Raw genomic sequence first — 72,089 nt, forward strand, 5'->3', positions numbered from 1 at the left:
CTCATGAGATTAGCTGCCATTTTTTTACTGGAGAGTGCTTTTAGGTTGATTCTTTTTGAAGATGATTAATAGAAAAATTCCTCAGGTCCAGAAATTTATTTCAGAATTGTTTGAGTTCCATAAATATACGTTTGATACAGATTACTACAGACTGTTCTGGTTTTGACAGATTCTGTTTTCATTGTGTTGTTTGCGTATTTTTATGAATCTATGAGTAGTATCGGAGGGTATGAACCATAGAGAAGTTAGAATACAGTAGATATTACACCAGTATGAATTTAGAATGAGTTCATTACAGTACCTAAGTGGTGGTTTTATTTTCTTATACTAACGGAGCTTACGAGTTTTGTGTTGAGTTTAGTGTGGTTGAAGCTTTCAAGTTTTGAGTAAGGATTCGATGGACTATGGAATAAGGAGTGGAAAAATCCTAAGCTTGGGGATTCCCAAGGCACCCCAAGGTAATATTCAAGGACAACCAAGAGCCTAAGCTTGGGGATGCCCTGGAAGGCATCCCCTCTTTCGTCTTCGTTCATCGGTAACTTTACTTGGAGCTATATTTTTATTCACCACATGATATGTGTTTTGCTTGGAGCGTTATTTTATTTTGTTAGTATTTGCTTTCTGTTATTTATATTAATGTTTTGCATCTTTAGTTTCAATGAAAATGTCAAGGATAGCCTTTACCATGCTTATTTTGCTACTATACATGTTGCTGTTTGAAAAAAGAAAGTTTACCACTGTTGCAAAAATTCCCTAGAAAAGTCAGAGAATGGTATAATGTTGAATCTTTTTGAATATTGAGATCTGATAAATCTTCTACAGACTAGTATTTTTATCATAATTTTTGGAGTTAGGGAAGTATGATGAATCTTGCATTCTTTACAGACTATACTGTGTTGGCAGATTGTTGTTATGGTTGCATTGTTTGCATATGTTTGCTTGTTTAATGATTCTATTTGAGGATAGGAGTATTAAATATGCATAGGAATTTAGTATGCAATGTTGAATAATAATTTTAGTGATTTTTTACAGTAGAAAATGATAAGGTTTTGCATTGGTTTATACTAACCTATCTCACGAGTTCTTGTTGAGTTTGGTGTGGATGAAGCTTTTGATAAAAAGAGAAACCATGATATAAAAGGAATTAAGGAGACACAAAAGCTCAAGCTTGGGGATGCCCAAGGCACCCCAAGATAATATTTCGAGAAGTCTCTAGCAAATAAGCTTGGGGATGCCCCGTTAGGCATCCCACCTTTTTTCTTCAACAACTATCGGTTAGTATCGGTTGAGCCTAAGTTTTTGCTTCTTCACATGAGTTGTGCTATCCTTGCAATGTCATTTTATTTTGTTTTGCTTGTTGTTTGAATAAAATACCAAGATCTGAAATTATTTAATGAGAGAGAGTCTTCATATAGCTACATAATTATTTAGCTACTCATCGTTCTTCACTTATATCTTTTGGGGTAGTTTGTCATTTACTCGTGTGCTTCATTTATATCCTATGAGTAAATTGTTAAATGAGTTGATTGTCATAAATCTGAAATTTGTCTCATTTGCTTATCCCATGGGGAGTAATGACTTCACATCTAAGAAGTAGAGGTTGTAAATTTATTGAAGGATAGCAAGCATTCTATTGGTCATGTGAACAATTCATGAAAGAATATTGAAGGAAGAGGGATTTCACCTATAAATATACTATCTTAGACATATTTTATGATTGTGAGCACTCATTAAGTATGACATGCTAAAGAGTTGATATTGGACAAGTAAGACAACGTAATGGGTTTTGTTTTCTCACATCTCAGTTAAAGTATATTGTCATGGATCATTCAAACATGTTGAGCTTGCCTTTCCCCCTCATGCTAGCCAAAATTCCTTGCACCAAGTAGAGATACTACTTGTGCTTCCAAATATCCTTAAACCCAGTTTTGCCATGAGAGTCCACTATACCTACCTGTGGATTGATTAAGATCCTTCAAGCTAGTTGTCATCGGTGCAAGCAATAAAAATTGCTCTCTAAATATGTATGATCTATTAGTGTGAAGAAAATAAGCTTTATACATTCTTGTTATGGAAGCAATAAAAGCGACGGACTGCATAATAAAGGTCCATATACAAGTGGCAATATAAAGTGATGTTCTTTTGAATTAAGATTTTGTGCATCCAACCATAAAAGTGCATCACAACCTCTGCTTCCCTCCGCAAAGGTCCTATCTTTTACCTTATGTCTTTTACTTTATGCAAGAGTCAAGGTGATCTTCACCTTTCCCTTTTTCATTTTATCCTTTGGCAAGCAGTTTGTGTTGGGGTGATCCTGATATATATATCCAATTGGATGTAAGTTAGCATGAACTATTATTGTTGACATCACCCAAAGGTGAATACGTTGGGAGGCAACACTATAAGCCCCTATCTTTCTCAGTGTCCAATTGAAACTCCATAACCATTAGTATTGTGTGAGTGTTAGCAATTGTAGAAGACTATATGATAGTTGAGTATGTGGAGTTTGCTAAATCAAAGCTCTGACATATACCCTTCCTGAAAATAAGATGAATTGCAATTGTTTGATGACTAAGAATGAAGTTTGCTAGTTTTCAAGAAAGTTTATGGTCTATGCTTTAACATGTGAATTGCTTGTTACTAGTTCGTGAGAAGTTTTATGAGATGAACTACTGTTATGACATATAATCATGCTAGAAAAGGTGATTGAAATTATCATTGATAAAACTTATGCACCTTCTAGCATTCACACTTCATAAATTCTTTCTTTATCATTTACCTACTCGGGGACGAGTAGGAATTAAGCTTGGGGATGTTGATACGTATCCAACGTACATATAATTTATGAAGCATTCATGCTATTTTATTATCTGTTTTGAATGATTATGGGCTTTATTATACACTTTTATATTACTTTTGGGACTAACCTACTAACCGGAGGCCCAGCCCATATTGTTGTTCTCTTGCCTATTTCAGTATTTCGAAGAAAAGGAATATCAAACGGAGTCCAAACGGAATGAAACCTTTTGGGAGCGTGATTTCTAGGAAGAATATGATCCGGGAGACTTGGAGTGCAAGCTGGGGAAGCATCGAGGAAGCTACAAGATAGGGGGGCGCGCCCACCCCCCCTGGGCGCACCCTCCACTCTTGTGGGCCCCTCGAGGCTCTCCCGACCGACTTCTTTCACCTATATCAGCCTACGTACCCTAAAAACATCGACAATGAAGATAGATCGGGAGTTCCACCACCGCAAGCCTCTGTAGCCACCAAAAACCTCTCGGGAGCCTGTTCCGGCACCCTGCCGGAGGGGGAACCCATCACCGGTGGCCATCTTCATCATCCCGGCGCTCTCAATGACAAGGAGGGAGTAGTTCACCCTCGGGGCTGAGGGTATGTACCAGTAGCTATGTGTTTGATCTCTCTCTCTCTCTCTCTCGTGTTCTCTCTATGGCACGATCTTGATGTATCGCGGGCTTTGCTATTATAGTTGGATCTTATGATGTTTCTCCCCCTCTACTCTCTTGTAATGGATTGAGTTTTCCCTTTGAAGTTATCTTATCGGATTGAGTCTTTAAGGATTTGAGAACACTTGATGTATGTCTTGCCGTGCTTATCTGTGGTGACAATGGGATATCATGTGCCACTTGATGTATGTTTTGGTGACCAACTTGCAGGTTCCGCCCATGAACCTATGCATAGGGGTTGGCACACGTTTTCGTCTTGACTCTCCGGTAGAAACTTTATGGCAGTCTTTGAAGTACTTTGTGTTGGTTGAATAGATGAATCTGAGATTGTGTGATGCATATCGTATAATCATGCCCACGGATACTTGAGGTGACAATGGAGTATCTAGGTGACATTAGGGTTTTGGTTGATTTGTGTCTTAAGGTGTTATTCTAGTATGGACTCTATGATAGATTGAGCGGAAAGAATAGCTTCATGTTATTTTACTACGAACTCTTGAATAGATAGAACAGAAAGGATAACTTTGAGGTGGTTTCGTACCCTGCCATAATCTCTTCGTTTGTTCTCCGCTATTAGTGTCTTTGGAGTGACTCTTTGTTGCATGTTGAGGGATTGTTATATGATCTATCTATGTTATTATTATTGAGAGAACTTGCACTGGTGAAAGTATGAACCCTATGTCTTGTTTCCTATCATTGCAATACCGTTTACGCTGACTTTTATCATTAGTTACCTTGCTGTTTTTATAATTTCATATTACAAAAACCTATATCTACCATCCATATTGCAATTGTATCACCATCTCTTCGCTGAACTAGTGCACCTATACAATTAACCATTGTATTGGGTGTGTTCCGGACACAAGAGACTCTTTGCTATTTGGTTGCAGGGTTGCTTGAGAGAGACCATCTTCATCCTATGCCTCTCGCGGATTGATAAACCTTAGGTCATCCACTTGAGGGAAAATGGCTACTGTCCTACAAACCTATGCACTTGGAGGCCCAACAACGTTTACAAGAAGAAGGTTGTGTAGTAGACATCACATGCTGATCGGGATCATGTCCCTAACAAGAACATCGCACTGAGCAGTAAATGCTTCCTTGGTCCAGAGGGTTTAGTCGGTTGGCCATCGCGCGTGATTTCTGTGATCGTGAACCTTTCATCCGGGAGCAACTATTTCTTCGGGCCTCGTCTCATTACCGAAGTTTTGCTCGATCCGGAGGGCTATAAAAGAAGAAAGAAGAGTTAATATATTTTCATACCAAAATAATTAATGCATCAATTAGCTAGTCAGCACAGGCTTTATATATATATAGGGTGGGTATATTATGATAACACCCCTTAAGACCTTATTCTGCACACTGAATCGCTTATTCTGCTAACACTTCAGCACCGTCCCGCCCCACTCAACCGAACCGCATCAGAACCACCCACACCCACCACCACTTCCCAACTTATCGTACTTTCTACCCTGATCAACCCGTCCCCGGCCAGTGCCCGCAGCCCCGCACCACCCCAACCCACCACCCGCACGACTAGGACCCCAATCCATCCGCCTCCTTCTGCCGCACCACTGCCTCCTTCCAATACGCCGCACCACCACCTCCCTCTCCCGCGCCGCCACCCCACCTCGCTTCACCTTCCTCCGCCAATGTTGCGCCATCGGGCTCACGCTGCCCCGCCGCCTCTCTCGCCTCCAACCGCACCTATGTTCCGCTATCGACCCACCCCACCGCCGGCCTGGGCTCACGCCGCCACGAGTAGCCACCTATAGTGCCGCCGAGGCCGTGGCCACCAGCAGTCCCCAATCTGTCCGCCGCGGGCACCCAATCGGTGACCAGGGCCTTGACCGCGTCGGATCCAACCGTCCCGGCCCCGTACATAGCCACGGGCACCACCAGTGTCCTCCCACCTCCCACCCCCTCCGCCTTCTACGCCGATGCGCCACCCCGTGTCGCTCTCTCTATGCGGCCACCAGCGCGCGCCTCCCTGCCTCCATCGCCTGTCTCGCCCTAGATACGGCGTGGATCCGCCATCAGCGGCTGCTCTGGATCTGGGGAGTCCCGCTGCTGCCCAATGCAGGTGGAGTGTTGCGCCGCCGGATGCCCGTGCCTGCTACTCTGACGACTCGCTTCCCAGAGCCCTGACGCGCCAACTAACCAATGTCCATGGATCCACCGGATCCGGGATCCTCTGCTTCCCCCAGCCCGTAAGCCCCTTCCTCCCCCCGAGCTTCCACTGGGCGGTGGTTTGTTACATCTCGACGCAAGCGAGGTTCATTTTGTATTCGCATGCAATTGGGTTACTCCTCCCGTGCAGTCCATCGATCCCGCGCTTGCAATCCTTTCCCTCTCCTACTGTCAGCACTCGCAATCACCGACGACCATGATGTGCAGATCGGCGATCCCCCTCGCGTGTAGCTCTCTCCTCATCAACATGCAGTTCCTTGGCGCCTCCATCCATGCCGCAGGTACACAAAAAATGCCCAAGATCCAATTCTTCATTGTTTGTTCTTCACCGACGGTGAGCAGTGTAGGTTGCTCTTTCATTGCAGGGTGGCATGCGGCTCTATCCACGGCGGCTTGCAGTTCTGACCACGGGCCTATGCAGTACGCCCGACGCCCTCCTTGTTCCCCATCTCCACTTGCAGTCCTGTCAACGGCAATCCTCCGCCACACATTTCTTGGCACATTGTTTTGCAGCCCACTTCCGCGACTATGCAGTTTGTGGTGTACACGGGTGCAGATGATCCATTGATTGAGTGTTATTTTTCTCAAAAATATGTATGACGATGGAGTTGCCATTGTGCAAAATACACAGAAAAGGTTGTAATTATTAAAAACTCATTTGTACTTCATTTTGCAGCATTTTCTTGTTTAGACTAAAAAATGACGATGTATGAAAAAACCATGTAGTTTCTTACTCTCGATAGCGCAATTTGTGTAGCAGCTCGTTACACCTATGTATGAAGTGCAATTTGTTTTGTGTGTCTCAAAAATCAGTCGACTACATTAACACGTGTAGTGCGTTTGGTTCTCGGGTGTAGTTCACTTTTGAGAGTGATGGTGTTCACTTGCGCCCAACATGAAAGTGCGGTTTTTTTAAACCAAACAAAAAGATAGCAATGAGGTTCACTTCAACATGTGTGGCGGTTCATTTGCCCTCATCTCTGTGGTGCACTCTCGTTTATGAAAAATTGTTGAAAAAAAAGACAACAAAAACTCGTATGAGAAAAATAACGTCCGGCAAAAGAAATTATGCAGCTCGCTTGCCCGTCCGATGCAGTGCGGTTTTTAGTCTAAAGCAGTGCGGTCGGCCGTATGATGTTGTTCATCCCGTAAGTGCAAAAAAATTGTTACGGAAGCGGAAAAATATAATGCGGTTCACTTTTGATAGTGTTGTGGTTCATTTACACCCGATGTGAAGTGCACTCTACTTTCTCGTCCTTAAAAAAATTACATTTGAACAAAAAGACACCATGCAGTTCTCTTACCCGTCTGATGCACTCCGGTTTTTCGTTCGATGCAGTGCGGTTTTCAGTCGGATGAAGTACCCACGTCGATTTGGGTGTCGTGAAGAACAGAGTGTTCGCGTTTCGGTAAATTTAAAACTGCTCTTAAACTGTAAAGAATTAGGGAGAGTGTTCTACATGAAAAAGTTGTGCCTCGTTGATACCTTTCCAACCGCGTATCGTTTGAATCATTCCGAGCAGCGGTTTGTAAAAATTTCGTGAAAAACGATCCCTGCCTCTCGTAGTCAGCCGCACGATTTTCAAAATGAACTAAAAACCGTAAGGAATCTCAAAAACATTGCAACATATGAAAGTTGCGCCTCGTTCGTAGCTTTCCAACGGCGTATCACACGCCTCGTTTCGACAAACGGTTCAAAAATTGGAGCGAAAACAGTACCGAAAATTTTAAAAAACTTGAAAAACAGAATTCCGCGATTTAGTAAATTTGAAACTGCTCTTAAACCGTAACGAATTAGAGAAATATTTATATATGAAAAAGATGCGCCTTGACGATATCTATCCAACGGCGTATCATTTGCTTCATTCCGACAAGCGGTTTAGAAAAAAACGCAAAAAAACGCTCGCTGCCACTCGTCATCCACCGCACCATTTTCAAAACTGCTCTTAAACCGTGTGGAATCTCGAAAACTGTTCAACATGTCGAAGTTGCGCCTAATCCATAGCTTTTCAACGGTATAATATACGCCTCGTTCCGATAAAAAATCAAAAAATTACAGCGAAAACAGTACCAGAAAAACACTGCGTGCAGTTTTTTCCGACGCGAAGTTCACTAGTCTATATTGCAGTGCTCATCGTCAAGAAGATGCAGTGCACTTGCGTTCAGTGTGCAGTGCGGAAGTGGTGTGCAGAATAGTTATTCTGCTAATATTAGCAGAATAGACCGTCTATATATATATATTGCAATAGCTGATCCCGACTCTGTTCGGTCACTGGAGCCATCAACACGGTCGTCGGAGCCACCATCATGATCAAGACTTTCCTCCTCCATTGTTTGATCACTGTAGCCTGCTTCCTCTCCTTTCTCTCCTGCTTCCTCTCCTTCTGGACCTTCTTCGACGTCGTTGAGAAACGACAATACATCACTTGCGTCGCGGATTATCGACCCCTCGGCGATTGATATACAAACATGAGAAATAGATATATTAATAGTGGCAAACATAGACCCCTCGGCGATCCTCGACCCTCGACCCCTCGACCCTCATCCCCTGGGCGACACTTGACCCCATACCCTAGCTAGTTTCGATCCTTGACCGCTCGGATTCTCTTAACCTTAAGGGATTTAACAACATGGCGCCATTCTGGATGTGCAGAAAAAAATGGTCCCTATTTTTTCCTGATCTCATCTACCCTTCTATATGTCACGTTGTCTAGTAGTGTCAAAGGATTTAGTACTTTGACACAAGAGAACGTGCACATATAGAATGGTAGATGAAATCAGGAAAAAATAGGGATCAACTTAATTATGCACAACCATAATGGGAGCATTCTTGATAAATCTCTTACAAATCTCCAGAGAGTTTGTCGGGCAGGGGTGGGAGGGGGTACGATATCGACAATGTTTTTTTTCTATGGTTTGGGTGTCCTCGAGAGTTGGTCGAGCGAGAAGGGGTTGATCGACATCCCTGTGTCGACCCCTCGGCGATCCTCGACCCTCGACCCCTCGACGACCCTCGACCCTCGTCCCCCCGGCGACCCTTGACCCCATACCCTAGCTAGTTCTGATCGTCGACCGATCGGATTCTCTTAACCTTTAAGGGATTTAACAAGATGGCGCCATTCTGGATGTGCAGAAAATGGTCCATATTTTTCCTGATCTCAAGAAAACCATTGATGTCTACTATGCAACCTTCTTCTTGTAGACGTTGTTGGGCCTCCAAGTGCACAGGTTTGTAGGACAGTAGCAAATTTCTCTCAAGTGGATGACCTAAGGTTTATCAATCAGTGGGAGGCGTAGGATGAAGATGGTCTCTCTCAAACAACCCTGCAACCAAATAACAAAGAGTCTTTTGTGTCCCCAACACACCTAATACAATGGTAAATTGTATAGGTGCACTAGTTCGGCGAAGAGATGGTGATACAAGTGCAATATGGATGGTAGATAAAGGTTTTTGTAATCTGAAAATATAAAAACAACAAGGTAGCAAGCGGTAAAAGTGAGCGAAAACGGTATTACAATGCTAGGAAACAAGGCCTAGGGTTCATACTTTCACTAGTTCAAAATCTCTCGACAATAATAACATAATTGGATCATATAACAATCCCTCAACATGCAACAAAGAGTCACTCCGAAGTGACTAATAGAGGAGAATAAACAAAGAGATTATTGTAGGGTACGAAACCACCTCAAAGTTATTATTTCTGATCAAACCATTAGGCTATTCCTATAAGTGTCACAAACAGCCCTAGAGTTCGTAGTAAAAGAACACCTTAAGACACACATCAACCAAAACCCTAATGTCACCTAGATACTCCAATGTCACCACAAATATCCGCGGGTATGACTATATGATATGCATCACACAATCTCATATTCATCTATTCAACCAACACAAAGAACTTCAAAGAGTGCCCCAAAGTTTCTACCGGAGAGTCAAGACGAAAACATGTGCCAACCCCTATGCATAAGTTCACAAGGTCACTGAACCCGCAAGTTTATCACCAAAACATACATCAAGTAGATCACGTGAATATCCCATTGTCACCACACATAAGCACATGCAAGACATACATCAAGTGTTCTCAAATCCTTAAAGACTCAATCTGATAAGATAACTTCAAAGGGAATACTCAATCCATTACAAGAGAGTAGAGGGGGAGAAACATCATATGATCCAACTAAAATAGCAAGCTCGCGATACATCAAGATCGTGCCATATCAAGAACACGAGAGAGAAAGAGACAGAGAGAGAGAGAGAGAGAGAGAGAGAGAGATCAAACACATAGTTACTGGTACATACCCTCAGCCACGAGGGTGAACTACTCCCTCCTGATCATGGAGAGCGTCGGGATGATGAAGATGGACACCAGTGATGATTACCCCCTTCGGCAGGGTGCCGGAACGGGCCCCTGCAGGTTTTTGGTGGCTACATAGGCTTGCGGCGGCGGAACTCCCGATCTAGGTTTCTTTTTGGGGGTTTCTGTATTTATAGGAATTTTTGGCGTCGGTCTCACATCAGGGGGTATCCAAGTCATCCACGAGATAGGGGCGCGCCCAGGGGGGTCTCCAAGTCTCGTGGATGGCTCGGGACACTTCTGGACCAACTCTTTTACTTTGGGGGCATCTTTTGGTCTATAAAAAATCCATAAAAATTGGCATGTCAATTGGACTCCGTATGGTATTCCTTTTCTGTAAAACTCAAAAACAAGGAAAAAACTGAAACCGACTCTAGGCTCTAGGTTAATAGGTTAGTCCCAAAAATCATATAAATAGCATATAAATGCATATAAAACATCTAAGATGGATAATATAATAGCATGGAACAATCACAAATAATAGATATGTTGGAGACGTATCAAGCATCCCCAAGCTTAATTCTTGCTCGTCCTCGAGTAGGTAAATGATAAAAACAGAATTTTTGATGTCGAGTGCTACCTAAAATGTTTATCAATGTAATATTCTTTATTGTGGCAAGAATATTTAGATCCATAAGATTAAAAACAAAAGTTTAATATTGACATAAAAACAATAATATGTCAAGCATACTAGCAAAGCAATCATGTCTTCTCAAAATAACATGGCCAAAGAAAGCTTATCCCTACAAAATCATATAGTTTGGCTATGCTCCATATTCGTCACACAAAATATTCAAATCATGCACAACCCCGGTTTCAGCCAAGCAATTGTTTCATACTTTAGTATTCTCAAACTTTTTCAACTTTCACGCAATACATGAGCATGAACCATGGAGATAGCACTATAGGTGGAATAGAATGGTGGTTGTGGAGAAGACAAAAAGAGGAGATAGTCTCACATAAACTAGTTGTATCAATGGGCTATGGAGATGCCCATCAATAGATATCAATGTGAGTGAGTAGGGATTGCCATGCAACGGATGCACTAGAGCTATAAGTGTATGAAAGCTCAAAAAGAAACTAAGTGGGTGTGCATCCAACTCGCTTGCTCACGGAGACCTAGGGCATTTTGAGGAAGCCCATCATTGGAATATACAAGCCAAGTTCTATAATAAAAATTCCCACTAGTATATGAAAGTGACAACGTAGGAGACTCTCTATCGTGAAGATCATGGTGCTACTTTGAAGCACAAGTGTGGTAAAAGGATAGTAGCATTGGCCCTTCTCTCATTTTCTCTGATTTTTTTGTTTTTTGTTTTGTTTTTTGGGGCCTTCTCTCTTTTTTTTGGCCTCTCTTTTTTTCATTTTTTTTCGTCCGGAGTCTCATCCCGACTTGTGGGGGAATCATAGTCTCCATCATCCTTTCCTCACTGGGACAATGCTCTAATAATGAAGATCATCACACTTTTATTTACTTACAACTCAAGAATTACAACTCGATACTTAGAACAAAATATGACTCTATATGAATGCCTCCGGCGGTGTACCGGTATGTGCAATGAATCAAGAGTGACATGTATTAAAGAATTATGAAAGGTGGCTTTGCCACAAATACGATGTCAACTACATGATCATGCAAAGCAATAAGACAATGATGAAGTGTATCATAATAAACAGAACAGTGGAAAGTTACATGGCAATATATCTCGGAATGGTTATGGAAATGCCGTAATAGGTAGGTATGGTGGCTATTTTGAGGTAGGTATATGGTGGGTGTATGGTACTAGCGAAATTTGCGTGGCACAAGAGAGGCTAGCAATGATGGAAGGGTGAGAGTGCGTATAATCCATGGACTCAACATTAGTCATAAAGAACTCACATACTTATTGCAAAATCTATTAGTCATCAAAACAAAGTAATAAACGCATGCTCCTAGGGGAAGGGTTGGTAGGAGTTAACCATCGCACGATCCCGACCTCCACTCATAATGAAGATAATCAATAAATAAATGATGCTCCAACTTCATCACATAATGGTTCACCATACGTGCATGCTACGGGAATCACAAACTTTAACACAATTATCTCTCAAATTCACAACTACTCCACTAGCATGATTCTAATATCACCATCTACATATCTCAAAACAATCATAAAGAATCAAACTTCTCATAGTATTCAATGCACTTTATATGAAAGATTTTATTATATCCCTCATGCATGCCCATCATATTAGGACTAGTTTTATAACCCAAGCAAATTACCAAGCTGTTCTAAAAGACTCTCAAAATAATATAAGTGAAGCATGAGATTTCATCTATTTCTTCAAAATAAAACCACCGTCGTGCTCTAAAAAGATATAAGTGAAGCACTAGAACAAACGACAAACTACTCCAAAAGATATAAGTCAAGATCAATGAGTAGTAGAATAATAGTGTAACTATGTGAAGACTCTCTAACATTTAAGAATTCATATCTTGGTATTTTATTCAAACAGAAAGCTAAACAAAATGACGCTCCAAGCAAAACATATATCGTGTGGTGAATAAAAAATATAGCCTCAAGTAAAGTTACCGATGAACGAAGACGAAAGAGGGGATGCCATCCGGGGCATCCCCAAGCTTAGGCTCTTGTTTGTCCTTGAATATTACCTTGGGGTGCCTTGGGCATCCACAAGCTAAAGCTCTTTCCACTCCTTATTCCATAGTCCATCGAATCCTTACCCAAAACTTAAAAATTTCACAACACAAAACTCAACAGAAAACTCGTAAGCTCCGTTAGTATAAGAATATAAATCACCACTTAGGTAGTGATGTGAACTCATTATAAATTCATATTGGTGTAATATCTACTGCATTCCAACTTCTCTATGGTTCATACCCTCGATACTACTCATAGATTCATCAAAATAAGCAAACAACACATAGAAAACAGAATCTATCAAAAATAGAACGGTTTGTAGTAATCTGTAACTCTCGTATACTTGTGTAACTCCCACAATTCTTAAATAAATTTGTGGACGTGAGTAATTTCCCTATTAATCTTTTGCAAAAGGAATCAACTCAAAATCCCTCTTCTGTAAATAATGATAGCTAATCTCGTGAGCACAAAGTTTCTGTTTTTTACAGCAAGATCACATTAATTTTCACCAAAGTCTTCCCAAAGGTCTTACTTGGCACTATATTGAAACAAAAGCTATAAAACATGTTTACTACAGTAGATTAATCATGTGGACACACAAAAACAGTAGGGGTAAATGTTGGGTTGTCTCCCAACAAGCGCTTTTCTTTAATGTCTTTTTAGCTAGGCATGATGATTTCAATGATGCTCACATAAAAGATAAGAACTGAAACACGAAGAGAGCATCATGAAGAATATGACTAGCACATTTAAGTCTAACCCACTTCCTATGCATAGGGATTTTGTGAGCAAACAACTTATAGGAACAAGAATCAACTAGCATAGGAAAGCAAAACAAGCATAGCTTCAAGATTTTCAACACATAGAGAGGAAACTTACTATTATTGCAACTCCTACAAGCATATATTCCTCCCTCATAATAATTTTCAGTAGCATCATGAATGAATTCAACAATATAAAAATCACATAAATCATTCTTTTCATGATGCATAAGCATAGAATTTTTATTACTCTCCACATAAGCAAATTTCTTCTCATGAATAGTAGTGGGAGCAAACTCAACAAAATAACTATCATGTGAGGCATAGTCCAATTGAAAATTAAAATGAAGATGACAAGTTTCATGGTTATAATTATTCTTTATAGCATACATGTCATCACAATAATCATCATAGATAGCAACTTTGTTCTCATAATCAATTGGAACCTCTTCCGAAATAGTGGATTCATCACTAAATAAAGTCATGACCTCTCCAAATCCACTTTCATCAATATAATCATCATAAATAGGAGGCATGCTTTCATCATAATAAATATTCTCATCAAGACTTGGGGGACAAACAATATCATCCTCATCAAACATAGCATCCCCAAGCTTGTGGCTTTGCATATTATTAGCATCATGGATATTCAAGGAATTCATACTAACAACATTGCAATCATGCTCATCATTCAAAAATTTAGTGCCAAACATTTTAATGCATTCTTCCTGTAGCAACTGAGCACAATTATCGGAATCCTTATTTTCACGAAAGACATTAAAAAGATGAAGCATATGAGGCACCCTCAATTCCATTTTTTGTAGTTTTCTTTTATAAACTAAACTAGTGATAAAACAAGAAACAAAAAGATTCGATTGCAAGATCTAAAGATATACCTTCAAGCACTAACCTCCCCGGCAAAGGTGCCAGAAAAGAGCTTGATGTCTACTACACAACCTTCTTATTGTATACATTGTTGGGCCTCCAAGTGCAGCAGTTTGTAGGACAGTAGCAAATTTCCCTCAAGTGGATGACCTAAGGTTTATCAATCTGTGGGAGGCGTAGGATGAATATGGTCTCTCTCAAACAACCCTGCAACCAAATAACAAAGAGTATCTTGTGTCCCCAACAGACCCAATACAATGGTAAATTGTATAGATGCACTAGTTCGGCGAAGAGATGGTGATACAAGTGCAATATGGATTGTAGATAAAGGTTTTTGTAATCCGAAAATATAAAAAAAGCAAGGTAGCAAGTGGTAAAAGTGAGCGAAAATGGTATTGCAATGCTAGGAAACAAGGCCTAGGGTTCATAATTTCACTAGTGCAAGTTCTCTCGACAATAATAACATAATTGGATCATATAACAATCCCTCAACATGCAACAAAGAGTCACTCCAAAGTCACTAATAGCGGAGAACAAATGAAGAGATTATTGTAGGGTACGAAACCACCTCAAAGTTATTCTTTCCGGTCAAATCATTGGGCTATTCCTATAAGTGTCACAAATAGCCCTAGAGTTCGTAGTAAAATAACACCTTAAGACACACATCAAGCAAAACCCTAATGTCACCTAGATACTCTAATGTCACCACAAGTATCCGCGGATATGATTATACGATATGCATCACACATTCTTAGATTCATCTATTCAACCAACACAAAGAACTTCAAAGAGTGCCCCAAAGTTTCTACCGGAGAGTCAAGACAAAAACGTGTGCCAACCCCTATGCATAAGTTCACAAGGTCACTGAACCCGCAAGTTGATCACCAAAACATACGTCAACTAGATCACGTGAATATCCCATTGTCACCACAGATAAGCACATGCAAGACATACATCAAGTGTTCTCAAATCCTTAAAGACTCAATCTGATAAGATAACTTCAAAGGGAAAACTCAATCCATTACAAGAGAGTAGAGTGGGAGAAACATCATATGATCCAACTATAATAGCAAAGCTCGTGATACATCAAGATCGTGCCATATCAAGAACACGAGAGAGAGATCAAACACATAGTTACTGGTACATACCCTCAGCTCCGAGGGTGAACTACTCCCTCCTCATCATGGAGAGCATCGGGATGATGAAGATGGCCACCGGTGATGATTCCCACCTCCGGCAGGGTGCCGGACCGGGCTCCCGAGAGGATTTTATTGGCTATAGAGGCTTGCGGCGGCGGAACTCCCGATCTAGGTTTCTTTTCGGGGGTTTCTGTATTTATGGGAATTTTTGGCGTCGGTCTCATGTTAGGGGGGTCTCCAAGTCATCCACGAGATAGGGGGCGCGCCCAGAGGGGTAGGCGCACCCTACACCCTCGTGGATGGCTCGGGACTCTTCTGGCCCAACTCTTTTACTTCGGGGACTTCTTTTGGTCCATAAAAATTGGCATGTCAATTGGACTCCGTTTGGTATTCCTTTTCTGTAGAACTCAAAAAGAAGGAAAAAATAGAAACTGGCACTGGGCTCTAGGTTAATAGGTTAGTCCCAAAAATCATATAAAATAGCATATAAATGCATATAAAACATCTAAGATGGATAATATAATAGCATGGAACAATCAAATATTATAGATACGTTGGAGACGTATCTACCATTGCTTCATCATTTGCCGAAAGTAACAGGCGCATAATGGTACGAAGCTCTCCAAAATTGTTTTGGAACAGAGTCCCAGATAGGATAATTCACTTTTTGGTACGAAGTTCAGCAAGAGCCTTTTGAATATCGCTATTTGGAAGGCCTTTGCTGAAATCCGTACCAAAATCGAACCATCCTATCCGAAACTTTGTTCCAAAATAACTTTGAAGAGTTTCGTCGCGTCATACGCCTATTACTTCCAGCAAATGATGTAGGCATGAATGAGATCAAAAAATGGATCAACTTGTGCACATTCATAATGGGGCATTCTTGTTAAACGGAGACCCTCGACCCTCGGCGATCCTCGACCATCGACCCCTCAACACCTCGACCCTTGACCCCTCGACCTTCGACCCCTCAACGACCCTCGACCCTCGACCCCTAGACGACCCCTCGACCCTAGACTCTCAACGACCCTTGACCCTCGACGACCCTAGACCCTCGACCCCCTCGACCCTCGACCCTCAATTCTCGACGACCCTCGACCCTCGACCCTCGACCCTCGACGACCCTCGACCCCTCGACGACCCTCGACCCTCACGACCCTCGACACTCGAACCCTCGGCAACCCTAGACCCTCTCTACCCTAGTTTCCGATACCCTAGTTCTTGACACCCTCGTTCCCGGTAAAAGATAAGAAGAGGAAGAAGAAGAAAAAATAGAGAAAAAAAAGAGGATAAGAACAAGGCTTTTTCTTCTTCCTCCTCCTCTTCTTATTTTTCTCTCCTCTTCTTCCCTTCTTCTTCTCCTTCTTCCTCTTCTTATTTTCCTTTTTCCTCTCCTTCTTTTTCTTCTTCTTACTTCTTCCTTCTTCTAGATAGAAAACTTTTTCTTTTTCTTCCTTCTTCCTTCTCTTCGTTCTTCCTAAATATATAAAACTTTTCTAAAAGTCTAACTTTTGCATATATGAACATATATACACAGAGAACATACATACATATATACATTTTTATAAAAATGCAAAAAACAAGTCATCATATATATGAACAAAAAAAACAGGACATATAATCATATATACACACATACATATAATCACAAATATACATATAATCTAAAAAACATCATATATATGAAAAACAGAGAGGAAGGTTGGTCGGACCGAACGTGGCGGCGGCGTGTGGTTGGGGCAGGGCGTGGTCGGGGCAACGGCAACGGGGTCGGGTCAGGGGTGGCACGCATGGCGACTGCGATGGGGTCGGGGTAGGGGCAGCACACGCAGTAGGGGCAACGGGGTCGGGGAACAGCGGTGCCCGCGGCAACGGCAACGGTGTCAGGGCAGGGGCAGCGCGGCGATGGCGTCTGGGGCGAGCTTCGGTGAAGAGGAGGAGGCCGGCAGAGGGCTCGGGGGCACGCGCGATGAGGGCGTCGGGGAGGCGACGGTGCAATCTGGCAACCTAGGGCGTCGAGGTGGTCACGGCGCCGTCGAGGGAGAGAAGAGATCGAAGAACGAAGTGAATGGAAAACTGCTATGTGTTGTTTATATAGGCACACCTTTCGTCCCGGTTCGTGGCACCAACCGGGACCAATGCCCCCTTTAGTCCTGATTAGTGCCACCAACCGGGATCAAAGGTCAATTTTCAGCAGCCCAAAGGGCGGGAAAAGGAGACCTTTGGTCCCGGTTGGTGGCACCAACCGGGACTAAAGGAGGGCATTGGTCCGGTTGGTGCCACAACCAGACCAATGCCCTCCTTTAGTCCCGGTAGGTGCCACCAACCGGGACCAATGGCCTTGCACAGCGGCATGATGGTGGGAGTTTAGTCTCACCTCGCTAGTTGAGAGCGCCCCGCACCTGTTTATAAGCTCAACTACCTCTTCCCTCTTGAACACCTCTGAATTGCAGGCCTATGGGCCTAAACTGACAATGCTATGCCTATGGGCCTACTGGACCTTCTGTGGGTCTGAATCTTGTGCGAACTAACTCGATTTCTAATCGTACTAGAAGAACGCCCGTGCGATGCAACGGGGTCACATTAACTTTAAGAGTTCAGTATTACGACATTGGCGACCTTTTTTACCATCAAATCCTCACACACACACTCTCCTCCCTCCCTCTTCCTCACTCACTCTCCCTCTCTCTCTCTCTCTCACACACACACATAGCCTATTTTCCCCGCCAATAAGACTTACTCAATTGGCACGGGCTTTTTAAAAACTTACTTATTGCGTATATAAACATAATGCATGTCAAATTTCAGATGTGTAGAAAAATTGAATTCCACTTTAATTGCAATGTATTTAGATAAAAAAATGTAATTCAATGACCTATACTGACTCATATGATGCACAAAATAAAAGAAGGTGGTTTAAGAATATACAATAGTTTTGCACTGCATCACAAACGATAGATAACACCTGAAAGCATTTTTATACAGGTGCTATCTACTCCCTCCATTCCTAAATATAAGTCTTTTTCGAGATTCTAACGCGGACTACATACGGAGCAAATAGTTTAACATGTCATATATTTGGAGTGTTAAATACTTCAAACAAAAGGCAAACAAGCCATCACATTTGACCACATAGATTAAAATATCTGAACCATAAATTTCACATATTAACAGATGAGATTTAAAAATGTAGCGTTACTTATAAATATTACCATGTATAAATAGTTTAACATGTCACATATCATTCTAAAAAAATTACAGATAGATCAATGCCTTTCTATTAAAAAACTTAGCTGCGTAATACGACAACCACAAGGTTTTCGGTAACCATCTTATGGTAGACTAAAAAAAGAATCCAAATAAAAAAAGAAGACCCTAAGGAAGAGTCCAATCAAAACAAATGTGATTATCTTATGGTAGATAATATCACATGTGCATTATTGGCCTCTAAGATGGAACAAAACTGAATACTACCCAAAACAACACACAAATCTGACTGACACTTTTAAAATTTCATATCTCTCCTATACTACCTAATAAATACAAGTTGTATACATCTTTTCCAATTGCACAAAAATTTAATTCAGCTTCTAAAGTCTGCAATAGCCCCATAATTCAAAGCAGTCTGCAATACCCCCATTACTAACTCTAGTTCAGCAAATCCCTGAGGAAGAGTCATTGGTGAGGATGGGCTAACTCCGCCATATACCATAACTATTCTCAACTACCATATCCAGAAAAAGTATTGTTAATTTGACAGGATACCAAAATTGAGTTACAAATAGAAATAACAAAAGTAAAATGTCAAGCATAAGTAGTCTACTCAGAGGAATCATTCCCAAAAGCAATTGCCAGTTGTGTGTCGCCGACTCGCCACTGCCGCTGCAGAGATAATACGACCATCGCCGCAAGATGCAGAATCTGTCGGAGCTCGCTCGCTCGGAACCGGCGAGGAACGCCGCCGCCAAGAACTTGGAGTTCAAGCCCCGCCGCTGGACCTCCTCCCGCGCCTCCTAGATCATCTACACACCGTCCCCGGAACAGGATCCGACTCCTACTCGCCTCCTCAGCCAGATCTGGCCGGAGATTGCCGTCGCCGTGCCCGGCGACGCGCAGCGGCGTGGCGGTGGGTGGCGGGGCACTGGAGGCGGTGCACTGGAGGTGGGGGTAGCGCGCAGCAACATGGTGGCAGGTGGCGGCGCACTGGAGGCGTGGGCGGGGTCGTGCGGGTGGGGGGTTCTTTTTTTATTTTCTCTCTTCGTTAGGAATGTAATGCGTACTTTATTAGTATGGAAGGAGATCGATGGGAGAAATAAATCGGAGAGGGAGGTGATTTGTTTGGAAGGTGATCTTCTATATATGGTATTATTTTTGAATTCTTAATTATCAAATATTTACATGATTAAATTGAATCGACACCTGCCAGATCAAGCACGAATATATGGTAACTAATCTGATGGGTTTATGTGGGTGGTGAAGCGAAAAGGCAGGTGGGAGGGAGACGAAATAAAACCAGCGAAATAAAACCAACGAAAGTGGTGAGACGAAAAAAACCAGCGAAAAATAACCGGCGGACTATTCACTAACTGCTCTATTAGGAGTAGAGATTCACGGCATGGTGGCCCAGTAGGTGGCTTTTTTTATATTTTTTTCCAGTTTTTTGTTTTGTTTTTTGCATTATTTATTTTCTTTTATTTTTTTGCTTTATTTTTTAACTCTTTTTGCTTTAAGGTAATAAAGATTATAAACTTTCTGTTAGTGCCATTTGTTTTCCAATTTGAATTTTTTAAAATTTGTGTGAATCACTAGTTTTTGAATAAATTTACTATAAAGATAGATTTTTGAGTGATTCTTTTTCCTGCTATTTAATATTACTGTGTTTTATCATTATATTCAAAAACAGATTTTGTTATTTTAGTTTCTAACAAAAATATCTTTATGATAATTCTTTTTGCAATTAAAATTTCTAACAAAAAATATTTATGAAAATTCTTTTTGCTTTAATGTTTTGAACAGAAAATACTTTTATAATTTGGTTTGCATAAATTTAATATAATTTTAATTTCAATAATACTAGAGGTTTAAAAAAGTTTTTTGAGTTGATTCCTTTTGCTATTGGAGTTTTATAAAAGCTTTTTAGTTGATTCTTTTTGCTATTGAAGGATATTATAGTTTTGTTTTAGTTGATCATAACAGAATATTTTAATTGATTATTTTAGTTCATTCTTTTTGCTATTAGTTCATTCTTTCTGCTAAATGAATCTTAAATTGAAAAGCACTACAAAATGAACTCCGAAAAGGTTGAAAGTTGGCATGGTATCATCATTTCACCCACATAGCATGTGCTAAAAAGTTTAGAGGGTTATGAAAAAAACTGGATGCACTTCATGTACAAAACAGACAATTTCTTTGGAAGTATCAGGGTTTCGGACGAAAACTCATCTGTTACAAAGGGATTTCATTTGTTCACATGTAACTGCAGTGATATTCTAGATCAAAGACATCATCATAATAGTTGTGGATAGAAAGTCTTCACTTTTTCTTCGCGTGTGTCCTTTGCTTATTGCGTCGTAACTATGGATAATCTTCATCGTTTAACAGGGTGCTTGGGTCAGCCTTGACTTTGAAGGAAGGAATTTCATGAAACTTTTCATAATCTTCAGACATGTCTGTCTTGCCCTCCAATCCCACAATGTCTCTTTTTCCTGAAAGAACTATGTGGCACTTTGGCTCATCGTATGATGTATCCGCTTCCTTATCTTTTCTTTTTCTCGGTTTTGTAGACATGTCCTTCACATAGAAAACATGTGCCACATCATTGGCTAGGACGAATGGTTCGTCTGTGTACCACAGATTGTTCAGATCCACTGTTGTCATTCCGTACTATGGGTCTACTTGTACCCCGCCTCTTGACAGATTGACTCATTTGCACTTAAACAAAGGGACCTTAATATCATGTCCATAGTCAAGTTCCCATATGTCCACTATGTAACCATAATATGTGTCCTTTCCCCTCTTGGTTGCTGCATCAAAGCGGACACCACTGTTTTGGTTGGTGCTCTTTTGATCTTGGGAGATCGTGTAAAATGTATTCCCATTTATCTCGTACCCTTTGTAAGTCATTACAGTCGAAGATGGTTCCCTCGCCAATGAGTACAAGTCATCAGAAACAGTGTTGTCACCCTGAGACGTGTTTGGAACCAACTGCCAAAACTCCTGATGTGTTCACATGTAATCCAGTCGTCACACTGGTCAGGGTGTTTGGAGCACAGAATGTTCTTGTGTTCATCGACATACGAGGTCACCAAGGTAGAATCATGTAGAACCGTGTAGTGTGCTTGAGACCAAGAATGCCCGTCCCTACATATTATTGAGTCCCCTCCTAGCGTGCCTTTTCCACCCAGTCTCCCCTCATACCATGATTGAGGGAGACCTACCTTCTTAAGGTCAGTACTGAAGTCAACACAAAACCCAATGACATCCTCTGTTTGATGGCCCATGGAGATGCTTCCTTCTGGCCTAGCGCGGTTACAGAAAATTTTCTTTAGGACTCCCATGAACCTCTCAAAGGGGAACATATTGTGTAGAAATACAGGGCCTAGAACAACAATCTCGTCGACTAGATGAACTAGGACGTGCGTCATGATATTGAAGAAGGATGGTGGGGACACCAGCTCAAAACTGACAAGACATTGCGCCACATCACTCCTTAACCTTGGTAGGATTTCTGGATTGATCACCTTCTGAGAGATTGCATTGAGGAATGAACATAGCTTCATAATGGCTAATCGAACATTTTCCAGTAGAAGACCCCTCAATGCAACCGGAAGCAGTTGCGTCATAATCACGTGGCAGTCATGAGACTTTAGGTTCTGGAACTTTTTCTCTGCCATATTTATTATTCCCTTTATATTTGACGAGTCACCAGACGGGACCTTCATACTGAGCAGTCATTCAAAGAAGATTTCCTTCTCTTCTTTGGTAAGAGCGTAGCTAGCAGGACCTTCATACTGCTTTTGAGGCATGCCATCTTTTTCGTGCAAATGTTGCAGGTCCTCCCGTGCCTCCGGTGTATCTTTTGTCTTTCCATACACGCCCAAGAAGCCTAGCAGGTTCAAGCAAAGGTTCTTGGTCATGTGCATCACGTCGGTTGAAGAGCAGACCTCTAGGTCTTTCCACTAGGGTAGGTCCCAAAATATAGATTTCTTCTTCCACATGGGTGTGCGTCCCTTAGCGTCATTCGGAACAGATAGTCCACCGGGACCCTTTCCGAAGATTACTTTTAAATTGTTCACCATAACAAGTACATGATCACCGGTACGCATGGCGGGCTTCTTCCGGTGATCTGCCTCGCGTTTGAAATGCTTGCCTTTATTTCGAAATTGATGGTTGGTCGAAAGAAATTGACGATGCCCCAGGTACACATTCTTCCTGCATTTCTCCATGTATATACTTTCGGTGTCTTCTAAATAGTGTGTGCATGCGTCATATCCCTTGTTTGTCTGTCCTGAAAGGTTACTGAGAGTAGGCCAATCATTGATGGTTGCAAACAGCAACGTATGCAGGTTAAATTCCTCATGTTTGTGATCACTCCACACATGTACACTGTTTCCAATCCACAGCTGTAAAAGTTCTTCAACTAATGGCCTTAGGTACACATCAATGTTGTTTCCGGGTTGCTTAGGGCCTTGGATGAGAACTGGCATCATAATGAACTTCCGCTTCATGCACAGCCAAGGAGGAAGGTTATAGATACATGGAGTCACGGGCTAGGTGTTGTGATAGCTGCTCTGCTCCCCAAAAAGATTAATCACATCCGCACATAAACCAAACCATACATTCCCTGTGTCACCTGCAAACTCCTCCGAGTACTTTCTCTCAATTTTTCTCCACTGCGACCCGTCAACGGGTGCTCTCAACTTCCTGTCTTTCTCACGGTCCTCTCTGTGCCATCGCATCAACTTGGCAAGCTCTTTGTTTCTGAACAGGCGTTTCAACCGTGGTATTATAGGATCATACCACATCACCTTGGCAGGAACTCTCTTCCTGGGGTGCTCGCCGTCAACATCACCTGGGTCATCTCATCTGATCTTATACCGCAATGCACCGCATACCGGGCATTCGTTCAAATCATCGTACGCACCGCAGTATAGGATGCAGTCGTTAGGGCATGCATGTATCTTCTGCACCTCCAATCCTAGAGGGCATACAACCTTCTTTGATGCATACGTATTGTCGGGCAATTCGTTATCCTTTGGAAGCTTCTTCTTCAATATTTTCAGTACCTTCTCAAATCCTTTGTTAGGCACACCATTCTTTGCCTTCCACTGCAGCAATTCCAGTATGGTACCGAGCTTTGTGTTTCCATCTTCGCAATTGGGGTACAAATCTTTTTTGTGATCCTCTAACATGCGATCGAACTTCAGCTTCTCCTTTTCACTTTCGTACTGTCTCCTTGCATCAACAATGACCCGACGGAGATCATCATCGGGCACATCGTCTAGTTCCTCTTGATCTTGAATAGCTTCCCCCGTTGCAGCATCACCGTATTCAGGGGGCACATAGTTGTCATCGTCCTCTTCTTCTTCGTTGTCTTCCATCATAACCCCTATTTCTCCGTGCTTGATCCAAACATTATACTGTGGTATGAAACCCTTATGAAGCAGGTGGGTGTGAAGGGTTTTCGAGTCAGTGTAAGACTTCGTATTCCCACATATAGGGCATGGACAACACATAAACCCATTCTTCTTGTTTGCCTCAGCCACTTCGAGAAAATTATGCACACCCTTAATGTACTCAGAGGTGTGTCTGTCACCGTACATCCATTGCCGTTTCATTTGTGTGCATTATATATAATTTAGTGTGTCAAAAACCATTACAGAACATCATGAATAGATAATTAAGTGAACAAATTAATAGAAGTTCATCATCACATTAAAACCAAAGTACATACATAGTTCTCATTGAAACTATGTAAAACATTTCAATGCGAAAACAAATGCGATCATAATCGCAACCAAGGTAACAATTAATCTAGCAGCATAATGATACGAAGCCTCGGTATGAATGGCATATTTTCTAATCTTTCTAATCTTCAAGCGCATTGCATCCATATTGATCTTGTGATCATCGACAACATCCGCAACATGTAACTCCAATATCATCTTCTCCTCCTCGATTTTTTTTATTTGTTCCTTCAAGAAATTGTTTTCTTCTTCAACTAAATTTAACCTCTCGACAATAGGGTCGGTTGGAATTTCCGGTTCACATACCTTCTAGATAAATAAAATCTATGTCACGTTGGTCGGCATAATTGTCATAAACAATAAATGAACCAAATAGTTATAAAACATAATATATACCACATCTGAATCATAGACAAGACGAGGGCCAACGGGGGCGGATACCAAAACCATCACACTATATAATAAGAAGCGATAATAAAAGTAATAAAATCATACAAGCATCTATCTAAACATATAAGTAAGATTTTTTTCCTTCAGAAAGAAGATTAGAACAAGAGGCTCACCACGATGGTGTTGGCGACGAGATCGGCGCGGGCGATCGACGACGGTGAAGACGGGGATGGGACGTGACGGACCGCTAAACCTAGACAAATATTGAGGAAAATGGAGCTTGGAGGTCGAGCTTGGAGAGGAGAAAGCTTAAGTAGTGTGGCTCGGGCATTCCATCGAACACCTCATGTGCATAGGAGGTGAGCTAGAGCACCACAAAGCCCTCCCCTCGCCGGCTAGAAAAACAGAGCAGTGTGGAGTGCTCTACTCGCCGGCGAGGGGGTATATATAGGAAACTCATTGGTCCCGGTTCGTGGCTAGAATGGGGACTAAATGACACCCTTTGGGCCCAGTTCATGCCACCAACCGGGACAAATGATGGTGGGCCAGGATCGAGGCACATTGATCCCGGTTCGTCCCACCAACCGGGACCAAAGGGGCCAGACAAACCAGGACCAATGCCCCCAGGAGGCCCGGCCGACCCCCTGGGCTCACGAACTGGGACCAATGCCCCCATGGGTCCCGGTTCGTGACTCAATCGGGACTAATGGGCTTATCTGGCCTGAACCAAAAGCCTTGTTTTCTACTAGTGATATGAGATACATGCCTAGTAAATTTATAGCTTTTATTTTTAGGATGTTTTCATCCTTCCTACCTTCAAGCCATTTAGAGAACCAAGTCTACTATGAAGCACAAAGTCTTTGCGTGGCTCCTTTTTTGCACCGTCCCGACACCACAAATATGCTTCGACATAAACACTATAATATTGTAACTGATTTCTCTTGCCTTCTTTGCAACACCGTTGAAGAGGTTCCCTCCGTAAGTAATACGGTTGATTTTTTTTGGAGAGCTATATGAAGTCTACTAGGTTTTTTTGGCATCTAAACACACTGCTTTATTACTCTAAAATGTTCATAGGGATACAATTCAAGTCTGGAGGGTTTATAAGCCACAAATGGCGCCCTAAGTCCAGACCAAAGGTGTGCTCAGCGAGGCTATGCGCCTCAAGATTAGTACCACGACCTTTGAAGATGAAGATGCATTGCTGAAATTGTTCGGATGTATTTCTTATCTCCTTCACTATGATTTCGTACATGCCTCCCCTGCCTAGCTTGATGTCGTTCACCACAACTTTGCAATCTGAAGCAACAAGTACATTTGGCAGCCCAAGATCCAAGGCTAGAGCAAGCGCCTCGCAGCAAGCTAATGCCTCGAGAGTCCCCGGGTCCGTGATACCCGAGGCTCTGATGGCAGATGAGCCCAAGTATTTGCCATCATGGTCCCTCCATATTGCACTGTAGGTTCCTTCCTTTGCAGCTCTTGAAACAGCACCGTCGACTCGAATCTTTGCAATACCTTCAGGGGGATGGACCCATCTTGGTCTGGCATTGTTGCTGGGTGTATTGGCCACTTGCTGCATCTTCTTTGGTCTACACTCTTCAAGCTCACGGATGTACTTCATAATAAAATGATGAGTAGCTAGAGGACTCCCGAAAATATTTTCATGTAGGGCTTGTCGCTGCGAATACCATATAGCCCAAAGGGTAGTTAAAACCTGAGTGAATTCAGTTGTAGGAAGGGATTCCATGAGTGCAAAAATCCACCGCTTTGATCAGGTTCAATGGTCTCATTCAGAACTTGAAACAAATCAGGATCTTGAAGATCCCATACACATCGAGCAACATTGCAGTGAATGAGCGAGTGTTGCCATGAATCTTCTGCTCCACATAAGCCACAAGTTGTAACAGTGGACATGTTCCTGTGATGCAAAAGGTCAGCTGTAGGAATGGACTGCTGGGCTAGCCTCCACAGAAAGATTTTCAGCTTGGAGGGGACGTTTATTTTCCATAAGTTCGTCCATGATTGCTGCTCTTTGTCAGAATCCGAGGATCCTGACCTGTCCTCCAACCAAGCCTCGCGTCTCAGTTTAGTGGATACTAACATATGGTATGCGCAGACCGTATAGTAAATTGACCATTCTTCTCATGTGTCCAAGACCAAAAATCCTCAATGCGACTAGTACATAGGGGTATGGAGAATATCACATCTGCATCTGTGGATAAAAAAAATTCCTCAACAGCCCCCCGTTTCCAACTTGCGTCGGCTAATATCAAATCACCAACAACCTGTGGTGGGTTTTGGATTCTGCTTGTGATCGGCCTCATATTGAAAGGGCGTGGGAGCCAATTATGCTGCCAAATGAGGGTCGACTGCCCATCCCCGATGCGCCGTATTAAGCCTTGTGCCAAAGTATCACGACCTTCTAGGACAGCCCTCCATACTTGAGAAGGAGATGATCCCAGTTCAGCCTGCAAAAACTCGTTGTTTGGAAAATATTTTGCTTTGATGATCCGGGAACTTAGAGAGTTTGGCTCCGTTAGGATTCGCCATGCCTGTCTGGCTAATAAGGCAAGGTTGAAAAGTTCAATGTCGCGAAAGCCTAACCCGCCACACTGTTTTGGTTTGGTCATCATACTCCATGAGACCGAGCTTGGTTTCCTCTTACCTTCTTTACTTCCCCACCAAAACTTTCGGATCAATGAGTTTAGATGCTTGCAAAGGCCAAGGGGAAGTTTGAAGCATGACATAGAAAATATTGGGACCGCCTGAGCCACAGACTTGATTAAAACCTCCTTACCTCCGGCTCACAAAATTTTCTCCAACCACCCTTTCACTTTATTCCAAACTCTGTCTTTGAGGAATTTGAAAGCACCATTCTTGCTATTACCCACATCAGTTGCAATGCCCAGGTATCTCTCAGAGAGCGATTCATTTGTACTGTTAAGAGCATTCCTCACTTCTATTTTGAGATTGTTTGGACAGCCCTTACTAAAAAAGCATGATGTTGGATAGATTTATTCTCTGCCCCGAAGCATTGCAATAAGAATCCAATAGGGAGGACAACTCGTTTGCTCCATCCACACTGGCTTTTACAAACAGCAGGCTATCATCCGCAAATAGCAAGTGGCTTACCGACAGCGCCGATGGAGCAACTTGAATACCACTGAGGTGCGATGATTCATTTGTTGCAATAAGGCCCTCCGCTGCAAGAAAAAAAACAGGTAAGGAGAAATTAGGTCCCCCTGTCGGATCCCTCTGGAAGGTACAAATTCTTCAAGCTTAGTCTCATTAAAAAGGACAGAAAAATTTACCGAACTTACTATCCGCATAATTAAGGTTACCCAAGTGGGCACAAACCCCAGCTTGAGCATGATAGCTTCCAGATATTCCCACTCAACCCTATTATACGCTTTCGTCATATCCAACTTCACAGCACAAAATATATTCCTTTGTGCCTTGTTCCTCTTCATAAAGTGTAAGCATTCATATGCAGAGATTATGTTATCAGTGATCAATCTCCCTGAAACGAAGGTGGATTATTCTTCGGATATGATTTCAGGCAAGATTAACTTCAGTCTATTGGACAGAACCTTTGAAGCAATTTTATATAGGACGTTACAAAGGCTTATGGGCCTAAAACGAGTCAGCTCGGTTGGGTCTTTTACCTTTGGGATGAGGACAAGGATTATCTCATTGATTACCTTGGGGCTCTCCTCTCCTCGAAGGATACGAAGAACAACATCGGTGACCTCGTCACCGCATAACTCCCAATGCCGCTAGAAGAAATGAGCTGGGTAGCCATCTGGACCGGGAGCTTTTGTTGGATACATTTGGAAGAGGGCGATCTTAATCTCGTCTGCTGTGTAAGGTGCTGTCAGATTTGCATTCATCTCGGGTGTCACCCTAGTTGGGACTGCGTGTAAAACATTGCTCATTCCCAGCGTCCCCTCAGCCGCAAACAGGTTCTTATAGAAAGCATTTGTCAAGCTGGCCATCTCTGATTGGTCCTGACTTATAGAGCCATCAGTACGTACCAAGCTTTTAATTTGATTCTTCCTCCGACGCATTCTTGCCCGACGCTGAAAATACTTTGTGTTCTTGAAACCACCTGTAAGCCAGTCCACACGGGAACGCTGCCGGAGTAGGATATCCTCCATGTGGTAGAGCTCCACTAAGCGGTCGTTCGTCTTTATCTCTGCATGTGACGGCGATGTTCTGTTAGGAAGTATTGCACCGAGGAAATAGTTATGGTTAAAATATCGGTTACGGGCCTGAAGTGGGAGTTACATTGTTCCTAGGCCTTAGCCACCTCCTGCCATTGACTACATTGCTTTGTCAGTAGATAGATCCTACTCAGTGGAGTCTGGCGCGGCAGCAGCAGGGGTGATTCTCTGGCAATTTGATGTATCAGTTATTTTTGCAGCATGTCGGTTTATTTTCAACTGTAACGATGCACTAAAAGTGAAGATACATGCAATCATGCAAGGGATGGCTCTTGGTATACATCACTGAAATCTTCTAGTCACCGTCCAATCTGACTACAGTGTAGCATTGTCCTGTCTAGACAGGAGATGGATTAGATCGTTCCGCCTATGAACATCTCGTTGCTGAAATTAAGGCGTTGATGAGATATAGGGAGTTTATTCCCGAGAAATTGAATAGGGATCAGAATAGAGTTGCCGACTGCTTGGCAAATTATAGTCGTACAGAGTGTACGACGAGTGTGTGAATGCAACTAGGACCACCATGTATCGAGGATCTTTTGCATCTCGACTGTAACACTATCAATATAGAATAAAACTCCTTTTTTCCGCAAGAAAAAAACATTGACGAAGAGGAGAACCGTGACCATTTGTTTTTCCACTGCTAGTTTAGTGCTTCTTGTTGGAGCTTATTAAACTTGAGCTGGCCCCCAGGCCCCAGCCCTTGACCTTTACGACATGATTATTGTTGCTGTCGCTAGGTGGAATAGCCCTCTCTTCAGTGATTTGGAAAATCAGGAATCAGGCTTACTTTGATGTAATTCCGCTGGACCTCCCCCTACTGCGCGATCACCTACATTTGAGCTAGAAGGCCAGACCAGAGAGACTTTCTTTCTGCTTTTACAGCAAACTTGCATCTTTAATTAGTGTTGTCACTTGCTTTGTATACTTTGTTATTCGAGGAACATACAGTACTGAGCGAGAAAACGTATAAAACCATCGTGTAGCTAGCTAGACAGCTGACTTTCTGACATACGGATCTGGGGCTTCCATCAGTCGGTGTTATTATCTACTCATCCAGTCCAGTCCCCAGCCAGCAGCACCACATCACGGCCAGCACTGTTCAAAAGGTCATGGCGATTAGCCCTCGACAGTTTGTTCTATCCTTCATATACTCCAGACGATATAAAATTGGTAATGGGAAAATTGAGCCAGCAAGTGGTCCGACCACTTCGTCTACTCCGACCACCATTGGTGACATCGCGCCCGCGCCGATGGACGCCGAAATCGTCGTCGGGTTCTTCTCTGCTGGCCCCTCCGACTTCTCCGACATGGCGTACAGCTCATGCAGGTCCCTCGTCTACGCATGCCCGGTGCTGGCAACACCGATGCGTGCCTTCATCCACGACGTGTCTCCGGGCCTGGCAAGCCTGGTCGGCGCTTCGTCAACTTCGTCTTCGTCCGTCTACGCATGCCCGGTGCTGGCAACACCGGTGCGTGCCTTCGTCCACGATGTGTCCCCGGGCTTGGCAAACCCGCCGCGACGCGTCGTCAACACCATCATCCTTCCGGCGCACCACTACCTCGTCACCACTGCGCCCATGACTAACTCGGCGCCCTCTTGCGCCCGCGGCTCCACGGCGACTTCCTCGACACCGGGCCTGGCAAGCCTGGTCGGCGCACCCCGACTCGACATCGACCACGACATTCTTCGCACGGCTACCTCGACCACGGCTCCACCACCCACGCTCTTGGCTACATCGACAAACGGCACAAAGGGCTACCGCCTGCTTGAGCAACCTCGTCGGTTTTCACTCGAGCCACGACTCCGCGATGCATCGACCGTTGCGACTGTGGGGGGGGGGGGGGGGGGGTGTCCATCGGCTTGCCTTCGGATTCTTCTCCAGTCTCACTGTCTGCGTCGCTCCCGTTGTGACTGCGGGGGGATGTTGAGTATATTGATTATTAGGAAAGACTAGATAGACTAGGATTAGTTCTGGCTTGTCTTGTACTCCAAGTTGATCATTGTACTCCTATATATATGCCCACGGGGCTCAAGCAATACATCGAAGAATTCCACCAATCCTCTCTCTCCCTTCTAACATTGGGGATTGGAATATTTGGAAAATCAGGAATCAGGCTTACTTTGATGTAATTCCACTAGACCTCCCCCTACTGTGCGATCACCTACATTTGAGCTACAAGGCCAGACCAGAGAGACTTTCTTTCTGCTTTTACAGCAAACTTGCATCTTTAATTAGTGTTGTCACTTGCTTTGTCAACTTTGTTATTCGAACAACATACAGTACTGAGCGAGAAAATGTATAAAACCATCGTGCAGCTAGCTAGACAGCTGACTATCTGACATACGGATCTGGGGCTTCCATCAGTCGGTGTCATTAGCTACAAGTGGCTACGCATCCAGTCCAGTCCCCGGCACCACATCACGGGAGCACTGTTCAAAAGGTCATGGTGAGTAGCCCTCGAGTTCGATCTTTCATGTACTCCAGACGGTATAAAAAGAGTAATGGGAAAACTGTGGCAGCGAGTGGTCCGATGGTCTAGTTGTTAGGACATTGGACTCTGAATCCAGTAACCCGAGATCAAGTCTTGCTGGGGCCTATTTTTTTTCCGACAATGTTAATTTTCGTTCTCGCTATTATTTTGAATCTTCTACGCAGAGTATGTACTTTTTGCAATTTTTCTTACAGAAATATGACATTTCGATTTCGAGTGCGGCGTTTCTACTCCTGAGCTAATCTGCACCCGCGCTGGTGAGAAAAATCAAAACAAATCCTTAAAAAATAAAAAAAAAATTCATTTTTTTGTGTGGTAGATAAGTTTATGTGTGAGGCGTGCTTCAAGTTTCAACTCATTTGGATATCCGAGAAACTCTCAGCAAAAAAGGCAAATTCAGGGTCTGTAAAAAAGTTTACTTTTCACAAATTGTTCTGACGTGATTTGTTTTTTTTTTTTTGGCTGAGAGCTGCTCAGATGTCCAAATAAGTTAAAATTTGGAGCGAACCTCGCGCATAAAATTATCTATCAAACAAAAAAATTGGATTAGTTTGAATTTTTTTAGTGTTCGTTTTGATTTGTTTTCTGACCGGGTGCAGATGAGCCTGGACATCGAATTGGGTTTTCGATTTCCCTATTTCTCTTTTTATGAGAATAACTTTATCCAAATTAACACTTTGTGTTTTACAAACGCCGTATGTTATTGTTATTTCACATCTCTTTCTGTCCCAAATAAGTGTCCCTATTTTATTTTATTCTGATAAGAGTAACTTTATCCAAGTTAATGCTTCGTGTTTTTCAAATATCGTCTGTTATCATTATTTAACTTCTCTTTTTGTCCCAAATACGTTGAAAGCTGTCCAAACTTATTTTGATCTTCTCGTAAGTTTCAGTGATCATTAACACATATACGTTGGATCATGATATATAATGAGGGCTATACAATGAGATGTGGTCAGTCTTCTCGACATGGTATTTTTTTGTGCCTTGTCGCTCTCTATTGGTACCACACCCCCAATGCCACCCGTAATGATTAACAAAACCCATTCTTTTTTTCGTCTATCCTATTTTTGTTGCGCAAGTTCTGTTTTTCTTTCAGAAAAATTAACGCCCACACGTGTGGACGTTTGTACATCGCTCACACGCCTCCATCATCACTCATTTTGCCATGTATGAACAAATGACATCAGCAGAAAATTTTTCGATTTTCGGCTTAAAAATGTTTTATTTCCTAATTAAAAAAGCGAATTAAAAATCTTTTTTCACCATTAAATCCGTGTCGACGGGATCTTCAAAACTAGACCCCATATTGATATGTTTCGACGAAAAAAAATTGCCCAAAAGTTACCATGACGTTTACACTGTAGTTGCCATAGTGCTTAAATTAAAGTTATCATCTGGCAATTTTAGTTTATAGATCATCATGTGGCAATTTTAGTATGTAGATCATGGCAATTTTAGTTTTTGATGATGGCAATTCCAGTACTTTGACCATGAAAATATTTTTTTATATGAACCATGGCAATTTTCAGTGCATGTATCATGACAATTTTAATTTATGATGCATGGCAAGTCTAGTTTCTTAATTCGTCGTTTTAATATATCAAAATTTACTTTTAAATGTAGAAGAAAATAGCTGAAACATATCATGGTAATTTCGGTGTAAACATCATGGCAATTCATGTGCAAGTGACACGGCAACTTTTAACAAAAAAAAATTCGTTGAAATATATTAACATGAGATCTAGTTTTGAAGATCTCGTCGCGAGGGATTTAATGGTGAAAACGGATCTTCAATCAGATTTTTCATTTAAGAGACAAAAAATTTTAAAAACAAAAAATCCAAAAAGATTTCCACATGCATGCATGCGGTGACATGGCGTAGTCTGTGTGCTATAGTGCGTGTAGACGGGTTTGGCTCCTACCATACGTGTGGGCGTTGGCGTTGTCCTTTTCTTTTCGTCCGGCCCCACACAAAAAATATTTTATCATATACTGTAGGATTCAAACTAAGAACCTGCACTTTACATCCCAATGGCACCAACCGCTTGAGCTAGCTTCCAACTGTGTTAAGGAACAGGGTTAGTTTCCTAATATATCTCTGCAATTAGTATGGGTTAGACCGACTCACATTGTTACGCCCCTTTATCATCTTCTTCATGTTGATCCCCCACTTCGACTAGTGTCCTACAAAATGATTCTCGACTCCTCTGTTTGTCTCACAAGACAACTCTCTCTCTCTCTCTCTATATATATATATATATATATATATATATATATATATATATATATATATATATATATATAAGGATTGACTATTCGTCACCCAGGGTGAAGAATTGTTATTCCTCACCCCAGTAAGTATGTGTGCCACGCCCAAACCAATCACTCCACCTGTACGTAAGAAACTTTGCACAAGCCGGAAGATTACCTACCACAGCACCGGCTAAAGTAATAAACAAATTAATGAGCCGTAAGATTACCTCCCCACAGTACCGGCCAACATAATAAATGAGCCGTAAGATTACCTCTGCATCGCACTAGCCAGCGGGCTTAAAAAGGAAGAGGAAGCTGCCATTCGCAAAAATAAAGTACTAAGCTGCAATGGAATAATGCCAATGTTTTTTTGAGCAACCAATGTTTTTGAAGTTGCTGATAATCACACCATGTAATAAATGAGTTTGTTCTGATGTCCGTGTTCACTATGTAATGTAAAAATTGGCATTGTTTTGACATGCCCGCTTATTATGCCACTTAAGAAATCATGGTGCATAAAACAACTCAAAATCTTGCCTGAATGTGAGCAATCATACCACATAATCATGTGCGGATGTAATGGTCAATAGTGGTCATGCGTGGATAATAGTAGAAGAATTGGATGCTTGCTTGACAAAATCACTACAATATGCTGTTTCGGCCTTTTCTCTACTAACATATACTGTTGTATATACAACTACCACTTTACAAAGAAAAAACCACAACTGAAACAACGTCAGTTGCTGCAAAGGATGAGAAGAGTATACAACGAAGGAAACATATATTTGGTACACATACTTAACACTAGTTTGGTAAATTGACCACTCCAAACTATATTCATTGACAGAGAACATCCACTGTATCAGATAACTAAGATGACTCTTATCAGTGTGTTTATACAATCATACCTACCAGTACCAGGTTTAAGAATATATCGAGGGAAATTGCAGAAAAATGTCTTTAGAGGACCACATTTTTCAGAACTTCTTCAATCAGATTTACAGGTGTCCAACAGCCTTCATTGCTTTCTAGACTACTTTTAATCTGTTGGAAGAGAAAGCCAGGGGCAAAATGGTGTTGCATAATGAAACATCACAGGAAACCAGCGCCTTGCATCGTCCCTGCAGGACTGACCCCGTCAATCAGCCGGCTGATTCGGTGCAAGAGAGCGCTGCCATGGGACTGGCTGGCCCGGCGAGGAGGCGGTGGCTGTGATGAAGGATGCCACCGTTCTGGCATAAGAGGTATGGGAGCACCCCGTCTAACACGAGGAGGCTGCATTACCACCACGCTCCAATAAGAGATCATGTTGAAACAGAATGGGGAGGCCGGGATGACTTAAGAAACTACAAAAGTATAATAAAAAAGAGACGAAACAAGTCATGCTTGCACTATATCATACATATTGTAAGTCTGCAACCTCTGGGTAGAATAGAGTTATACAAGAATCATAGATTTATACAACAGTCTGAAATGCGGAATCTAGGGTTCCATTTATTGAGAAATTGAAACTTTAAATGGTAGTACCCCCCCCCCCCCCCCCCCCCCCACACACACACTCTTCAATCATGCACAGTAATCAAACTTTATTAGGCAGTATGTGCATTCTACATGACAGTACTAAATACTTTTCCCTCAATCATGCCATGTAATCAATGGAGAATGGAAACAATATTATTTTTCTTATTAAAAAGGATATGGGCCCAAACATATGAATATATCACCATAGTCCTAAAACTATGAATTACCGAAAAATGCTTTCGCCCCGCTTTATAAATAAAACAAACCACCGAGCACAAAGTCAACATGGTACCATCCGAACAACACACACACACACAAAACGCCACAGCAGGCAAGGTCCAACACACACACACCGAAACACTACACGAGGTTCAGCTATGGGCACAACACAACAAGCCCAACACTACACGAGGTTCAGTCGTGGGGAAGCTCCCAAGCTGGCAGTTGAGGCGGTCCGCGATGCTCTGTCGTTCGTCTTGGGTGTATCCCAAGACCATGACCGCACTCTTATCGAAGTTGATCGTGAGGCCAGACATCCTAAAACTATGAATTCACATCTACATGTCGATTAAAGGTAAACCATAAATGACACAATTTATGAACAAAACCGGTAAGACATCTGACCAAGCACATACAAACTAGGCAAAAGAAAGTATGACAGTTCGCGTACTAAGCTTTTAGGATAGCTATGCTCAAAACAAATATATTCGGGGACGAGACCAACACAAAATACATAATGTTTCAGCTCTGCAATTGGGCACGTAATCCATCCAAATTCAGCTAACCAATTTTCTTACTGAATCTAACTTGATTCAAGCAGATACTTGGCACGGGAGAGTAAACGACATACTCGTGTAAAACGACAGAAAGGGGGCGATGATGAAGAACTCCGATGGCGAACCTAGTTGCCGACCGTTGTTGTGGGAGGAGATGCAGCCTGCAGCAAGCAGAATACCAACCACCACCTACCCTGAGAATGATCGCCAGTGATGCGCAAAGATTGTACAAGAATAGAAGTTGCTATATGAAAACAGTAAATAGACACATAAGCAGATACATTGGATGGGAGTATGACACAAACCCATATAAACGGGGGCGATTACTAGCTGCATTAATATGGTCATAGCAAGTGATCAATAAAAGTGCACCGGAATTTCCCTTTTGAAGTTATTGCTTCATACAATTTCTGATTTATCCAATGATCTATGACTTCTATGTGGAAACTGCTTGAGCTAACTCAGCATTTCCTTAATATAATTTATAGGGGACCTGGTAGCCTTTAATAAATTTTCAAGTAGTGAAGAAAGTTTCTAGCAAACTGGATATTCACACAGAGAGGTCGGGATAGGTGAAACCAAAACAAAGTGATCACGGTGATGGTCATAAGTCTACTTTTTTTTTCTCCACACCTTAAATCTGAACTGAACTCTTATATCGTGATTCATGTCATCTAAATATTTCAGTTTGGACAGGACAATGGTGGAACTTTGAGCGAACAATTTTTTTTCTTTGGTTTGTAGAGCTATCACTATATAGGCTAATCTATCCCTGTACAAAGGAGAGCAAACTGGAATAGAAAAGAACACCTATAAGCTTTTATACTGAATCTCTAATTTGTTGGAACTACCTAAGACACTAGCTCCGAATTCAATTAGATAGCTGCATAGTACAGCCTGCTACACTAGGAGCTTCGGAGTATGCTTATTCGTACTATCTTAAGATCAAGCTAATTTTGTGGCGCACATGGCCATCTCCTGAAGCGGCTGACGCAACCAAATTTGGGACTAATAAACTGAAGAGCAGTCGAACAACACTCCTAACCAATTGGAATATCACAATTGTTATAATGCACAGTCTATTTAATCAACAATCCAACCTGAACTTAAGTGAGAAAACATTCTCCTAGGCCTGAATATAAAGTAGCTGCTTCGTTCTTATGAACAAACTTATACAAGAGAGCACAGCCGAAGCATGACCCAGCAAGTAAGTAAAGATCTAAGATGGCCAGATAAGATGTAAAATTAACTCCTGTTCTTTATCACTTTACTGACGAGGCTTCCTGCACACTTCTCTTCCTATCTAATATGTGCTAATTAATCTAAATAGCAGTAGCAAAGTGACTAGTACGATATACACAAGCATCGAGAGGAGAGAAACCTGGTGGCACCTGTGCGATGGAACCTGTGTTGCTGCTGCTAGCTTTGTCGGGGCTCCAGAGCAATTGTGACGGAGGGGTCGCAAGCCTTGCTACCATCAGGACCCCTCCTTCTGTTGTCGTGCGTGACGAAGAGGAGCGGGGAGTGGAGGAAGGGGCCGCTGCCGGCGTGGCGACGAGAGTCCAGCGACGGAGATAGGGGAGCGCGGGTGCGGGATATGGAGAAGGAGGTCGGGCCATCACCCATCGCCATGGGCAACGAAGGGGGCGGGGGTTGGAGCCGGGTCGCCACACGGTGGCCGGCCGACGAGGCCACCACCCGCCGTGAAGCATCTTGCAGCACCGCTCGCCTGCGAAAAACTGCTCGCCGCTTCGATCCAAGAATGCGGATGCGGGGGTTATCCGTACTTTTTTTTTGGAAGAGTGGGTTAACGGTGAAAAAACAATAGTATGACCGGACAGCGGTGCGACTTGAGCCATGCAGCGACGGAGTCATGGTGCAAGCTGGGTGGGTCGTTCGACCGGGGTGAAGAATAACCTGGGTTACTAATAGACGTTATATATATATATATATATATATATATATATATATATATATATATATATATATATAGGACTGTGCTAACGACTAGTCGTTAGCGACAGATCCGCACGACTCCCCTCGATCGCTCCCGCTTTTCCCGTTCTCCCCCCGATTGACGGGATCCATATTTTCCACCCCGCACGCGATCTTTTGGCGATCCCACCACTGCTCCCGCTTTCTTTTTATTTTCTGGCATGGTAGAAAAAATGTGATAAAAATATTGTAGGAGGTGGGACTCGAACTCACTACCTCTTGATCCTTCATCACTTGTCATATCCACCTCGTCTAGTTTTGACTTGTGATTACAAAAAAGATCGATAAATATTTATACTGGTACACACGCGACTAGAAAAACAAGCCATTTTCCTTTCTTTATTTTTACCATTTTTTCTTCCCTTTTGTACACAGTAATTCGTGCATCATAGACATGATAACTCATGCACTGCTGTAAAATTTTGACCCTAGGTAAAAAATTGTTGTAATACACCCCGATAGCTTATATGTAAAAGAGTGTGGTAATTATACGTCACGAACCTGATAACTCATTCAAAAACATCATGGTAACTATTGATCCGAAGAAAAAAAATGTTGTTGGAACACATCCCGATAACTTATCTGTAAAAAGAGCATGATAATTTATACGCTATGAATCAGATAACTCACGCACAAACACTGTGGTAATGTTTTGGACCACAGGGATTTTTTTTGTAACACACGCCAATAACTCTCTATAAAGAGCATGGTAATATATACGACACGAACCTGATAACTCACTCACAAACACCGCGGTAACTTTGGGCGTAGAGAAATAAATTGTTTTTTTGTGGGAAAAAGGTTATCTCCACCGTGCCAAAGTTATCTCCTCCCTTGCACAGACCTTCTCTTTTTTAAACTTGGAGCAAATGGTTTTGTGCGATGTGTGAGTTACCATGCTATTCACACAATAGTTCGTCAACTCCCCTTCCCCCTTCGGTCGCCAAAGTTATCAGGGCGGGGGTACATAAGTTATCAGGTCTGCAATATGTGAGTTACCATGCTATTCATAGAAAAGTTATCGGGGGATATTTGATCAACTCCCCTCGGCCGCTGAAAATACCAAGACCTTCGTGCATAAATTATCAGCTATGCGATGTGTGAGTTACCATGCTATTCATACAAAAAAGTTATCGAGTGTATGTTTACATTAGGTTTTTTTGGATCAGAAAAGCTACTACGATATTTGTACATAAGCTATCAGGTTTGTGGTGTGTATAATTATCGGTTTCATAACAGAGAATTTACCAAGGAATGACAAACGAGAAAAAGACCGTTGTTCAAATTCTATAGGATGAAACATTTATTTCTCTAGAAAAACTTCATCAATACAACAAAAAGAGACAAGTGTAGTACAAAACACGTTGCATCGGTCCTTTTAAAAACTTGGAGCAAATGGTTGTCTCCTCGTTAAAGGCGTTGTGGTCTTTCTTTCTCGCTCTCATTTACTAAGGTAGAAATACCAGTTAATCTGGATTTGAAAACTTGTAGCAAATGGTTTTGTATGGTGAATAAGAACAAAAAATGATACAAGGCACGAGAGGAAAAAAACAGAGATATGCTTGTCAGTGCAGTAGAAAGATAAGGTCAAATTGTTAAACTTGATGTACAGAACAACAATAGCAAAGTAGCTCAGTTGGTCAGCGAGATGCTCCTATAGCTACAGCGACCAGAGTTCGAATCCTGGCAACGCAATCGGCATTTATTTTTCTCCACCGCAGGAAAGAGAACGTCGCTCGCGGGAACAAACACAGCCGTGCGATCAGGATCTGACGATGCTCGGGTCGTGCGGATCTGTTGCAACCTGCCAGTCGGCAGGAAAATAGCTTTTCCCATATATATATATATATATATATATATATATATATATATATATATATATATATATATATATATATATATATATATATATATATATATATATTCCTGCAATGTCACCTCCTTTTTGAGCTCCTTTTTTGTATATTTCTCGTGCTTTTCTAAGTCTATTTTCTCTCTCTCAATGGTTAGCTTCTCTTTCACGCTCTCCCGACCGAGCTCCATCCTCTCCCTTTGCACATCTATGAGGAGTTTGTACCTCTCCTCCTTCACCTCCTTGACGAAAATAGTCTGTCCATGTGGTAGCCATTTTGCTTGGCACGTCATCATGCGTGATCTTATCATTCTCCCACTAGTTTCCCCTCACCTGCTGGTTTCTCTTTGGCACAATGGACTTTATGTATGCCCATTCACGTTGGTCTTCTTTGTTATCCAATGCAATAGATTGATTGGAGCTACTGCCATCATTTTTCATCTTCTTGGTGCCATTGTGGAGCATCCCAATGATGGTTTGCCACTTTGGTTTTTTATTCAATTCCAACCAACAGTGGGACAAAGTGAATGGCTTCTTCTCGGTTTGTTGGTACAAACTCACCGCCAAAGTTGCATGGCTTTGGCTCGAACTTCACTTTGGTTCCAGCCAACCACTTGCTTGCAGAAACCAACCAACTTGCTAATGTTCTCTTTGGATGGCGGACTATCTATGTTGGAGAGAGCTCTCATTGCGGTCGCTATTGATAAGGTGCGTCTCCACGTAGTGCTTTTGCTCATGGTAATATTTGTGTTTTTTTGCCAATATTTGATGACCTTTTGCTCGGTTTCACATATTGGATCCATGTTTGTGGCCAACCAAGATTCGACAATAATACATCTTTAAAGGTCGTGAATGGCAGTCTTCTAGGCTTGGCTACCTTTTTCTTTTTAGTGCCTGATGTCTACCCGACTTAAAAAAAAGGAGGAATTGGTATCCCCCAAGTCAAAATGCATAAGCTTTTGACCAACATTTGTCATGTTTATCACCTGCAATACGCATCACAATTAAAATAACGTCCCAAGATTGATCAATGGTATGTGCAACAAATTAAGAAAACAATGTAAATTGCATATGGAAGCAAGCAATGCAAATTGCATATGGGGCAAAAAATGTACCGGTTCTAGTTACGGCATATTGTAGAATAGTAGGTGGGCATACCCGGCACGGGTATTGTCGAATAGTAGGGACTTGGGTTGTGCTAGCGGGTTCTTCCTTACCACAACCACGACGTATGGATCGGTGGCGGTCGGTAGATCGAACAAACCCATGTACATGTACTCATCATCGGCCATCTCTCCACCACCCCCCTTCGCAACTGCCTTCTCCTCCGCCACTTCCTGCTCGTGCTAATTTCAGCAACGCTCCCTTTGGTTGACGCTCTCTGCCTTGCAACTGACGACCATGGTCGTGACCCCATGGACTCCGCCGAGGCACCATCCATGCCGACGGTGGATGCCATGGTACTTGACGAGGACATCTATGATGGTGGACGAGGGAGACAAAGTGGGTGTGAGAGCAATGGCGGAGGAGGGCGATGGCTCGAACAAGGGGAATGGAGGACGGATGCGGGAGGGGTGCGAATCGATTTGATGGATTTGGTCATTTTGAATCGGACTTGGGATGGCTCCGGCCTATCAGATCCGACGTGGCAGACACGTTCGGGCGTCCCATATCCAGCCCACATATGAGTTTTGTGTCGGTCAACCCAAATGTATATGACTGATTTGAGGTGTTCAGTTGGGTGGCAAAACATGACTGGGACATCCGCCCGGACGTATAGGGAGGGTTCGAGGGGTCTAGTTGTTGATGCTCTTAGGGTAGCGGTGGGGTGTGACGCATTTTTTGTTATAATAAGAGGGTGGTGTGCAACTGAACATTTTGAAGGGACTGCAGGTTCCTCCTTCTCCTCCTCCTCCTATATATCTCCTGCTGCAAGTGGTCATGACAGGGTACATATAGAGCTGAATCTGGTAGGATTTGGGATGCTAATTACCATGTGTTTGGCTTGGGTGGATGATGATGCTGCTCGGCTTTCTCGTCAACTCAAGCCTTTGCCCGATTGCTATACTTGCCATGCATGATGCAATCTGTGCGAGTTCTTACTGATATATCTTTTTTTAGACAATCACACGAAACTTTATTCAATCGTCACCATGTTTACAGGGACGGAGGGAAGGTTCACTGGTAGAAAAAGAGGCTTCCGTCCAGCCCCATTAGTCGCGAAACTATAGGAACCGCGACTAATGAAGTCTTTAGTCGCGGTTCGGCAGACGAACCGCGACCAAAGGCTTGGGCCAGGGCGCTCGGTGGCCAGCTGGTGCACGTGAGGGGCTTTAGCCGCGGTTGGCCAGGCCAACCGCGACTAAAGGTGCCCAAAGGCCTTTAGTCGCGGTTGGCCTGGCCAACCGCGACTAAATCTCCTCCCCTATATATACCAGTTCAGCGCACTCACTTAGCCATTTGGTGCCACTTCTCTTCACAAGGGGGTGTAGGTTTGCTTTTGGTTCCTCTTATGCACACAAGGTGTTTGATGAAATGCCCAACAGCGTGAAACAAACATGATATGAAGTGTTGGAGCCACACTTGAGGTTCCTCCTCGATCGCGGTTAGCAACTTGAACCTTTCATGCATGTGTGTCATTGATAAAATATGCATGTGTGTTGTTCATTGTTTAATTTCTATTGTTTATAGCTAGTTACTTTAACAAATGCATGATGGTTAATTATATATTTTATATTATAATAATGCAGATGAATCGGCAATGGATGTACGGTAACCGACTCTCCCGCGAGTTCACTACGGGTTTGAAAGATTCCCTCGTAGTGGCTAATGCGAACAAGCAGAAGGGTTTTGTTATCTGTCCATGTGTTGACTGTAAGAATCAGAAGGGTTACTCTTCCTCAAGAGAAGTTCACCTGCACCTGCTTCGGCACGGTTTCATGCCAAGCTATAATTGTTGGACCAAGCATGGAGAAAGAGGGGTTATAATGGAAGAAGATGAAGAAGGGGATGATTTCATCGATGAAAGCTATCTTGCTCATTTCGGTGATACTTTCATGGAGGATGCTGAAGGTGAAGGGGAAGGTGAAGGGGCAGGTGAAGGGGAAGGTGAAGGGGAAGGTGAAGGTGAAGGTGAAGAAGAGGCACGTGATGAGACCGTTGATGATCTTGGTCGGACCATTGCTGATGCACGGAGACGCTGCGAAACTGAAAAGGAGAGGGAGAATTTGGATCGCATGTTAGAGGATCACAGAAAGTCGTTGTACCCTGGATGCGATGATGGTCTGAAAAAGCTGGGTTGCACACTGGATTTGCTGAAATGGAAGGCACAGGGAGGTGTAGCTGACTCGGCATTTCAAAACTTGCTGAAAATGTTGAAGAATATGTTTCCAAAGAATAACGAGTTGCCCGCCAGTACGTACGAAGCAAAGAAGGTTGTCTGCCCTCTAGGTTTAGAGGTTCTGAAGATACATGCATGCATCAACGACTGCATCCTCTACCGCGGTGAATACGAGAATTTGAATGAATGCCCGGTATGCACTACATTGCGTTATAAGATCAGAGGCGATGACCCTGGTGACGATGTTGAGGGCGGGAAACCCAGGAAGAGGGTTCCCGCCAAGGTGATGTGGTATGCTCCTATAATACCACGGTTGAAACGTCTGTTCAGGAACAAAGAGCATGCCAAGTTGTTGCGATGGCACAAAGAGGACCGTAAGTCGGACGGGGAGGTGAGACACACCGCAGATGGAACGCAATGGAGAAAGATCGACAGAGAGTTCAAAGATTTTGCAGCTGACGCAAGGAACATAAGATTTGGTCTAAGTACAGATGGCATGAATCCTTTTGGCGAGCAGAGCTCTAGCCATAGCACCTGGCCCGTGACTCTATGCATCTACAACCTTCCTCCTTGGTTGTGCATGAAGCGGAAGTTCATTATGATGCCAGTGCTCATCCAAGGTCCGAAGCAACCCGGCAACGACATCGATGTGTACCTAAGGCCATTAGTTGATGAACTTTTACAGCTGTGGGGCAGACCTGGTGTCCGTGTGTGGGATGAGCACAAAAAAGAGGAATTTAACCTACAAGCGTTGCTTTTCGTAACCATCAACGATTGGCCTGCTCTTAGTAACCTTTCGGGACTGTCAAATAAGGGATACAATGCATGCACGCACTGCTTACATGAGACTGAAAGTGTACATTTGCCAAATTGTAAGAAGAACGTGTACCTTGGGCATCGTCGATTTCTTCCGAAAATTCATCCAGTAAGAAAGAAAGGCAAGCATTACAACGGCAAGGCAGATCACCGGCCGAAGCCTGCGGAACGCACTGGTGCTGAGGTATTTGATATGGTCAAGGATTTGAAAGTCATCTTTGGAAAGGGTCCTGGCGGACAATCAGTTCCGAAGGGAGCTAACGGGCACGCAGCCATGTGGAAGAAGAAATCTATATTCTGGGAGCTAGAATATTGGAAAGTCCTAGAAGTCCGCTCTGCAATCGACGTGATGCACGTTACGAAGAATATTTGCGTGAACCTCCTAAGCTTCTTGGGCGTGTATGGGAAGACAAATGATACAAAGGAAGCACGGCAGGACCAGCAACGTTTGAAAGACCCTGATGACCGGCATCCGGAATGGTTTCAAGGTCGTGCCAGCTACGCTCTAACCAAAGAAGAGAAGGTCATCTTTTTTGAATGCCTGAGCAGTATGAAGGTCCCGTCTGGATTCTCGTCCAATATAAAGGGAATAATAAACATGGCGGAGAAAAAGTTCCAAAACCTGAAGTCTCACGACTGCCACGTGATTATGACGCAATTGCTTCCGATTGCTTTGAGGGGGCTCCTGCCGAAAAATGTTCGAGTAGCCATTGTGAAGCTATGTGCATTCCTCAATGCAATCTCTCAGAAGGTAATCAATCCAGAAGATCTACCACGGTTACAGAACGATGTGATCCAATGTTTTGTCAGTTTCGAGTTGGTGTTCCCGCCATCCTTCTTCAATATTATGACGCACCTCTTGGTTCACCTAGTCGAAGAGATTTTCATTCTCGGTCCTGTATTTCTACACAATATGTTCCCCTTCGAGAGGTTCATGGGAGTATTAAAGAAATATGTTCGTAACCGTGCTAGGCCAGAAGGAAGCATCGCCAAGGGCTATGGAAATGAGGAGGTAATTGAGTTTTGTGTTGACTTTGTTCCTGACCTTAAGCCGATTAGTCTTCCTCGATCGCGGCACGAGGGGAGACTAAGTGGAAAAGGCACGATCGGAAGGAAATCAACGACATGTATGGACGGCCATTTTCTGACTGAAGCACACCACACTGTACTGACCAATTCCAGCTTGGTGGCTCCGTACTTTGAGAAACACAAGAATATTTTACGCTCGGACAACCCGGGGAAGCCTGAATCCTGGATTAGGAAGGCCCACATGGAGACTTTCGGCAGTTGGTTGAGAAAACATTTAATGAATGACAATGATGTTGTAGATCAGCTGTACATGTTGGCCAAGACACCATCTTCGACTATAACGACTTTCCAAGGGTACGAGATAAATGGGAATACATTTTACACGATCGCCCAAGATAAAAAGAGCACCAACCAAAACAGTGGTGTCCGCTTTGATGCAGCAACCGAGAATGGGCAAAAGGTCACATATTATGGTTACATAGAGGAGATATGGGAACTTGACTATGGACCCTCCTTTAAGGTCCCTTTGTTCCGGTGCAAATGGTTCAAGCTAACAGGAGGTGGGGTAAAGGTGGACCAGCAATACGGAATGAAAATGGTGGATTTCAACAATCTTGGTTACCTTGACGAACCATTCGTCCTAGCGAAAGATGTCGCTCAGGTTTTCTATGTGAAGGACATGAGTAGCAAACTGAGGAAACGGAAAGATAAGAAAACGATCAGTACATCATGCGATGATCCAAAGCGCCACATTGTTCTTTCAGGGAAAAGAAACATCGTGGGAGTGGAGGACAAGACAGACATGTCAGAAGATTATAATATGTTTGCTGAAATTCCGCCCTTCAAAGTGAACACCGACCCAAGCATTAAGTTAAATGATGAGGATGCTCCATGGATACGGCACAATCGTAAGCAAGCAGGGACACAAGGGAAGAAATGATGTGTAATAATTTATTGTACCAAACTTTGTTGAATGGATCATGTGAATTATATTACCCGTGATGTGTTTGGTGTCCATTTTCGAATGATTCGAGATACCACTGATGATACATGAAATTTGGAGTGATTTAGTCATACTCCTGCCTAGGCGTATAAAATTTTGAATTGAATTAGTTTTATTTTTCTGAATTTTTTGATATATTATTTGTGTTTTTAACATATTGAATTGAATTAGTTTTATTTTTCTGAATTTTTTGATATATTATTTGTGTTTTTAACATATTGAATTGAATTAGTTTTATTTTTCTGAATTTTTTGATATATTATTTGTATTTTTAACATTTTGAATTGAATTAGTTTTATTTTTCTGAATTTTTTGATATATTATTTGTGTTTTTAACATATTGAAAAAGAAAAAGTATTTTAAGAATACCTTTAGTCGCGGTTGGCCTGCCCAACCGCGACTAAAGGTCGTTGCGCGCGGGAACAAAAACCCGCCGAAAAAGCCCTTTAGTCGCGGGTCGCCTCACCAACCGCGACTAAAGGTTACCCTTTAGTCGCGGGTCGCCACTCCAACCGCGACTAAAGGTACCCTTTAGTCGCGGGTCGCCTCCCCAACCGCGACTAAAGGGGGGGCTATAAATACGAGGGCCCCGAACCCCTTCTCGTCTTCTCCGAATCAACACCGCCGCCGTCGCCCTCGCCCTCGACGCCGCCCGCCCTCGCCCTCGCCCTCGACGCCGCCCGCCGCCGCCCGCCGCCCCCTCTCGCCCACGTACGGCGCCCGCCGGCCTCCCTCGCCCACTGCGCCGCCTCTCGCCCGCCCTCAACGCCGCCGGCCGGCCTCGCTGCCCTCAACGCCGCCGGCCGGCCTCGCCGCCCTCAACGCCGCCCCCAATCCACCTCGGGCCGCCGGCCTCGCCGCCCTCAACGCTGCTCTACAGAGAGCGATGATCGAGAGAGAGAGAGAGAGAGAGAGAGAGAGAGAGAGAATTTTTTTGTTCTTTTTAATTTTAACTAGTTAATTAGTTTAACAAAAACGGTAAAATAACTTAAAACTTGATAATTAACAAAAAAACCGTAAAATTTGATAATTAACAAAAAAAACGTATATACGGAGAGGGGGCGGCGAGGGGGGCGGCGATGCGCGCGGTTATAAATGTGTGTTGTCCTTGCCTCCCTCTCCGTGACGCCGTCGTCTGCCGCCCCGTCTCGCGCTCTAACCGCGACACCCTCTCCCACCCCTTCCTCGCCCCCTCCTTTTGCCACCGCCCTTTCGCCACCGCCACCGCCACCGCCCCCCTTCTTCACTTAATTAATTTGTTTTTACTACATGTTTTCAGGACTGACATAATGGCGGACGATAGAGCTGACCCGATTATGGACAACAATGATCCGGACGGTGAAGCACATATGTTCGGCATCATAAACGGCGATATTCTATATGTGCCGACCGGACAAGAAGAAGATGATATCTCTTCTTATCTGAACCTTGACGGTGAAGATGAAGGGCGCCGTCAGCAAGATGATGCCGAACAAACGTCGATAAACGACGATCTTCAAATGGAAGTAGCAACCACCTCCGGCGCCGAGGTATATATATATACATTGAGCCTCTGGTGATACAAACTAACTGATTTGAATAAATATGTGTGGACTAACGCGCGCGACTCTCTTTCTTATTTTAGCCCTCGGCCGGAACGTCGAAACAATCGAGTACGTCGTCAAAGCGTGGCGCAACCAAGACGATGAAACAAGGAGAAACATGCACCATCGAGGTTGTCGACAGTGCAACCGGCAGGCCGCTGGAGCCCCGCAAGAACGCCACCAAGTTTGTCAACCAATGCGGAGCCATTGTTAGAGACAACGTCTCGATCACCGTCCAGGAGTGGAATAAGCCAAAGAAGGCACGAATTGCTGGTTTCACTTTTGTCGATAAGAGAACAAAAAAGATTGCTTCAAAAAGCTTATGGAACATTTCGTTCTACCTCCGGAATACAACAAATTCGATGAGGAGGGTAACAAGATTGAGGAAAACAAGGAGAGGAGGAGGCTAGTCAAACAGTTCGCTCTTCATAAGATGGCCGACGCATTCCGGAAATTCAAGCAAAATCTAGCCCATGACTTTGTCAAGCAGAACAAGACTCCGGATTTCAAAGGACAATATGAGAAACTGAAACATGATTGGCCAGAATTTGTGAAGCAAAAGAAATCGGAGCAGTTCATTCAAATATCGAAAAAAATAAGGAAAATGCGGCTAAGAAGGAGTACAATCATATTATGGGGCCAGGAGGGTATCGCCTTTGGGAGCCTAGGTGGGAGAAGATGGAGAACGAGCTGAGGGCGCGAGGAATCCGTCCAGGTACGGAGGGATGGGACCCAAGGGCCAAAAGCTGGTGGTACGGGCATGGGGGAATGCTGAACCCGGAGACAGGGGACTGTGTTTACCGGGGCAAAATAATTAAACCCACCCAAGCCCTTATTGACGCAATGAGGGATGCTCAAGAGGGGAAGATCAAGTTCAACAGAGAGAACGACGCGCTGACAAAAGCCCTCGGGAATCCTGAACACGGAGGACGTGTACGAGGCATGGGGCACATTCCGTGGAAAATAGGGTTCCCCCAGAACGATGACCCGTACGGTTACAGAAGCCGGAAGAGAAAGATGGATCGGGAAGTAGATGTTGTGGCGCGGTTGGCATCGGAAATGGATGTGGTGAAGAAAACCGTGAGTGTACTAGTAGCCGAACGAGATGCAGCTCGGGCGCAGCATGAAGATCATCCAGCGGATCTCAGAAGCCAGCAGCGGAGAAGCAGTGTGGCTTCCACGGAGGCCCCACCGGCTGGTGCAGATGCACCGACGATCGAAATTACTGCACCGGAGCCTCTGGTGGTCGAAATTACTGCATCGGAGCCTCCTCGCTACCCCGTGGACAATATAAAGGAGATGAAAGAATGTCATCTGTATTATCCTATCGGGAACATGTCCGTGAAGGTAGCCATCGGCAGTGCTTTACCATGTTTACCTGGAGCACTCCACCACAACACCCCCATTCAAGATGGCTATGCTCGTGTCACGGTGGAGGACATAGTCCAAGGGTTTGAGGACCTGGAGATTGACATTGCTACACCCGAAGGGGAGAAAAGACTTGGAGATGTCAAGCGCCATTTCATTCTATGGCAAAAGAAGTTTATCAAGTTTCCAGGCGAGGCGCCAAGGACAACAAGTCCAACCCCCTACGGTGGTGGTGGTTCACCTACACCTCCGTCACGTCAGCCGACGCCCCCCAGTCCACAACGTCCGGCGAGTGATCAGACGCCGCCCCCCAGTCCTCGTCCGGCGGGTGATCAGACGCCGCCCCCCAATCCACCTCCGGCAAAGAAGCAGAAGCAGTCCTGGATTATTAACCCGGACCCTTATGTACCTAAGACCACAAAGGTACCAGAGCCATCATTGAAGCCTCTCCCCACAAGGCCTTGGGAATGTAGTGCCGAGGAAACTGCCGCGGCCGCGGCTGCTGATCATGAGAAATGGAAGGCGGACTGCAAGAAGAAAAGAGAGCCCGAGCCCAAGCCAGTATTTTCTGATGAGCAAAAGAAGTGGGCTAAGCCATTTTTGAGCACACCGTCCCAAGCCACGAAGAATCTGCCTGACGACTATGCACATGAACTTCGTAGGCAGGCACTCATGTTGAAGGAGAAGAAAGAGCGGGCGGAGAACCAGGAGAACAAAGCCTTGGAGGAGGCCGAGAAAACGGAATTAGAAAGTAAAAAAAGCGGGAAACGAGTTGCCCAGCTCGGGGAACAAAGTAAACAATCGATTGCCCCGCTTATAGTGAAAGCCGCCGGTCCGGATGACCCCGATATCATAGCAGCTGCGGCAGCACATGGATTGACTGTAACGAGTGCCAGAGAACAAGCGGCCAACTTAGGTATTACTCTTCGTGAACTGTTAGGCCTTGATGAGGCGCCAGTGAAGGAGGTAGTAATTACATATGTGAAGAATGGGCCTCTCGTCGAGCCTGCGCAGGAACAGGATCTACCTCCACAAATGAAAGGTCTGCTGAAATGGTACAAGGGTTACATAAAAAATAAAAACGCCAAAGAATATATTTATACGGAAGTTAGATATGAGCATCACTTCAAACATTACTATGTACAAATTCATCTGAGTGAATTGTTCCAGCTTTTCAATCTGCGCGAGCTCGACAAATCTATCATCAGTTGCTACGTTCTGTAAGTGATTTATTTCTACCCCATCTCGTTCATATTGCCTGCACTATATATATGTCCTAACTATATTGTTGTGTCCGCTATTATACATGCAGAATGAAGATTAAGGAATGCAGAGTAAGGAACATCCATAATGTTGGGTTCATTGACCCACACATCGTTAATGGATATGTGTTGGAGCATCACCCCGCCGACATGGAGGCAGACCTGTGGCAGTTTCTTACAAAGCAGGAACTCAAAAGTGATATTCTATTTCCTTACCATTTTGGGTGAGTGTTTCTGTCTTGAGCACATTCTCTTTTGTTTACTCCATGCATGGTATGTGGCCGGCTAATCGATGAGTTATGCATGACGTACTGTGCATGTATCGTGTCCGCAGGTTCCACTGGATTCTGCTAGTAATTAAAGTTGACACCTCAGAATGTCTCGTCCACGACTCTCTGAATAAGGATCCAAAGCTTTGGGTCGACATGAGAAGAATGCTGCAGAAGTAATTATTTTCATTCATTTGCGCTCTATATCGATCGGCCTATTTCGTTCATTTCCTAATATCAAGTAACTAATAACTCTCTTGTTCATTTAATTTTCTTTGCCTCGTAGGGTTTGGAGACGGTTCGTAGATACAATGGTCGGTGAATTCAAAAAAGAGCTAGAATTCAAAAGGGCAAAGGCTAAGAATGGTGAGGATATTCAGCCAGCGGGGACCAATCTATGTGCATACTATGTCTGTGAGATGATCCGGAGATACACCTCTGAGCGGGTTCCAAGTGATACCAATGCTCAGAGGAATAACCTCCGGATGATGCTTAGTCCAGAAGCTCGCTTCCGACCACTTCAAGAGGAACTAGCTGGATGGTTCAGGAGGGAAGTCCTCCATCCTAAAGGAGAACACCATTACGAGGACGTAGAACTTTATATGCATTAAATTATGTATGGAAACTTGTTCAAAATTATATATGGTCATGCGATGATATTGAATATATATTGTATATTCCTCTTGAATTCTTTTTGGTTCTAATTTCAAATTTGTTTGAAATTGTACATTCATATGCATGTATGTAGTACCGTAGAATATGTGAAACTCCTTCAAAATTAAAATAAAGCACAAAAGAAATAAAACAATACAAATTAAACAGAAAACAGGTTTAAGGGGGGGGGGGCTAAAACCCTAAACCTGCGGCGGCCTTTAGTCGCGGTTGGCCAGAAGAACCGCGACTAAAGTTCCTCCGCCCCGACGGCCACCTGGCGCCCACGTGGACGGGCCTTTAGTCGCGGTTCTTAAGCAACCGCGACTAAAGGGTGGGGCCTTTAGTCGCGCCCGTTCGGTCGCGGTTGCGCAACCGCGACTAATGGCAGTTGCGAACCGCGACCAAAGGCCCTTTTTCCACCAGTGGTTCCCCGGATGACCCGGCCATACATAGCGTCCCGGTCCCAAGCGTTAAGCATGCTTCGCTAGATTGTGAGCCTCGAAGTTCAAGCTCCTACTTTCATGGACTATATTACATGAAATAAAATCACTAATGCCTAATTTAACCTCGTGGATGATAGCCCCATAGCTTGATCTGCTTCCCTCCTTGATTTCATGCACCACATTAATTCTTGCAATCTGAAGCTATATGGACGCGCTGGTTGTTCAGATCCAAAGAGAGGGCAAGCCCTTCCCTTACAGCCATGGCTTCCAAGGTAGCAGGATCGTTTACAGAGGGGAGCACTACCATCGATGCCCCCTGGAAGCTTCCATCACTGCTCTGGCTGATAGCCGCTACAGCCCCATATCCACCCCGACGGCTAACGGCAGCATCGACATTAACCTTAGCATAACTCTCCGGTGGTGAGAACCAAACATGACCCTTGGCGGAACAATTGTTGTACCTGACAACGGAATTGTGGCATGTGTCCGAGTCTCTGTCAAGTAAGAGTTAATGAACCCGTTGATTGCATGCGGGCTTTGGAAGATGCCCTCGTGGAGAGCTTTCCACCGGGCACTCCATATTGCCCAAAGTGAAACCATTAACCGCAAGAACTCATCCATATTCAGTGCGTCGCTCAAACTAAAGATCCAGCTCCTGGCATTCTCCTCCTGATTAGTACTGACCTGCTCAAGAACAAGATCTGACGATAGGGCCCATGTACACCGGGACATAGGGCAGCTCAAAAGGGCATGGCGCCAACTGTCATGCGCTCCACATAAAATGAAAGCAAGCATTGTGGCCATATTTCTATGATGAAGAAGCTCTTGTGATGGCATTGAGTGTTGTGCTAAGCGCCACAAGAATATCTTCAGCTTGTTAGGTACCTGTAGTTGCCAAATCTCATTCCAACCCTCTTGTCTTGCCGACGTATGAGATGTACTCTCCCTCTCTTCCAGCCATGCCTCCCTTTCCATCTTGATCCTGACGATCATTCGGTATGCCGAGCGTACTGAGAATGTACCTCGCTTCTCCTCGTTCCAAGCCCAGAAATCCCGTATTCTTCTGTTGCACAGCGGTACTCTGAGTATTGCTTCCGCATCAAAAGGTGTAAAGGCAGTCTACACAACATCTTCTCTCCATCTGGCATTGCTGCTATCAATGAGTTCGACCACTCGGAGAGGTGGATCCGGGATCAAAGAGGTAATCGGACGCTTGACACCTTCCCGTGGGATCCAGTTCTTCTCCCATATCATTGTTGTTTCGCCATCACCAATTCTTCTAATGATACCTTGAGCTAGGATGTCACGACCATCTAGAATGGCTTGCCAAATTTGAGAAGGATGTGAACCCAACTCCGCTGCAAGTATATCTGAACCTGGAAAGTAAGCCGCTTTCAAAATTTGATCACTTAGAGAGTCAGGGTCATTGAGCACTCTCCACGCCTGTCGAGCAAGTAATGCCAGATTAAAAATCTCGATATCACGGAAGCCCAAACCACCCACATGCTTTGGCCGGATCATAACATCCCATGCAACCCAGCATGATTTTCTTTTACCTCTTTTACTACCCCACCAAAACTGGCGTATGATGGAGGTGATTTTGTCACAAAGTCCTCGAGGTAATCTGAAGCATGACATGGAATAACTGGAATGGCAACTGACTTGATTAAAACTTCCTTACCACCAACTGACAGCAGTTTCTCCATCCAGCCCTTGACTTTATCCCAAACTCTGTCCACAAGATACTTGAAGGTCCCGTTTTTGGAATGACCCACATCTGTGGGCATCCCCAAGTACATGTCTGTCAATGACTCATTTGGACCTGCAGGATGTTTTTCATGATGTCCCTCAAAGGCTGGCTACATCCCTTGCTGAAGAAGATTGAAGATTTATCATGGTTTATCCTCTTGCCCGAAGCGTGCAATAAGATCCCAGTAGGTTTGACACTGCATTTGCTCCCTCCACACTAGACTTGAATAGCAACAGGCTATCATCTGCAAATAGAAGGTGATTAATGGGTGGCACTGTAGGAGCCACCTTCATACCAACCAACACTGATGACTGAGAACTAGATTTCAGGAGGTACGAAAGGCCCTCTGCTGCAATCAAGAAAAGGTAGGGGGAGATTGGGTCTCCCTGCCTGATACCCCTAGTAGGCTTAAAACTGTCAAGCTTCCCTCCATTGAACAAAACTGAAAAGGAAACTGAAGACACCATGCTCATTACAATATCAATCCATTGCTGCTCAAAACCCAACTTACACATGATGGCTTGCAGGTAGGACCACTCCAATCTGTCATACGCTTTCATCATATCCAATTTCAGTGCACAGTAGTTGTTGCTCTTAGACTTGGTTCTCTTCATGAAGTGTACGCACTTATATGCACAAATGATGTCATCCGTGATTAACCTTCCAGGAACAAAAGCAGATTGCTCCCTTGAAATAATATCTGGTAGGATTAACTTCAATCTGTTAGCCACCACCTTGGAGGCAATCTTGTATAACACATTACATAAATTGATAGGCCTAAACTAAGACAACAGAGAGGGGTTAGTAACTTTTGGAATAAGAACCAAAATTGTATCATTGATGCTCTCAGGGCTTTCTTCTCCCCTCACAATCCTGAGAACAACTCTAGTAACTTCCTCTCCACATATGTCAAAATCCTGACTGATATATCTTGTTGACAGAGTTTTGGAAAACGTCAGTTTGCCTAACAAGATTAAAAGTGAGGCAACAAAAGACAAAATCGCTGTTGCTGGTCACTCGCGTGGCAGACCACACCTTGTGCAATCTAGGATCCTTGATCTTCGATTTTGCTTGATCCTTCGTCCAAATTGTAGGCCGCTCATTCCACCTCTCATTCATGATCCCATCTCTGACAGCCATCTTGTAGATCTGTGGCTCGAGCTCTTGATGACGCAGTATAGATACATCACAATTTTTTTACTGAGAAAAAATTTGAAGTGCAAAAAGCGAAGTAAAAAAAAAGAAATGGAACGCCCTTGCCGGGGTTCGAACCCGGGTCACCCGCGTGACAGGCGGGAATACTTACCACTATACTACAACGACTTTGATGGCGCGTTTATTAATTAGCGCCATTTATTTAATCAGGTTACATTGTTAAAACTCAAAGTGTATAAACTCACGTCCGTATTGGAGCTCGATCGAGCAGGAAACCGAACCGCCGCCGTTTCCGGCGAAAACTTCCTTAGCGCTCACGCAAGATGGCCATGTCCAACTCCCCTTCTCGTCGGCACCTCCCACCACAGCCTTCACCATCTCCGTCCACGGCGATCCATGACGCCATACGCACGACGCTCCCTGCTGCTACTCCTGCAAGTATGTCTCCGTCCGTACTCTCCGACCCGTCTCGATCGGTTCTTGTGCTTTAGGCGAAAAATCTTCGATCTCGTCGTGCGCCCAGTTGTTCCTTCCGAGGGTTCAAAAGACCAGCTCTTGAAATCAAAGATCTCCGCCAAATTGTTGAAGCAGATTTCACACACAAAAAAAATACTATTTGAAGCAGATCTAGTTCTTGAGAATTCATACTTCTCTATTGCAAAATTTAAGCAGCATGCGAAAAAATGAAACTACATATTTACTACTATCTCCACCAAATTGCAGATAATGGGCTAGAGGCTTCGTCGGCTGGAGCAAATAGTGCATCTCGCCAACAACAAGGCCGTGTGCCTCAAGGTGCACGAAATATGAGACAACGACCTGGTTTTGAGCAACTCCCAGAGGTATATATATGTTCTTGCTGGCAGTGGAAAGTGGAAACGTCTATCACATGATCCCCAGAAAATTTGTTGTCGCATTAATATATGATGCACGCATCTAACCCTTGGAATTTTGCTTGCCTTTTGCAAATAATTTCTCACTGTGATGTCGCATCAATTGTAACCATGCTTGTTTCCATAAAAATCACACTTCATCGTATATCTCAAGTTCGCAACAATAGTTATAAATGTACCCTCTCAATCCCATATTAGTGTACTTACTTAGTTGTATTGATGAACTGTTCTAATTGATTCTAGGTCCTGGTGCAAACTACATGCACAAATTAGCAAGCTACATAAATACAAATTTGTTGTTTATATTATAGTCAACTACAAACTATAGTTAACTGCCTAACTGTTGAATTTGTCAACCTCGATTCTGCAGGACATTCTACATTCTATACACTCTCTCTTGACAGTTCAAGATGCTGCTCGTGTTGCATGCGTGTCTCGTGGATTTCTACATGCCTGGAGATGCTATTCCCACCTTATACTAAATGTACATATACTTGGATTGGCTGGTAAGACAACCGAAGAACAAGAAACCTATATCATACAAAAAATTGACCAAATACTTGAAAACCATCACAAGAATGGGGTTAAGGTGGAGACACTTCAATTTAGACTTGCCGCTTATCGCAACATCAAAGCCTCTAGCCTCGACAGGTGGCTCCAAATCACTGCCAAGTCTGGGATAAAAAAACTTGACTTGGCAATGCCTTTACGCGTGAGGGGAGAATACAACTTCATGTGTGCCGTCTTGTCTGATGAGGCAGCTGTAAGTATCGTTGGAAAACAATTTAGAGGCTGCATTTCCATGGCCTATTGACTAATTGTTAGTGCACGCACACCTAAAAAAGTATCGTTGGAAAACAATTTAGTTGCCTCAGGGACTTGTTCCTCCTCCTGTACTATATTTCTCCTGCTGTACCATGGTTTGGCTTAGGCTAATGAAGAATCGCCGTATTTTCCAAGCATCTGTGTGAATTCTGAAGAAGATACGAAGTGCAAAAAGAAATGAAAAAATTGCCGTTGGTTTGCTGGTGCCATCACTTTCTCCTAAAATTTCGCCTTTGCCTACTGACGAATTGTAAATGCAGTGCAGGTGCCTATCATGGCTTGGCTAAAAGAAGATGAAGCCTAACTGTTGAATTTGTCAACCTCGATTCTGCAGGACATTCTACATTCTATACACTCTCTCTTGACAGTTCAAGATGCTGCTCGTGTTGCATGCGTGTCTCGTGGATTTCTACATGCCTGGAGATGCTATTCCCACCTTATACTAAATGTACATATACTTGGATTGGCTGATAAGACAACCGAAGAACAAGAAACCTATATCATACAAAAAATTGACCAAATACTTGAAAACCATCACAAGAATGGGGTTAAGGTGGAGACACTTCAATTTAGACTTGCTGCTTATCGCAACATCAAAGCCTCTAGCCTCGACAGGTGGCTCCAAATCACTGCCAAGTCTGGGATAAAAAAACTTGACTTGGCAATGCCTTTACGCGTGAGGGGAGAATACAACTTCATGTGTGCCGTCTTGTCTGATGAGGCAGCTGTAAGTATCGTTGGAAAACAATTTAGAGGCTGCATTTCCATGGCCTATTGACTAATTGTTAGTGCACGCACACCTAAAAAAGTATCGTTGGAAAACAATTTAGTTGCCTCAGGGACTTGTTCCTCCTCCTGTACTATATTTCTCCTGCTGTACCATGGTTTGGCTTAGGCTAATGAAGAATCGCCGTATTTTCCAAGCATCTGTGTGAATTCTGAAGAAGATACGAAGTGCAAAAAGAAATGAAAAAATTGCCGTTGGTTTGCTGGTGCCGTCGCTTTCTCCTAAAATTTTGCCTTTGCCTACTGACGAACTGTAAATGCAGTGCAGGTGCCTATCATGGCTTGGCTAAAAGAAGATGAAGCCTAACTGTTGAATTTGTCAACCTCGATTCTGCAAGACATTCTACATTCTATACACTCTCTCTTGACAGTTCAAGATGCTGCTCGTGTTGCATGCGTGTCTCGTGGATTTCTACATGCCTGGAGATGATATTCCCACCTTATACTAAATGTACATATACTTGGATTGGCTGATAAGACAACCGAAGAACAAGAAACCTATATCATACAAAAAATTGACCAAATACTTGAAAACCATCACAAGAATGGGGTTAAGGTGGAGACACTTCAATTTAGACTTGCCGCTTATCGCAACATCAAAGCCTCTAGCCTCGACAGGTGGCTCCAAATCACTGCCAAGTCTGGGATAAAAAAACTTGACTTGGCAATGCCTTTACGCGTGAGGGGAGAATACAACTTCATGTGTGCCGTCTTGTCTGATGAGGCAGCTGTAAGTATCGTTGGAAAACAATTTAGAGGCTGCATTTCCATGGCCTATTGACTAATTGTTAGTGCACGCACACCTAAAAAAGTATCGTTGGAAAACAATTTAGTTGCCTCAGGGACTTGTTCCTCCTCCTGTACTATATTTCTCCTGCTGTACCATGGTTTGGCTTAGGCTAATGAAGAATCGCCGTATTTTCCAAGCATCTGTGTGAATTCTGAAGAAGATACGAAGTGCAAAAAGAAATGAAAAAATTGCCGTTGGTTTGCTGGTGCCGTCGCTTTCTCCTAAAATTTCGCCTTTGCCTACTGACGAACTGTAAATGCAGTGCAGGTGCCTATCATGGCTTGGCTAAAAGAAGATGAAGCCTAACTGTTGAATTTGTCAACCTCGATTCTGCAGGACATTCTACATTCTATACACTCTCTCTTGACAGTTCAAGATGTTGCTCGTGTTGCATGCGTGTCTCGTGGATTTCTACATGCCTGGAGATGCTATTCCCACCTTATACTAAATGTACATATACTTGGATTGGCTGATAAGACAACCGAAGAACAAGAAACCTATATCATACAAAAAATTGACCAAATACTTGAAAACCATCACAAGAATGGGGTTAAGGTGGAGACACTTCAATTTAGACTTGCCGCTTATCGCAACATCAAAGCCTCTAGCCTCGACAGGTGGCTCCAAATCACTGCCAAGTCTGGGATAAAAAAACTTGACTTGGCAATGCCTTTACGCGTGAGGGGAGAATACAACTTCATGTGTGCCGTCTTGTCTGATGAGGCAGCTGTAAGTATCGTTGGAAAACAATTTAGAGGCTGCATTTCCATGGCCTATTGACTAATTGTTAGTGCACGCACACCTAAAAAAGTATCGTTGGAAAACAATTTAGTTGCCTCAGGGACTTGTTCCTCCTCCTGTACTATATTTCTCCTGCTGTACCATGGTTTGGCTTAGGCTAATGAAGAATCGCCGTATTTTCCAAGCATCTGTGTGAATTCTGAAGAAGATACGAAGTGCAAAAAGAAATGAAAAAATTGCCGTTGGTTTGCTGGTGCCGTCGCTTTCTCCTAAAATTTCGCCTTTGCCTACTGACGAACTGTAAATGCAGTGCAGGTGCCTATCATGGCTTGGCTAAAAGAAGATGAAGCCTAACTGTTGAATTTGTCAACCTCGATTCTGCAGGACATTCTACATTCTATACACTCTCTCTTGACAGTTCAAGATGCTGCTCGTGTTGCATGCGTGTCTCGTGGATTTCTACATGCCTGGAGATGCTATTCCCACCTTATACTAAATGTACATATACTTGGATTGGCTGATAAGACAACTGAAGAACAAGAAACCTATATCATACAAAAAATTGACCAAATACTTGAAAACCATCACAAGAATGGGGTTAAGGTGGAGACACTTCAATTTAGACTTGCCGCTTATCGCAACATCAAAGCCTCTAGCCTCGACAGGTGGCTCCAAATCACTGCCAAGTCTGGGATAAAAAACTTGACTTGGCAATGCCTTTACGCGTGAGGGGAGAATACAACTTCATGTGTGCCGTCTTGTCTGATGAGGCAGCTGTAAGTATCGTTGGAAAACAATTTAGAGGCTGCATTTCCATGGCCTATTGACTAATTGTTAGTGCACGCACACCTAAAAAAGTATCGTTGGAAAACAATTTAGTTGCCTCAGGGACTTGTTCCTCCTCCTGTACTATATTTCTCCTGCTGTACCATGGTTTGGCTTAGGCTAATGAAGAATCGCCGTATTTTCCAAGCATCTGTGTGAATTCTGAAGAAGATACGAAGTGCAAAAAGAAATGAAAAAATTGCCGTTAGTTTGCTGGTGCCGTCGCTTTCTCCTAAAATTTCGCCTTTGCCTACTGACGAACTGTAAATGCAGTGCAGGTGCCTATCATGGCTTGGCTAAAAGAATATGAAGCCTAACTGTTGAATGTGTCAACCTCGATTCTGCAGGACATTCTACATTCTATACACTCTCTCTTGACAGTTCAAGATGCTGCTCGTGTTGCATGCGTGTCTCGTGGATTTCTACATGCCTGGAGATGCTTTTCCCACCTTATACTAAATGTACATATACTTGGATTGGCTGATAAGACAACCGAAGAGCAAGAAACCTATATCATACAAAAAATTGACCAAATACTTGAAAACCATCACAAGAATGGGGTTAAGGTGGAGACACTTCAATTTAGACTTGCCGCTTATCGCAACATCAAAGCCTCTAGCCTCGACAGGTGGCTCCAAATCACTGCCAAGTCTGGGATAAAAAAACTTGACTTGGCAATGCCTTTACGCGTGAGGGGAGAATACAACTTCATGTGTGCCCTCTTGTCTGATGAGGCAGCTGTAAGTATCGTTGGAAAACAATTTAGAGGCTGCATTTCCATGGCCTATTGACTAATTGTTAGTGCACGCACACCTAAAAAAGTATCGTTGGAAAACAATTTAGTTGCCTCAGGGACTTGTTCCTCCTCCTATACTATATTTCTCCTGCTGTACCATGGTTTGGCTTAGGCTAATGAAGAATCGCCGCATTTTCCAAGCATCTGTGTGAATTCTGAAGAAGATACGAAGTGCAAAAAGAAATGAAAAAATTGCCATTGGTTTGCTGGTGCCGTCGCTTTCTCCTAAAATTTCGCCTTTGCCTACTGACGAACTGTAAATGCAGTGCAGGTGCCTATCATGGCTTGGCTAAAAGAAGATGAAGCCTAACTGTTGAATTTGTCAACCTCGATTCTGCAGGACATTCTACATTCTATACACTCTCTCTTGACAGTTTAAGATGCTGCTCCTGTTGCATGCGTGTCTCGTGGATTTCTACATGCCTGGAGATGCTATTCCCACCTTATACTAAATGTACATATACTTGGATTGGTTGATAAGACAACCGAAGAACAAGAAACCTATATCATACAAAAAATTGACCAAATACTTGAAAACCATCACAAGAATGGGGTTAAGGTGGAGACACTTCAATTTAGACTTGCCGCTTATCGCAACATCAAAGCCTCTAGCCTCGACAGGTGGCTCCAAATCACTGCCAAGTCTGGGATAAAAAACTTGACTTGGCAATGCCTTTACGCGTGAGGGGAGAATACAACTTCATGTGTGCCGTCTTGTCTGATGAGGCAGCTGTAAGTATCGTTGGAAAACAATTTAGAGGCTGCATTTCCATGGCCTATTGACTAATTGTTAGTGCACGCACACCTAAAAACATATCGTTGGAAAACAATTTAGTTGCCTCAGGGACTTGTTCCTCCTCCTGTACTATATTTCTCCTGCTGTACCATGGTTTGGCTTAGGCTAATGAAGAATCGCCGTATTTTCCAAGCATCTGTGTGAATTCTGAAGAAGATACGAAGTGCAAAAAGAAATGAAAAAATTGCCGTTGGTTTGCTGGTGCCGTTGCTTTCTCCTAAAATTTCGCCTTTGCCTACTGACGAAATGTAAATGCAGTGCAGGTGCCTATCATGGCTTGGCTAAAAGAAGATGAAGCCTAACTGTTGAATTTGTCAACCTCGATTCTGCAGGACATTCTACATTCTATACACTCTCTCTTGACAGTTCAAGATGCTGCTCGTGTTGCATGCGTGTCTCGTGGATTTCTACATGCCTGGAGATGCTATTCCCACCTTATACTTAATGTACATATACTTGGATTGGCTGATAAGACAACCGAAGAACAAGAAACCTATATCATACAAAAAATTGACCAAATACTTGAAAACCATCACAAGAATGGGGTTAAGGTGGAGACACTTCAATTTAGACTTGCCGCTTATCGCAACATCAAAGCCTCTAGCCTCGACTGGTGGCTCCAAATCACTGCCAAGTCTGGGATAAAAAAACTTGACTTGGCAATGCCTTTACGCGTGAGGGGAGAATACAACTTCATGTGTGCCGTCTTGTCTGATGAGGCAGCTGTAAGTATCGTTGGAAAACAATTTAGAGGCTGCATTTCCATGGCCTATTGACTAATTGTTAGTGCACGCACACCTAACAAAGTATCGTTGGAAAACAATTTAGTTGCCTCAGGGACTTGTTCCTCCTCCTGTACTATATTTCTCCTGCTGTACCATGGTTTGGCTTAGGCTAATGAAGAATCGCCGTATTTTCCAAGCATCTGTGTGAATTCTGAAGAAGATACGAAGTGCAAAAAGAAATGAAAAAATTGCCGTTGGTTTGCTGGTGCCGTCGCTTTCTCCTAAAATTTCGCCTTTGCCTACTGACGAACTGTAAATGCAGTGCAGGTGCCTATCATGGCTTGGCTAAAAGAAGATGAAGCCTAACTGTTGAATTTGTCAACCTCGATTCTGCAGGACATTCTACATTCTATACACTCTCTCTTGACAGTTCAAGATGCTGCTCGTGTTGGATGCGTGTCTCCTGGATTTCTACATGCCTGGAGATGCTATTCCCACCTTATACTAAATGTACATATATTTGGATTGGCTGATAAGACAACCGAAGAACAAGAAACCTATATCATACAAAAAATTGACCAAATACTTGAAAACCATCACAAGAATGGGGTTAAGGTGGAGACACTTCAATTTAGACTTGCCGCTTATCGCAACATCAAAGCCTCTAGCCTCGACAGGTGGCTCCAAATCACTGCCAAGTCTGGGATAAAAAAACTTGACTTGGCAATGCCTTTACGCGTGAGGGGAGAATACAACTTCATGTGTGCCGTCTTGTCTGATGAGGCAGCTGTAAGTATCGTTGGAAAACAATTTAGAGGCTGCATTTCCATGGCCTATTGACTAATTGTTAGTGCACGCACACCTAACAAAGTATCGTTGGAAAACAATTTAGTTGCCTCAGGGACTTGTTCCTCCTCCTGTACTATATTTCTCCTGCTGTACCATGGTTTGGCTTAGGCTAATGAAGAATCGCCGTATTTTCCAAGCATCTGTGTGAATTCTGAAGAAGATACGAAGTGCAAAAAGAAATGAAAAAATTGCCGTTGGTTTGCTGGTGCCGTCGCTTTCTCCTAAAATTTCGCCTTTGCCTACTGACGAACTGTAAATGCAGTGCAGGTGCCTATCATGGCTTGGCTAAAAGAAGATGAAGCCTAACTGTTGAATTTGTCAACCTCGATTCTGCAGGACATTCTACATTCTATACACTCTCTCTTGACAGTTCAAGATGCTGCTCGTGTTGCATGCGTGTCTCGTGGATTTCTACATGCCTGGAGATGCTATTCCCACCTTATACTAAATGTACATATACTTGGATTGGCTGATAAGACAACCGAAGAACAAGAAACCTATATCATACAGAAAATTGACCAAATACTTGAAAACCATCACAAGAATGGGGTTAAGGTGGAGACACTTCAATTTAGACTTGCCGCTTATCGCAACATCAAAGCCTCTAGCCTCGACAGGTGGCTCCAAATCACTGCCAAGTCTGGGATAAAAAAACTTGACTTGGCAATGCCTTTACGCGTGAGGGGAGAATACAACTTCATGTGTGCCGTCTTGTCTGATGAGGCAGCTGTAAGTATCGTTGGAAAACAATTTAGAGGCTGCATTTCCATGGCCTATTGACTAATTGTTAGTGCACGCACACCTAAAAAAGTATCGTTGGAAAACAATTTAGTTGCCTCAGGGACTTGTTCCTCCTCCTGTACTATATTTCTCCTGCTGTACCATGGTTTGGCTTAGGCTAATGAAGAATCGCCGTATTTTCCAAGCATCTGTGTGAATTCTGAAGAAGATACGAAGTGCAAAAAGAAATGAAAAAATTGCCGTTGGTTTGCTGGTGCCGTCGCTTTCTCCTAAAATTTCGCCTTTGCCTACTGACGAACTGTAAATGCAGTGCAGGTGCCTATCATGGCTTGGCTAAAAGAAGATGAAGCCTAACTGTTGAATTTGTCAACCTCGATTCTGCAGGACATTCTACATTCTATACACTCTCTCTTGACAGTTCAAGATGCTGCTCGTGTTGCATGCGTGTCTCGTGGATTTCTACATGCCTGGAGATGCTATTCCCACCTTATACTAAATGTACATATACTTGGATTGGCTGATAAGACAACCGAAGAACAAGAAACCTATATCATACAGAAAATTGACCAAATACTTGAAAACCATCACAAGAATGGGGTTAAGGTGGAGACACTTCAATTTAGACTTGCCGCTTATCGCAACATCAAAGCCTCTAGCCTCGACAGGTGGCTCCAAATCACTGCCAAGTCTGGGATAAAAAAACTTGACTTGGCAATGCCTTTACGCGTGAGGGGAGAATACAACTTCATGTGTGCCGTCTTGTCTGATGAGGCAGCTGTAAGTATCGTTGGAAAAACAATTTAGAGGCTGCATTTCCATGGCCTATTGACTAATTGTTAGTGCACGCACACCTAAAAAAGTATCGTTGGAAAACAATTTAGTTGCCTCAAGGACTTGTTCCTCCTCCTGTACTATATTTCTCCTGCTGTACCATGGTTTGGCTTAGGCTAATGAAGAATCGCCGTATTTTCCAAGCATCTGTGTGAATTCTGAAGAAGATACGAAGTGCAAAAAGAAATGAAAAAATTGCCGTTGGTTTGCTGGTGCCGTCGCTTTCTCCTAAAATTTCGCCTTTGCCTACTGACGAACAGTAAATGCAGTGCAGGTGCCTATCATGGCTTGGCTAAAAGAATATGAAGCCTAACTGTTGAATTTGTCAACCTCGATTCTGCAGGACATTCTACATTCTATACACTCTCTCTTGACAGTTCAAGATGCTGCTCGTGTTGCATGCGTGTCTCGTGGATTTCTACATGCCTGGAAATGCTATTCCCACCTTATACTAAATGTACATATACTTGGATTGGCTGATAAGACAACCGAAGAACAAGAAACCTATATCATTCAAAAAATTGACCAAATACTTGAAAACCATCACAAGAATGGGGTTAAGGTGGAGACACTTCAATTTAGACTTGCCGCTTATCGCAACATCAAAGCCTCTAGCCTCGACAGGTGGCTCCAAATCACTGCCAAGTCTGGGATAAAAAAACTTGACTTGGCAATGCCTTTACGCGTGAGGGGAGAATACAACTTCATGTGTGCCGTCTTGTCTGATGAGGCAGCTGTAAGTATCGTTGGAAAACAATTTAGAGGCTGCATTTCCATGGCCTATTGACTAATTGTTAGTGCACGCACACCTAAAAAAGTATCGCTGGAAAACAATTTAGTTGCCTCAGGGACTTGTTCCTCCTCCTATACTATATTTCTCCTGCTGTACCATGGTTTGGCTTAGGCTAATGAAGAATCGCCATATTTTCCAAGCATCTGTGTGAATTCTGAAGAAGATACGAAGTGCAAAAAGAAATGAAAAAATTGCCGTTGGTTTGCTGGTGCCGTCGCTTTCTCCTAAAATTTCGCCTTTGCCTACTGACGAACTGTAAATGCAGTGCAGGTGCCTATCATGGCTTGGCTAAAAGAAGATGAAGCCTAACTGTTGAATTTGTCAACCTCGATTCTGCAGGACATTCTACATTCTATACACTCTCTCTTGACAGTTCAAGATGCTGCTCGTGTTGCATGCGTGTCTCGTGGATTTCTACATGCCTGGAGATGCTATTCCCACCTTATACTAAATGTACATATACTTGGATTGGTTGATAAGACAACCGAAGAACAAGAAACCTATATCATACAAAAAATTGACCAAATACTTGAAAACCATCACAAGAATGGGGTTAAGGTGGAGACACTTCAATTTAGACTTGCCGCTTATCGCAACATCAAAGCCTCTAGCCTCGACAGGTGGCTCCAAATCACTGCCAAGTCTGGGATAAAAAAACTTGACTTGGCAATGCCTTTACGCGTGAGGGGAGAATACAACTTCATGTGTGCCGTCTTGTCTGATGAGGCAGCTGTAAGTATCATTGGAAAACAATTTAGAGGCTGCATTTCCATGGCCTATTGACTAATTGTTAGTGCACGCACACCTAAAAAAGTATCGTTGGAAAACAATTTAGTTGCCTCAGGGACTTGTTCCTCCTCCTGTACTATATTTCTCCTGCTGTACCATGGTTTGGCTTAGGCTAATGAAGAATCGCCGTATTTTCCAAGCATCTGTGTGAATTCTGAAGAAGATACGAAGTGCAAAAAGAAATGAAAAAATTGCCGTTGGTTTGCTGGTGCCGTCGCTTTCTCCTAAAATTTCGCCTTTGCCTACTGACGAACTGTAAATGCAGTGCAGGTGCCTATCATGGCTTGGCTAAAAGAAGATGAAGCCTAACTGTTGAATTTGTCAACCTCGATTCTGCAGGACATTCTACATTCTATACACTCTCTCTTGACAGTTCAAGATGCTGCTCGTGTTGCATGCGTGTCTCGTGGATTTCTACATGCCTGGAGATGCTATTCCCACCTTATACTAAATGTACATATACTTGGATTGGCTGATAAGACAACCGAAGAACAAGAAACCTATATCATACAAAAAATTGACCAAATAATTGAAAACCATCACAAGAATGGGGTTAAGGTGGAGACACTTCAATTTAGACTTGCCGCTTATCGCAACATCAAAGCCTCTAGCCTCGACAGGTGGCTCCAAATCACTGCCAAGTCTGGGATAAAAAAACTTGACTTGGCAATGCCTTTACGCGTGAGGGGAGAATACAACTTCATGTGTGTCGTCTTGTCTGATGAGGCAGCTGTAAGTATCGTTGGAAAACAATTTAGAGGCTGCATTTCCATGGCCTATTGACTAATTGTTAGTGCACGCACACCTAAAAAGTATCGTTGGAAAACAATTTAGTTGCCTCAGGGACTTGTTCCTCCTCCTGTACTATATTTCTCCTGCTGTACCATGGTTTGGCTTAGGCTAATGAAGAATCGCTGTATTTTCCAAGCATCTGTGTGAATTCTGAAGAAGATACGAAGTGCAAAAAGAAATGAAAAAATTGCCGTTGGTTTGCTGGTGCCGTCGCTTTCTCCTAAAATTTCGCCTTTGCCTACTGACGAACTGTAAATGCAGTGCAGGTGCCTATCATGGCTTGGCTAAAAGAAGATGAAGCCTAACTGTTGAATTTGTCAACCTCGATTCTGCAGGACATTCTACATTCTATACACTCTCTCTTGACAGTTTAAGATGCTGCTCGTGTTGCATGCGTGTCTCGTGGATTTCTACATGCCTGGAGATGCTATTCCCACCTTATACTAAATGTACATATACTTGGATTGGCTGATAAGACAACCGAAGAACAAGAAACCTATATCATACAAACAATTGACCAAATACTTGAAAACCATCACAAGAATGGGGTTAAGGTGGAGACACTTCAATTTAGACTTGCCGCTTATCGCAACATCAAAGCCTCTAGCCTCGACAGGTGGCTCCAAATCACTGCCAAGTCTGGGATAAAAAACTTGACTTGGCAATGCCTTTATGCGTGAGGGGAGAATACAACTTCATGTGTGCCGTCTTGTCTGATGAGGCAGCTGTAAGTATCGTTGGAAAACAATTTAGAGGCTGCATTTCCATGGCCTATTGACTAATTGTTAGTGCACGCACACCTAAAAAAGTATCGTTGGAAAACAATTTAGTTGCCTCAGGGACTTGTTCCTCCTCCTGTACTATATTTCTCCTGCTGTACCATGGTTTGGCTTAGGCTAATGAAGAATCGCCGTATTTTCCAAGCATCTGTGTGAATTCTGAAGAAGATACGAAGTGCAAAAAGAAATGAAAAAAATTGCCGTTGGTTTGCTGGTGCCGTCGCTTTCTCCTAAAATTTCGCCTTTGCCTACTGACGAACTGTAAATGCAGTGCAGGTGCCTATCATGGCTTGGCTAAAGGAAGATGAAGCCTAACTGTTGAATTTGTCAACCTCGATTCTGCAGGACATTCTACATTCTATACACTCTCTCTTGACAGTTCAAGATGTTGCTCGTGTTGCATGCGTGTCTCGTGGATTTCTACATGCCTGGAGATGCTATTCCCACCTTATACTAAATGTACATATACTTGGATTGGCTGATAAGACAACCGAAGAACAAGAAACCTATATCATACAAAAAATTGACCAAATACTTGAAAACCATCACAAGAATGGGGTTAAGGTGGAGACACTTCAATTTAGACTTGCCGCTTATCGCAACATCAAAGCCTCTAGCCTCGACAGGTGGCTCCAAATCACTGCCAAGTCTGGGATAAAAAACTTGACTTGGCAATGCCTTTACGCGTGAGGGGAGAATACAACTTCATGTGTGCCGTCTTGTCTGATGAGGCAGCTGTAAGTATCGTTGGAAAACAATTTAGAGGCTGCATTTCCATGGCCTATTGACTAATTGTTAGTGCACGCACACCTAACAAAGTATCGTTGGAAAACAATTTAGTTGCCTCAGGGACTTGTTCCTCCTCCTGTACTATATTTCTCCTGCTGTACCATGGTTTGGCTTAGGCTAATGAAGAATCGCCGTATTTTCCAAGCATCTGTGTGAATTCTGAAGAAGATACGAAGTGCAAAAAGAAATGAAAAAATTGCCGTTGGTTTGCTGGTGCCGTCGCTTTCTCCTAAAATTTCGCCTTTGCCTACTGACGAACTGTAAATGCAGTGCAGGTGCCTATCATGGCTTGGCTAAAAGAAGATGAAGCCTAACTGTTGAATTTGTCAACCTCGATTCTGCAGGACATTCTACATTCTATACACTCTCTCTTGACAGTTCAAGATGCTGCTCGTGTTGCATGCGTGTCTCGTGGATTTCTACATGCCTGGAGATGCTATTCCCACCTTATACTAAATGTACATATACTTGGATTGGCTGATAAGACAACCGAAGAACAAGAAACCTATATCATACAAAAAATTGACCAAATACTTGAAAACCATCACAAGAATGGGGTTAAGGTGGAGACACTTCAATTTAGACTTGCCGCTTATCGCAACATCAAAGCCTCTAGCCTCGACAGGTGGCTCCAAATCACTGCCAAGTCTGGGATAAAAAAACTTGACTTGGCAATGCCTTTACGCGTGAGGGGAGAATACAACTTCATGTGTGCCGTCTTGTCTGATAAGGCAGCTGTAAGTATCGTTGGAAAACAATTTAGAGGCTGCATTTCCATGGCCTATTGACTAATTGTTAGTGCACGCACACCTAACAACGTATCGTTGGAAAACAATTTAGTTGCCTTAGGGACTTGTTCCTCCTCCTGTACTATATTTCTCCTGCTGTACCATGGTTTGGCTTAGGCTAATGAAGAATCGCCGTATTTTCCAAGCATCTGTGTGAATTCTGAAGAAGATACGAAGTGCAAAAAGAAATGAAAAAATTGCCGTTGGTTGGCTGGTGCCGTCGCTTTCTCCTAAAATTTCGCCTTTGCCTACTGACGAACTGTAAATGCAGTGCAGGTGCCTATCATGGCTTGGCTAAAAGAAGATGAAGCCTAACTGTTGAATTTGTCAACCTCGATTCTGCAGGACATTCTACATTCTATACACTCTCTCTTGACAGTTCAAGATGCTGCTCGTGTTGCATGCGTGTCTCGTGGATTTCTACATGCCTGGAGATGCTATTCCCACCTTATACTAAATGTACATATACTTGGATTGGCTGATAAGACAACCGAAGAACAAGAAACCTATATCATACAAAAAAATTGACCAAATACTTGAAAACCATCACAAGAATGGGGTTAAGGTGGAGACACTTCAATTTAGACTTGCCGCTTATCGCAACATCAAAGCCTCTAGCCTCGACAGGTGGCTCCAAATCACTGCCAAGTCTGGGATAAAAAAACTTGACTTGGCAATGCCTTTACGCGTGAGGGGAGAATACAACTTCATGTGTGCCGTCTTGTCTGATAAGGCAGCTGTAAGTATCGTTGGAAAACAATTTAGAGGCTGCATTTCCATGGCCTATTGACTAATTGTTAGTGCACGCACACCTAACAACGTATCGTTGGAAAACAATTTAGTTGCCTTAGGGACTTGTTCCTCCTCCTGTACTATATTTCTCCTGCTGTACCATGGTTTGGCTTAGGCTAATGAAGAATCGCCGTATTTTCCAAGCATCTGTGTGAATTCTGAAGAAGATACGAAGTGCAAAAAGAAATGAAAAAATTGCCGTTGGTTTGCTGGTGCCGTCGCTTTCTCCTAAAATTTCGCCTTTGCCTACTGACGAACTGTAAATGCAGTGCAGGTGCCTATCATGGCTTGGCTAAAAGAAGATGAAGCCTAACTGTTGAATTTGTCAACCTCGATTCTGCAGGACATTCTACATTCTATACACTCTCTCTTGACAGTTCAAGATGCTGCTCGTGTTGCATGCGTGTCTCGTGGATTTCTACATGCCTGGAGATGCTATTCCCACCTTATACTAAATGTACATATACTTGGATTGGCTGATAAGACAACCGAAGAACAAGAAACCTATATCATATAAAAAATGGACCAAATACTTGAAAACCATCACAAGAATGGGGTTAAGGTGGAGACACTTCAATTTAGACTTGCCGCTTATCGCAACATCAAAGCCTCTAGCCTCGACAGGTGGCTCCAAATCACTGCCAAGTCTGGGATAAAAAAACTTGACTTGGCAATGCCTTTACGCGTGAGGGGAGAATACAACTTCATGTGTGCCGTCTTGTCTGATGAGGCAGCTGTAAGTATCGTTGGAAAACAATTTAGAGGCTGCATTTCCATGGCCTATTGACTAATTGTTAGTGCACGCACACCTAAAAAAGTATCGTTGGAAAACAATTTAGTTGCCTCAGGGACTTGTTCCTCCTCCTGTGCTATATTTCTCCTGCTGTACCATGGTTTGGCTTAGGCTAATGAAGAATCGCCGTATTTTCCAAGCATCTGTGTGAATTCTGAAGAAGATACGAAGTGCAAAAAGAAATGAAAAAATTGCCGTTGGTTTGCTGGTGCCGTCGCTTTCTCCTAAAATTTCGCCTTTGCCTACTGACGAACTGTAAATGCAGTGCAGGTGCCTATCATGGCTTGGCTAAAAGAAGATGAAGCCTAACTGTTGAATTTGTCAACCTCGATTCTGCAGGACATTCTACATTCTATACACTCTCTCTTGACAGTTTAAGATGTTGCTCGTGTTGCATGCGTGTCTCGTGGATTTCTACATGCCTGGAGATGCTATTCCCACCTTATACTAAATGTACATATACTTGGATTGGCTGATAAGACAACCGAAGAACAAGAAACCTATATCATACAAAAAATTGACCAAATACTTGAAAACCATCACAAGAATGGGGTTAAGGTGGAGACACTTCAATTTAGACTTGCCGCTTATCGCAACATCAAAGCCTCTAGCCTCGACAGGTGGCTCCAAATCACTGCCAAGTCTGGGATAAAAAACTTGACTTGGCAATGCCTTTACGCGTGAGGGGAGAATACAACTTCATGTGTGCCGTCTTGTCTGATGAGGCAGCTGTAAGTATCGTTGGAAAACAATTTAGAGGCTGCATTTCCATGGCCTATTGACTAATTGTTAGTGCACGCACACCTAAAAAAGTATCGTTGGAAAACAATTTAGTTGCCTCAGGAACTTGTTCCTCCTCCTGTACTATATTTCTCCTGCTGTACCATGGTTTGGCTTAGCCTAATGAAGAATCGCCGTATTTTCCAAGCATCTATGTGAATTCTGAAGAAGATACGAAGTGCAAAAAGAAATGAAAAAATTGCCGTTGGTTTGCTGGTGCCGTCGCTTTCTCCTAAAATTTCGCCTTTGCCTACTGACGAACTGTAAATGCAGTGCAGGTGCCTATCATGGCTTGGCTAAAAGAAGATGAAGCCTAACTGTTGAATTTGTCAACCTCGATTCTGCAGGACATTCTACATTCTATACACTCTCTCTTGACAGTTCAAGATGCTGCTCGTGTTGCATGCGTGTCTCGTGGATTTCTACATGCCTGGAGATGCTATTCCCACCTTATACTAAATGTACATATACTTGGATTGGCTGATAAGACAACCGAAGAACAAGAAACCTATATCATACAAAAAATTGACCAAATACTTGAAAACCATCACAAGAATGGGGTTAAGGTGGAGACACTTCAATTTAGACTTGCCGCTTATCGCAACATCAAAGCCTCTAGCCTCGACAGGTGGCTCCAAATCACTGCCAAGTCTGGGATAAAAAAACTTGACTTGGCAATGCCTTTACGCGTGAGGGGAGAATACAACTTCATGTGTGCCGTCTTGTCTGATGAGGCAGCTGTAAGTATCGTTGGAAAACAATTTAGAGGCCGCATTTCCATGGCCTATTGACTAATTGTTAGTGCACGCACACCTA

At 43.2% G+C, this 72,089-nt stretch overlaps 1 long non-coding RNA gene and 1 other non-coding gene across 3 annotated transcripts; both read right to left on the reverse strand.

The window, feature by feature from the left end:
- Positions 1-34,432: 34,432 nt before the first annotated feature.
- On the reverse strand, positions 34,433-37,841 carry LOC123144740 (uncharacterized). 2 transcript variants are annotated; one of them, XR_006471909.1, is made up of 3 exons: positions 37,443-37,841; positions 36,136-36,222; positions 34,433-35,039 (listed from the first exon to the last, which is right to left on the reverse strand). It is a non-coding gene; the product is annotated as an uncharacterized lncRNA (long non-coding RNA). The 2 variants fall into 2 exon arrangements; XR_006471910.1 differs by having other exon boundaries at positions 34,433-35,110.
- Positions 37,842-54,676: 16,835 nt separating this feature from the next.
- Positions 54,677-54,748, reverse strand: TRNAD-GUC (transfer RNA aspartic acid (anticodon GUC)). The gene has a single exon. It is a non-coding gene; the product is annotated as a tRNA-Asp (tRNA).
- Positions 54,749-72,089: the final 17,341 nt, after the last annotated feature.

Source organism: Triticum aestivum, chromosome 1B (genome assembly GCF_018294505.1).
Source record: "Triticum aestivum cultivar Chinese Spring chromosome 1B, IWGSC CS RefSeq v2.1, whole genome shotgun sequence".
NCBI classification, from domain to species: Eukaryota; Viridiplantae; Streptophyta; class Magnoliopsida; order Poales; family Poaceae; genus Triticum; species Triticum aestivum.